Source organism: Nicotiana tabacum, chromosome 19, assembly GCF_000715075.1.
Source record: "Nicotiana tabacum cultivar K326 chromosome 19, ASM71507v2, whole genome shotgun sequence".
NCBI lineage: Eukaryota > Viridiplantae > Streptophyta > Magnoliopsida > Solanales > Solanaceae > Nicotiana > Nicotiana tabacum.
The window spans coordinates 2,383,867-2,455,955 of record NC_134098.1 but is presented as its reverse complement, the minus strand read 5'-3'; the positions used below and the strand labels follow the sequence as shown (position 1 = coordinate 2,455,955).

At 36.8% G+C, this 72,089-nt stretch overlaps 4 protein-coding genes and 1 non-coding gene across 5 annotated transcripts; 1 reads left to right on the top strand and 4 right to left on the bottom strand.

Annotated features, from left to right (window-relative positions):
* Positions 1-32,191: 32,191 nt before the first annotated feature.
* On the bottom strand, positions 32,192-32,294 carry LOC142174056 (U6 spliceosomal RNA). The gene has a single exon (XR_012703409.1). It is a non-coding gene; the product is annotated as a U6 spliceosomal RNA (small nuclear RNA).
* A 154-nt stretch (positions 32,295-32,448) lies between these two features.
* Positions 32,449-35,940, bottom strand: LOC107777160 (uncharacterized). The gene is made up of 5 exons (XM_075239481.1): positions 35,637-35,940; positions 34,996-35,265; positions 33,804-34,015; positions 33,445-33,706; positions 32,449-32,903 (listed from the first exon to the last, which is right to left on the bottom strand). Exons 1-5 carry the CDS (start codon positions 35,922-35,924, stop codon positions 32,577-32,579), a joined length of 1,359 nt encoding a protein of 452 aa, XP_075095582.1. The 5' UTR covers positions 35,925-35,940; the 3' UTR covers positions 32,449-32,576.
* Positions 35,941-46,958: 11,018 nt separating this feature from the next.
* Positions 46,959-48,472, top strand: LOC107798741 (zeatin O-glucosyltransferase-like). Its single transcript, XM_075239472.1, has 2 exons — positions 46,959-47,497; positions 47,963-48,472. The coding sequence occupies exons 1-2, from the start codon at positions 46,981-46,983 to the stop codon at positions 48,418-48,420; spliced, it is 975 nt and encodes a 324-aa protein (XP_075095573.1). The 5' UTR covers positions 46,959-46,980; the 3' UTR covers positions 48,421-48,472.
* Positions 48,473-49,585: 1,113 nt separating this feature from the next.
* On the bottom strand, positions 49,586-50,490 carry LOC142173315 (uncharacterized). Its single transcript, XM_075238769.1, has 2 exons — positions 50,425-50,490; positions 49,586-49,876 (listed from the first exon to the last, which is right to left on the bottom strand). The coding sequence occupies exons 1-2, from the start codon at positions 50,488-50,490 to the stop codon at positions 49,586-49,588; spliced, it is 357 nt and encodes a 118-aa protein (XP_075094870.1).
* Positions 50,491-50,493: 3 nt separating this feature from the next.
* LOC107798742 (uncharacterized) lies at positions 50,494-55,190 on the bottom strand. Its single transcript, XM_016621773.2, has 4 exons — positions 55,119-55,190; positions 53,828-54,084; positions 52,562-52,773; positions 50,494-50,743 (listed from the first exon to the last, which is right to left on the bottom strand). Coding segments are annotated over exons 1-4 (720 nt in total). The 5' UTR covers positions 55,120-55,190.
* Positions 55,191-72,089: the final 16,899 nt, after the last annotated feature.

Below are 72,089 nucleotides of genomic sequence, written 5' to 3'. Positions count from 1 at the left end.
ATGCCACCATTAGTTATGCCTCAATCTTTGTTTGTTAAGTTTGTATTTATATGATAAATTGGTGCGATTGCTGCTTGGAATTTTTTGTGAATTTCGTGTGTTTGTGGATTTGATTATTCCTGAAAATAATTATATTATGGATTTTTTGTATGCAAATAATTAATTAAAAAAGTTTAAATGGGAGTATTAATATATTTATCAAGAAATTGGATTAATGAAGGTGTTGCCATATACTGAGTATTTTCTATCTATGTTGATTGTTTTGAGGTTTTATATACGTTGCGTGGAGCTTTGGGCTATTTTTGAGAAATTTATTGATTTTACTGTATCATTAGAACTGGTTGTGGTCATTTGGCAAATTGTGATGGGAATTGATTGTGTTGTGTTGTCGTGATAATATTTCGTGTAAATTATTATGTGATTTGAGTTATTATTATAAGCATATAAGGGTGCCATTTCACTATTGATATTATGTGGGTATAAGGGTGGCATTTTACTGTGGATATGTGTGTTGGGATATTGTCTGGGCGGAGCGATAAGGGTGGCTATTGACATTGTCAGGGCGGAGGGATAAGAGAGGCTATTATAGGAGTGATAAGGGTGGCTATTGTCAGGGATGACACGTGATGATGTGGAGTTATTGTGTTGGTAATTTTTATGTGATGATGTGGGTATTGCGTTGGTAATTTTCATGTGATTTTGTGATTTTCCTTGTGTTTATTTTTATATTTTGCACAATTTGTCTTGTTGTTGGTAAATTGATAATAGTCTGATCTATGTTGAAATTGGGAGCTTGTGGCTATTGCCAGGCGGATTATGAAATTAAATGTGGGCACAGCAGGGCAACAACTGCACTCATAATGTGCCGTGAGTGAACAAAATGATGATATTGACACATTAATTGTCCGTGCAGTTGTGATATGAAATGTGGGCACGAGGTGTCGTGAGTAAATGATGATGATATTGGCAAGTGAGTTGTCCGTGCGGTTGTGATAGGGAAATTGGCACGAGGTGCCGTGAAAATATGAAAGTGGGCTGAGACCCGTATTTTATGATTTTAAAATGAGGCGTCACATGGTAACTTTTATTCGAAAGATATTTATTTGAAAGAATTATATTTGAAGGAATTATATTTGAAAGAGATTTATTTGAAAGATATTTGTTTGAAGGGAGTATATTCGAAATATATTTATTGGAAAGTATTATATCCTGAAGATTATTATTTGAGAAACATATAGGCGAAAGATTTATATTTGAAGGACTTGATTAATTGGTTGTACTTGTATTCATCATTTGTTGAGCAATATAAATTGTGTTCTTGTTGCCTTGTTGTGTGTATCACTAGTTGATTATTGTTGCCACTATTGTTATTTTTTTCTATTATTTTTGTATACTATATTGCACATGTTATTAGACTAGTGAGTGTCTTGATTGTACCTCGTCACTACTCCACTGAAGTTCGTCTTGATACTTACTATGTACCGATTATGGTGTACTCATACTACACTTCTGCATATTTTTGTGTAGAGCCGGGTATTGGAGATATCGGACTCGAACAGAGTTAAAGTGTGATCGCAAGGATTCAAGGTAGAGTTGCTTGGTCATCGCAGTCCCTTGGAGTCTTTCCATTTTATTGTACTGTTAATTATTAATCAAACAGTATTGAGTATTCGATCCTTGAGATCATTTCATATATTCAGGTAGAGTTTGTGACTCAGTATTATCAGTCTTGGGAGGTTATTTGTAATTATTTCCATTGTTGGTTTAGATTATCATTTTAAAAAGGCTTGAATTGTAATTTTAATCGGCTTACTTAGTCCTAGAGACTAAGCACCATCACGACGCATGTGGTAGGATTTTGGGTCGTGACATTTACTCCAACAGTCGAGAGGAGCAAGAGCAACATCTTTGGATTGTGCTTCAGACTTTGAAGAATAATCAGTTATATGCCAAATTTTCAAAATGCAAATTTTAGTTAGACTCAGTTGCCTTTTGGGGGCATGTTTTATCGGCATAAGGCATAAAAGTGGATCCTAAGAAGATTGAGGCAATTCAGAATTGGCCTAGACCAACTTCAGCTATAGAGATCTGGAGTTTCTCGGGGTTAGCAGGTTACTACCATTGGTTCGTAGAGGGGTTTTCAACCATAGCATCCCCAATGACCAAATGGACCCAGAAGGGTACCCCATTCAGATGGTCAGACGAGTCTGAGTTGACCTTTCAGAAGCTCAAGACTGCTTTGACTACGACACCAGTGTTGGTATTGCCCACATGTTCATGATCTTATACGGTGTATTGTGATGTATCTCGCATTGGGATTGGTGCAGTATTAATGCAAGATGGCAGAGTGATTGCATATGCGTCGCGGAAATTGAAGGTTCATGAGAAAATTTTCCATATTCATGACTTAGAATTGGCAGCCATTGTTCATGCGCCGAAGATTTGGAGGCATTACCCTTATGGTATCTCGTGTGAGGTATTCACTGATCATCATAGTCTACAGTATCTGTTCAAACAAAAAGATCTCAATTTGAGGCAGAGAAGATGGTTGGAGTTGTTGAAAGACTACGATATTACCATTTTGTATCACCCTGGAAAGGCCAATGTGGTTGTCGATGCTTTGAGTAGAAAGGTTGTGAGTATGGGCAGCCTTGCATGTATTCCGATTGGTGAGAGTCCATTAGCTGCAGATGTGCAGACTTTGGTTAATCAGTTCGTGAGGTTAGATGTTTCAGAGTCTAGTCAGATCCTAGCTTGCACATTCGCTCGGTCTTCATTGTATGAGCGTATCAGAGAGTGAAAATATGATGATCCTTATTTGCTTGTCCTTAAGGACACGGTACGGCACGGTGGTTCCAAGCAGGTTTCTATGGGAGATGATGGAGTTTTGCGGATGCATGGTCGTATTTGTGTGCCTAATGTGGATGAGTTTCGTGAATTAATTCTTGAAGAGGCCCACAACTCCCGGTATTCTATTCATCCGGGTGCCGCCAAAATGTATCAAGATTTGCGGAAAAATTATTTGTGGAGAAGAATGAAGAAGGATATAGTTGCATATGTAGCTCGATGTTTAAATTGTCAGCAAGTCAAGAACGAGCATCACAGACATGGTGGTTTACTTCAAAAGTTAGAAATTCCTGAGTGGAAGTGGGAGCGTATCACTATGGATTTTGTTGTTGGACTCTCGCGGACTCAGAGGAAGTTAGATGCAGTATGGGTCATTGTGGACAGGTTGACTAAGTCAACACATTTCATTCCAGCCTTTTCCCCAGCCCAGGTACTTTTTCTAATTCCGTTCGAGGACGAACGTTTGTTTTAGAGGTGGAGATTGTGATGACCCGAAAGGTCATCTTTAAATTTAATATTCATTTTTGTGATCTGAGACCTCGAATAGCACCATTCAATTTTCCTCGACTTGCGTGCACAGTCCGTAAATTTATTCTAAAAAGTTTTTATGTGAAAAATAGATTAAAACTTTAAAACTCAGCTGAGTTGACTTTGGTCAATATTTTAAGCAAACGGACTCGGATAAGTGTTTTGACAGTTCCGGTAGGTCCATATAGTGATTTGGGACTTGGGCATATTCCCGGAATTGGATTCGGAAGTCCCTAGATCAAATTATCGTCATTTAACGGAAACTAGAAATCTAAAGGCTAAAGATTTCTAAAGTTTGACCGCGGATTTGACTTTATCGATATCGGACTCGGATTGAGATTTAGAGAGTTAGAATAGCTCTGTTATATTATTTATGACTTGTGCGCCAAATTTGAAATCATTCTGGATTCATTTAATACGTTTCGGCACGAGTTTTGTAATGTGACACATTTGAAACTCATAAGTCTGAATCAATGAGTGAATTGTAATTTCGACGTTATTTGACGTGATTTGAGACCGTGAGTAAGTCTGTATTATGTTACGGGACTTGTTAGAATATTTGGTTGAGGTCCCGAGGGCCTCGGGTGGATTTCAGATGGTTAACGGAGTTTAATTTGAATATTCTAGAATGTTTCGACGACGCTTCTTCAAGAATAAGTGGTATCACATTAAGCAAATGAGATCCAAATTCAGTTTTGATCGAATCATTAGATCCGTATTTAGGGATTAGAACCCTTGAAATATTTGTTATGTAAAATTCATGTGAACAATGTATAGGCGAGGTGACGAGTGTCTATACGCCATCAAATTAATTGGTTGCCTAATTATTTGAAAATAAAAAAAAAAATCATGAATTAATTAGTATATTAATTGTTTCTCTCATATTTCTTGCTCAATATTATACCTTGAATCCATGCTATAATTGCTACATGCTTATTTGATTTATGTGACTTAATTGCTACTTGACAATTAGCATACTAATTATTAAAATGCCTATTTCCTCCTTAATTTTCACAATTAATTGCTACTGGTCATCACTTATGTGATGACTCAAAATGTCATCTTTAAATTTAATAATTAATTATATATTCTAAGATCTCGAAAAGCACTATTTATCACTTCTCGACTTGCGTGCACATTCCGAAAAAATTTCCGAAAAGTTTTATGTGAAAATTGGATTAAGATGTGACATAGAGCTTTAAAACTCAACTGAGTTGATTTTGGTCAATATTTTAAGCAAACGGACTCGGATTACTGTTTTAATAATTCTGGTAAGTTCGTATCATGATTTGGGACTTGGGCGTATGCCCGGAATCGAATTCCGAGGTTCCTAGTCCGAGATATGGAATTTTGATGAAAAATTAAAAGTTTGAAAGCTTAATAATTTTTAAGCATTTACTGATGTAGGATTTATTAAATCGGGTCCGTATTTTGGTTTCAGATCCCGGTATAGGTCTACTATAATATTTATGACTTATCTGCCAAATTTGGTCAGAATTGGAGTTGATTTGACATGATTCGGACGTCCAGTTGTCAAAATATAAGTTTTAAAGTTTTCTTGAAAACTTCCTTTGATTTGGTGTTCGATTCGTAGTTCTAGGGGTTATTTTGGCGATTTGATCATGCGAGCAAGTTCGTATAATGTTTTAGGACTTGGGTGCATGTTTGGTTTGGAGCCCCGAGGGCTCGGGTTGGTTTCGGGTGGTTAACGGATCATTTTTGGACTTGAGGAAACTGCAGAAACCTGCCTCTGGTTTCCTTCTTCGCATTCGCGAGGGGAGTCTCGCGTTCGCGAAGAGCAAATTGGGGCTGGCACATTTTGTACTTCGCGTTAGAGACAGAGTGAATGCGTTCGAGAAGGCCAAGCCAGGCAAGTTTCGCATTCGCGAAGAGTAAAATTGATCAGCATAAATTTATACTTCGCGAAGGCGAGGCACTGACCGCGTTCGCGAAGGGTAAAAATTCGAGAAACAGAACTTATGTTCTGTAAAATGGGATTCGTCCCATTTTCAACCCTTTTTCATTTTTGAGCTCGGGTAAGGCGATTCTTGGGCAATATTTACGGAAAAACATTGGGGTAAGTGTTCCTTATCCTGGATTGATTATATTTCATGATTCCATACTCATTTACATCATGACTCCGTGAATTAATGGAAGAAAAATCATATTTTTATAAAATCTTCCAAAAATAAAAATTTAAGATTTGAAGGTCCATTTGACTTCGAAAATAGATAATTTTTGTATGGTTGAACTCGTAGCTGCCAAAATGTATCAAGATTTGCGGAAACATTATTGGTGGAGGAGAATGAAAAAGGATATAGTTGCATATGTATCTCGGTGTCTGAATTATCAGCAAGTTAAGTACGAGCATCAGAGACCTGGTGGTTTGCTTCAGAAGTTAGAAATTTCTGAGTGGAAGTGGGAGCGTATCACTATGGATTTTGTTGTTGGGCTCCCATGGACTCAGAGAAAATTTGACGTAGTTTGGGTCATTGTGGACAGGTTGACCAAGTTAGCACATTTCATTCCAGTGGCCGTTACCTATTCTTCAAAGAGGTTAGCTGAAATTTACATTCGTGAGATTTTTAGCCTTCACGGTGTGCCAGTGTCTATTATTTCAAATCGAGATACGCAGTTTACCTCACACTTATGGAGGGCTGTACAGCGTGAGTTAGGCACGCGGGTTGAGTTGAGTACAACATTTCATCCACAAACAGACAGACAGTCAGAGCGCACCATTCAGATATTGGAAGATATGCTTCGCGTTTGTGTTATAGACTTTGGAGGTTCTTGGGATCATTGCTTGCCACTTGCGGAGTTTGCTTATAATAATAGCTACCATTCGAGCATTCAGATGGATCCATATAAGGAATTATACGGAAGGCGATGTCGTTCTCCAGTTGGCTAGTTTGAACCAGGAGAGGCTCGGTTATTGGGTACCGATTTGGTACAGGATGCCTTGGATAAGTTCAAGATTATTCAGGATCAACATCGCACAACTCAGTCTAGGCAAAAGAGTTATGCCGACCGTAAAGTTCATGATATTGCATTCATGGTTGGAGAAAGAATATTGCTCCGGGTTTCACCTATGAAAGGTGTAATGAGGTTCGGAAATAAGGGCAAGTTGAGCCCTAGGTATATCGAACCCTTTGAAATTCTTGAAAGAGTGGGTGAAGTAGCCTACAGGCTTGCATTTCCACCTAGTTTATCAGTGGTTCATCCGGTGTTCCATGTGTCTATGCTCCGAAAATATCATGATGATACATACCATGTGTTAAATTTCAGCTCAGTCCAATTGGACATAGACTTGACTTACGAGGAGGAGGTGGTGGCTATTCTAGCCCGGCATGTCCGACAGTTGAGGTCAAAGAGTTATCCTTCAGTTCGGGTGCAATGGAGAGGTCAGCCGGTAGAGGCATCTACCTTGGACTCCGAGTCGGACATGCGGAGTAAATATCCACACCTTTTCTCCAACTCAGGTACATTTGCTAACTCAGTTCGAGAACAAACGTTTGTTTTAAAGGTGGAGAATGTGATGACCCAAAATATCATCTTTATATTTAATAATTAATTCTGTGTTCAAAGACCTCGAAAAGTACTATTTATCACTTCTCGACTTGCGAGCGCAGTCCGAAATTTTTTTTCGGAAAGTTCTTATGTGAAAATTGGATTAAGATGTGAAATAGAGCTTTAAAACTCAACAGGGTTGACTTTGGTCAAAATTTTGAGCAAACGGACTCGGATAAGTGTTTTGACAATTCTGGTAGCTCTGTATCGTGATTTGGGACGTGGGAGTATGGAATTTTGATGAAAAATTAAAAGTTTGAAACCTTACCGATTTTTAAGAATTTACTGATGTTTGATTTATTGACACCGGTTCTGTATTTTGGTTTCAGAGCCCGGTATAGGTCCACTATAATATTTATGACTTGTCTGCCGAATTTGGTGAGAATCGGAGTTGATTTGACGTGATTCGGACGTCCGGTTGTAAAAATATAAGTCTTTAAAACTTTCTTTGATTTGGTGTCCGATTCGTAGTTCTAGGTATTATTTTGGCGATTTGATCGTGCGAGCAAGTTCGTATGATGTTTTAGGACTTGGGTGCATGTTTGGTTTGGATCTCCAAGGGCTCGGGTTGGTTTCGGGTGGTTAACAGATCATTTTGGACTTGAGGAAACTGCAGAAACCTTCTTCTGGTTTCCTTCTTCGCGTTAGCGAGGGGACTTGAGGCACTGACCGAGTTCGCTAAGGGTAAAAATTTCAAAAACAGAACTTATGTTCTGGAAAATGGGATTCTTCCCATTTTGAACCATTTTCCATTTTTGAGCTCGGGTAAGGCGATTCTTGGGCGATTTTCACGGAAAAATATTGGGTAAGTGTTCCTTATCCTATATTGATTATATTTCATGATTCCATACTCATTTACATCAAGAATCCGTGAATTTAAGGAAGAAAAATCAGATTTTTATAAAATCTTCCAAAAACAGAAATTTAAGATTTGAAGGTCCATTTGACATAGGAATTGGATAATTTTTGTATGGTTGAACTCGTAATGGAACGGGTGTTCGGATTTTGCAAGTTTTTTGGGGATTTGAGACGTGGGTCCCACTGTCGAATATTTAAATGAATTTTGGATTTTTAATCGAAAAATTATTAAATTCATATGGAATTAATTCCTATGATTCGTATTGAGTATATCAAATTATTTGTGAATAGATTTGAAGCTTTTGGAGATAAATTTAAAAGAAAAATTTGTGGTCGAGTAATTGATTGGAATTTACAAAGCGAGGTAAGTGTCGTGGTTAACCTTGACTTGAGAGAATAGAACCTTTAAACTATTTGTTATGTGAAATGCATGTGAATGGCGTATAGGCGAGGTGACGAGTGTCTATACGTCGTCAAATTAATTGTTTGCATAATTACTTGAAAAATAATAAATCGATTTAAATCATGAATTAATTATTATAATAATTGTTTCTCTCCTACTCTTTGTCAAATATTAATTCTTGAATTCCTGCATTAATTGTTACATGCTATTTGAATTATGTGTCTTAATTGTTATTTGACATTTATCATATTAAATATTAAACTGCCTATTGTCTCCCTGATTTCCATAATAACTTGCTATTTGTCATTGCTTGTTTCATAATTAAATCATAATTATTGTATGCTTGTTGTCTTATAATTTTATATTAATTGTTGCATTTATTGGGGAAATTGCTTCTAACAGAATTGATTGAAATAAAAATATTGGAGGATCGGGTTGCACGCCGCAACAGACTTATTAAAAGTCCATATTGGGGTATCGGATTGCACGCCGAAACAGAATTATTAAAAAGTCTATATTGGGGGATTAGATTGCACGCCGCAACAGACTTATTAATAAGTCAATATTGGGGGATCAGATTGCACACCACAACAGACTTATTTAAAAGTCTATATATATATATATATACTTTATTAAAATAATATATTGGAGGGTTGAAAGTGAATATATTGTGGGAACGGGTTGCACGCTACAACGAAAATTAGTTGAAATAATAATTGGTTATGACTGCTGAGTTGGCTTCAACTATTATAAATGAGTTACCTGATTTATTTCTATTATTTGTTGTTGTTACTAATATTGCGTACAGGTTAATGTAAGTGACCCGCCTTAGCCTCGTCACTACTTCATCAAGGTTAGGCTCAGCATTTACCAGTACATGGGGTCGGTTATACTGATACTATACTTTGCGCTTCTTGTGTAGATTTCGGAGTTGGTCTTAGCGGCGTACCATAAATTTGCTCGGATTTCAGCTACTTAGAGGAGACTTGAGGTATAACTACACCGCGTCCGCAGTTCTGAAGTCCCCGTCTACTTTACTTTAGCTGTGTGTTTGTTTTCAGATAGCTTTATTTTATTTAGACCTTTATTTGTATTATTCTAGAAGTTCGTGCGCTTGTGACACCAATTCTGGGATAGTATTTAGACACCGTTGTTTTTATGGATTATTCACCATATTTCAGACCTTACTTCCGCATTTATTTTTTTATTATTAATAAATTTAAGAACTGTTTAAAAATGGCTAGTATTATTCTAACGTTGGCTTGCCTAGCAAGTAAAATGTTAGGCGCCATCACGGTACAAAGGTGGAAATTTCGGGTGTTGACAACTTATTTCTAAATAAATCATAATTATTGTATGCTTGTTGTCTTATAATTTCATATTAATTATTGCATTTATTGGAGTAATTTTTTTTTATAAGAATTGGTAAATTATATTATTAGAGGAGCGGGTTGCACGCCGCAACAGAAATGAAAGTAAATATATTGGAGGAGTGGGTTACACGCCGCAACAGAGTTGATTGAAATGAATATGTTGGAGAAGCGGGTTGCACGCCGCAATAGAATTGATTGAAATGAATATGTTGGAGAAGCGGATTGTGCGCTGCAACAGAATTGATTGAAAAGATAAATTGAGGATCGGGTTGCACGTCGCAACAGCATTAAATGAAAATGAATATATTGTGGGATCGGGTTGCACACCGCAACGGAATTGAATATGAATATATCGTGGGATCGGGTTGCACGCCGCAACGGAAAGTGATTTAAATAATAATTGGTTATGACTGCCGAGTTGGCTTCAGTTGTTGAAATGAGTTACCTATTTTATTTCTAGTATTGTTGGTATTAATATTATTGCGTACATGTTAATGTAAGTGACCTGCCTTAGCCTCGTCACTACTTCGTCGAGGTTAAGCTCGGTACTTACTGGGTACATGGGGTCGGTTGTACTCATACTACACTCTGCACTTCTTGTGCAGATACCAGAGTTGGTCTCAGTGGCGTACAGTAGATTTGCTCGGATTCAGCTATTCGCAGGAGACTTGAAGTTTAGCTTCATGACATTCGCAGTTTTGAAGTCCCTTTCCACTTTATCGTAGTTGTGTATTTCTTTCAGACAGCTTCATTTTCATTCAGACCTTTATTTGTATTATTCTAGTAGCTCGTGCACTTGTGACACCAGTTCTGGGATGGTATTTAGACATCGCTATTATTATGGATTATTCACTCTATTTCAGACTCTATTTTCGCATTTGTTTCTTTGTTATTAATTAATTTAAAATTTATTTTAAAATGACTAATATTATTCTAATGTTGTCTTGCCTAGCAAGTGAAATGTTATGCGTCATCACGATCCCGAATGTGGGAATTTTGAGTCGTGACAATATTCCATTAGCATATGCAATTTCTAGTCAAACACACTTTTAGGATAACTTGGCCGGTTTAATAAAGTGGCTCATTAATTTTACATTCAAATCAATCAAGTAGCTCTTTAATTTTACGATAATTTAATTTTTTCCCCCAGTTTTATTTTCCTTTTAAATTTTGCATAAATAACCGTTTTCATAATATCCATTTACGCGAAAGGTCACCTAAAAAGGAGTTGCACCTTTTCATTTGAACCCAACTTATTGGCTATAAATACCTAGCCATTCTCTCAAATCTTCTTGAGTAAAATTTTGAATTTTCTTCTCCATTTATGCTTTTACGTGGTTTTTGTTTCTAGAGTATATTTTCGAATATTAAAAGTTAACGGGAGATATAATTTGAGATATATTATACCTTGCAATTAGCACCAAACATACATTTATTCATTATAAAGTTAGTAGAAGACAACTTTTTTCTCTCTCTCTAGACATAATGGAAAATCAGAGGTCAAAGCACAAGGCTTGTCTCTTGTTAGACAAAACTTGACAAGTTCGTTAAGTACCTGCATACCAAACAACACACTTAAGTTATACTACAAAATAAAGCTATAATTAAGTGAGATTATTGGTCATACAATAAATACAAAATTAGAAAAAAATTAAAGATAATCACACATGTGCCCAATAGCCAATGATAGAACACGCAAAAGTCTTTATATATATATATATATTTATATATATATATATATATATATATATATATATATATATATATATATAAAATTATATATTATAATTATAATATATAATTATTATGATACAATATAATTATATATTATATTAAATGATAAAAGGACATGAGAGATAGATCAAAATCGCATGAGGAGAAGTGTAACGACCCGATCGGTCGTTTTGAGTATTACAACCTTGTTCTCTCATTTACTATTCTGTTTGTGCTTTATAGTTGCTGTATGACTTATCGGGTTAGTTAGTTCGAGTCCGAAGAGAATTTGGAGTGAAATGAGACACTTAGTCTCTTAAATGGAAAGCTTAAGTTGGAAAAGTAGACCGGATATTGATCTATGTGTAAACGACCTCATATTCAAATTTTGATGATTCCAGTAGCTCCGTATGGTGATTTTGGACTTAGGAGCGTATCCGGAAAATTATTTGGAGATCTGTAGTGGAATTAGGCTTAAAATGGCGACAGTTGAATTTTTTGGAAGTTTGACCGGGGTGACTTTTTGATATCGGGGTCGAAATCCAATTCTGCAAATTTAAATAGCTTCGTTATATTAAATGTGATTTGTGTGCAAAAGTTGAGGTCAGTGGGGCGTGATTTGATAGATTTCGGCGTCGTTTGTAGAATTTAGAAATTCATTAGGCTTGAATCCGTGTGCAGTTCGTATTTTTGAAGTTGTTTGAGGTGACTTGAGAGTTCAACTAAGTTCGTATTGGGATATAAGACTTGTTGGTATGCTGGGTTGAGGTCCCGGGGACCTCGGGTTGAGTTTCAGATGGTTAACATATCAAATTCGGGCTTAAGGAAATGCTGGAACTGCTGCCTATGGTGTGATCACACCTGCGAGGGTCTTGGCCGCAGGTGCGGCGGGGTTGGTGCAGATGCGGGACTGGGGCGAACGCAGGTGCGAAGGGTAATGCGCATATGCGAGTCCGCATATGCCAGAAAGGCACCGCAGATGCGAGGATTTGGAAGGTTGGTTATGTCCGCATGCGCACATTTTTGTCCACAAAAGCGGATGCACAGGTGCGAGCCCAGGCACCGCAGGTGCGGAAATACCTGGGCAGTGTTAAAAACGAGGGTTTCCGAGATTTTTCTCATTTTGGATATTTTGGAGCTCGGTTTGGGCGACTTTGAAGAGGAATTTTTTCATACAACTTGAAGTAAGTGTTCTTAACTCCCTTGTGATTATATTCCATGAATTTATCTTCATTTGTAGCAATTGGTTGATAAATTTAAAGAGGAAATTGCGGGTGTTGGCCTAAAGTTCATAATATAATTTTTTGAGTATTGAACATTGATTTGGAGTCGGAATTGAGTGAAATTAGTATGGTTGAACTTGTAATTGGATGGTTTGTCAGATTTTGTGAGTTTCGTCGGATTCTGAAATGTGGGCCCCACAGGCAATATTTGGAATATAATTTCGTATTTTGTGGGAAAATATTAGTATTTTGATATGGAATTAATTCATATAAATTGCGTGGACTGAATCAAATTTTATTGTGACTAGATTCGATTCGTTCAGGAGTTGATACTCGTAAATTGGGATTTCTAGAGCATTGTTTAGCTTGCTCGGCATTGGATTCGTATTGTTCGAGGTAAGTAACTCTTCTAATCTTGGAGCTGAGGGTATGAACTCTGAATATACATATTATGTGAATTGTTTGGAGGTGACGCACATGCTAGGTGACGGGCGTGTGGTCGAGCACTATAGAAATTGTGACATAATTATTTCTGTGAAATTCGGTAGTCAAATAATCTTAGAATTTTCCATGCAGTTTTATGTGATAAAGATATGGAGCTGAGAACCATATTAAAAATCATGTTGAGGCTATGTATCAATATTATTGAGACCCACAGAGGTCATATTGCTGTGAATTATTTGCTTAAATTGAAATTTCATACTCAATCATATTCATTTCATTGCATATCATATCTCAGTCTCTATTGCTATTTATTGATGCATCATATCATCATTGTGGGCTAGTTTCATGATATTGTGTGCCCAGTAGACTAGAGAAATTGATGACTGAGTGAGGCCAAAGGCCTGATTGTAAGGATAATTATGTGGATCCGGGTTGCCCGCCTGCAGCAGGCCTTATAGGCTTTATAAAACACGTGATTTTTCCGTGCAACACGTGAGTTTTCCGTGCGGTTTATAGCGCTTGGGATGAAGGTTCCCCTTCGGAGTCTGCACACCCCCAGTGAGCGCGGTTGATATTATTGAGGGGTGGATATTTCCTAGACATGGATCTTGTCCGAAGCATTATAATCCTGGAGATGGATCTTCTCCACGGGCTGGATTGGCCCTACTCGGTACTGAGTGACTGATGATCAATTGATATGTATATTCCGGGATGGATCTTTCCTGGGCCGGATTTTCCATATACAGTACCGAGTGATTGAGAATGATGAGTGGAATGTGTGAGCAAGTGAGATTGAGTACTCTAAGAGTGTGAGTACATGAGTTTATCTCTGAGATACATTGCATTGACATGCACACATGACATACAGGCGTAGATATGTATTTTTTCTCATGTTATACGGTATCACGTCATTTATGACTTCTCACACATGTTGACAAATGGGCATAGTGGTGCATTGGTTTTACATTGATTATCTAGAAAGAAACATCTTTATTATTATTGAAGGGATTTTTGAAAAAATTACTGTTTCCAAACTTACTCATATTTTTGGCAACTTCGGTAAACGATTTGGGTTTTCACTGATGTACTTGAAAGGCAGAACTATTTTCATAAATCATGATTTTATTGAGAATTTTTATCTCTGAGTTACTTCGGGTATTACTTGTTTTATATTGTTATGAACTTTCAACTTAAGGTTAGGTTTGTTACTTATTGAGTACATGGGGTGGGTTGTACTCATACTACACTTTTGTACCTTGCGTGCAGATATTGGCCGCTGATGTTGCTTCGTTCATTGGGAGATGGATCTGAAGATGTACCTGCGTTCCAGTTGTAGCTGCCTCTTGTTCATGGTAGCCTTAAATTCATAAAACTATGTTTATGTACTTTTCAAGCAGATGATGTATTACTTCATACCAGTTTTATATACTCTATTCTTAGAAGCTCATGGATAGTTGATAATTGGCTTACCTAGCGGGTTGGGTTAGATGTCATCACGACTAGTTGGATTTTGGGTCGTGACAAGGTGGTATCAAAGCTCTAGGTTCATAGGTTCTACAAGTCATGAGCAAGTGTCTAGTAGAGTCTTGCGGATCGGTATGATGACGTCCATATCTATTTTCGAGAGGCTACAGGACATTTAGGATATATACTTCCAATCTTTCTTTCCTTATCGTGCGGAATTGATTCAGCTTGAAACATAATTCTTTGAATTCCTTCCACGCATTTGTATGCGCACAGGAGCGCTCGGTATGAGTTGTGCATCGCCGGCTTGTTATTCTATGAACGAGGTTCGAGAGGTGTATTATGTGTTTTGGTGATGGGCCAGTCTAGAGGACTTGAGGCCATGGTTAAACCTCAACTTAAGCTCGGTAGCATCAGTTGTAACTTGTATATTTGGACTCATATGTCCGGTAATATCCCTACTAGTGGAATTTGTGGCTCGATGAGAGGTAAAATGGCTTTGTGATGAGCATGATGTAATTGCGGGATGTGTTAAGACGATTTGAATGTGGTGAGAAGTGTTTCCTTGAAGTGTAAAGGAAGGCCACTGGGTTCTTGATTTTCGTTTTGATGTGACGTACAATCTCGAGTGTGAACGTTTTGAAAGATCTTTCACGTTGTTAAATTTAGGGGCAAATTAAAATCTCGTGTCTGGTTAATGAGTTTGGACTCAGAAAGATTAAGTGGTTTTATAGTAATTGTGGTTGTGAAAGGGTATAACAAGATGCAAATTTGAGACTAAGCAGGTGGGTTATCTTCTGCGGATTAATCTACGTATGTGTGTTTCTTATGATATGAATAGAGAGTTTCTTTTCTGACAGCGGGGTGTATGTGTTGAGACTTGAATTTGAATCTGGTTGAGAAAGTTGACTTGAGTGTTAAGGGAATGGATGTGAGCTTAGCGGACGATTCAAGTATTTTTATGGTTTTCATGGTATGAGCTTGAGAAGAATTTTCGTTGAACTGACCACGGTGTTATAGCAGTAATAGAATATGGGTACTGTGAATTATCGAGTGTTTTAATTGATGGCTTTGAGCCAAGTGGGGGAGCCTGCTATTGACAATTCAATTCATGGTTATGTGTCAAATTTATTTTTTGTTTTGGTCTGAAGTATACATGGGAATCAATGATGACTTGCAGAGGTGGAGTTCGAGAATGACTCGAGTAAGAAAATTTCTGGATACGAGTTATATTGCGCTTTATGAGTATATGAAAATCGTGGTATGAGTGAGTTGTTATTTGTGAATGATGTAGTGCGCACGAAGTATGAATTTGATAGGTGGTATTAAAGTAGAGTTACTTCTTTGAGTGTTATTGTGCTAATGGGGCACGTGTCTTTTCGCCCATTTGGGCGGTGTAATTTGGATTTGATCAAAGGGGGAGACTCTCGAGAAAGTTCCAATAGGTTTGAGGTTTATATATAGCAATTGAGAATGTCTCCGGACTTGTGTATGGATAAAATCTGAGATTTGCATTTGATGGTGCCTGGACTTTCGAAAATTTTGTATGACTATGGATTCTACATTTTAGTATAAGGAAGATAAAAAGAACAATTTTAAATTCACATAAGGTATTTTCAGAGTGGGTGTTAGAGTTGTGGTATTTATGAAGGTGCTTAAGAAGAATACAGTTGCTTATGGGCCTTAGGGCGTTGTGGTTTTATACTAGAGCCTCTTGTGAGGTGAATTTTGGTTAAGGATCGTGGTGTTCCAGTAAGGAGAAGTATCAATTTGAAGGCAATTTGGAAGGGACTTGGAGAAATAGGACATTGTGGTAGTAGGTTGGATCAGCACAGTAACGGGTATAATCGATTCTCTGGGTACTTACGATGTGGCTAGCCTCCACAGGTATTTCGTGGCAATGCTCTTGGGTTTTGGCGACTTGCGTGGCTGGGTTGAGTTAGAGAGATTCGGTTCTGATAGCTTGGTTGTGTGCAAATGGGTTTCGAAGAGTTCTCAATGGTTTTTACCACAGTTTGAGGAGTATATTTCCTACCGATGTGAGGAATATGTTGCATATTGGGATTTTCTCCGGGATGAGATCAAATGGAAGGTTTCTGACTGATTGGGTATGTATTATACTTCTGACTCTTAGTTGATTATGAGATTCTTGTACTCTTCACAGGATGGCATAGTAGACGCGGTGTATTGTGTGGGATTGAGAGTTACATGTGCAAGGTCACAGTTCAGTTTTGAAAGGAATGACATAAATTCGTAGGCAGCATGGATGGTTTCAGATGACTAGGTAAATGATATTACTAATCGGTATGGCCTGATGAAAGTATACATTTCAGAAGGGGCAATGTGTTTTGAATCATGGATATTTCATAGGTATTGCGACACTGTCCTGGTTGTTAGATTGCTGATATTCAAATTAGTGCTATGTGGCATGGAAGAATTATGGAAATATTCCGAGTGGGATGATCGTGCATGAAGGATGTGATAGTCATTCGGGCGGTGGAGATTGGATCAGAAATGGTGATTCGTGTGTTATATGGATTTGGAGACTAGGAGTTTTCATGAGCAAATTATTTCATGGTTCCGGACTGTGAAGTCGTGGCCGAAGCTAGCCAGATAATAGTATGTATTATGACTCAGTAGTTGTGGATTTTAGGAGGGTTATTTATCTATGTGTGGGTGCCCGGAGTTGATTTGGGGGTCCATTGGTAGGCCCAATTAGGATGTGCATTCTACACCGAGCCGGATTGGTTGGCTCTATACTGCTATTGTTGAGGGATGAGCCATTCAGTTGATGTTGAACTTATTCGGGGTCGAAAATGATTTGTGAGTTACTCTTCTATGCTACGAGGAGTTGTGATTCATTGGTTATATACAAACATGGTGCGGTTCTATTGGGGGAGCTCATGGCAGAATTCGAGCGAGATGAGTTTTTGGGTATTGCATGATCGAGTGTGTATTGGTTATGTTCTTTTAGGTTTTGTGTGACATTGTGTCATTTGCCTCTCCGTGGTGATTCATTTTTAGCATGGTGGCTCAAGGTATATAATATGGACCAACGTTTGGATAGGGTCACGCAATGCAGCGGAGTTATGTTAAGGTATGAACCTTGTGTTAGAATCGTGTGATGGTTCTACGGTGTGTGATGGATTTTTTAGCATTTCATTGTGGCGGTACATGTTAATCTTGCGGGGCAGTTCTCTCATTTGAGTCATTTTCCATGAACTGAGTGCATTTGAATTGTTGCGTATTGGTGCATGGATGGCACATATTGTGGCTTTGAGTTATATTGGTGTGGCATGTCTGTAGGATAGTTGTGTTTAATAATATAAGGTCATTGGACCCAGAATGGGTACTGTTAGGTTTGATTAGGGTATATTTGGGAAGATGACATTGAAAGTCAGCTAAGAAAGGGATTATGGTTCTGGTTAGGGCGAGAGAGCATCATGACTTGTTGATTTGATAAGAAGTTACGAGATTCTGCGTGTTTCTTTATTTATCAACAGTGTACGAAGGTTTTGGTATGAGGTTTGGTTCGATATGGGGTTTAATACTAGTACTTGGTTGGTTTTGGAGTAGTTACTGTGATCAGGAATGGTGCTACGAGCATGCAAGTTGTGTAATATGTTAGGTGATTATGTATGTGGTTGTAGTTATGGCTCGATGCAACTTGTTTAGACTTATACAGTGTGTAACTGTGAGATTCAGGTCTTGTAAGAAATTCTGAATGTTGGGAATTTAAATTCCAAGGTTTATGGCCTAATGTTAAATTAATGATTTTCAGTTGTATGGTGTTGTCAAGCCTATATAGAATATGGTGGCATGGGATCACCCCCGGGTACGTGCGTGGTAGGATGGAATAGTGATTTGATGGCTTGGGAACAACTGTTGGCACGTTCGAGGGCGAATGTATGTTTAAGTGGGGGAGAATGTAACGACCCGACCGGTCGTTTTGAGTATTACAACCATGTTCCCCCATTTACTGCTTTGTTTGTGCTTTATAGTTTTTGTATGACTTATCGGGTTAGTTAGCTCGGGTCCGGAGAGAATTTGGAGTGAAATGAGACACTTAGTCTCTTAAATGGAAAGCTTAAGTTGGAAAAGTCGATTGGGTGTTGATCTATGTGTAAACGACTTCGGATTCGAATTCTAATGATTCTAATAGCTCTGTATGGTGATTTTGGACTTAGTAGCGTGTCCGAAAAATTATTTGGAGGTCTGTAATGGAATTAGGCTTGAAATAGCGAAAGTTGAATTTTTGAGAAGTTTGACCGGGGGGTTGACTTTTTGATATAGGGGTCGAAATCCGATTCTGGAAATTTGAATAGCTTCGTTATCTCAAGTGTGACTTGTGTGAAAACTTTGAGGTTAATCGGACGTGATTTGATAGGCTTCGACGTCGTTTGTAGAATTTGGAAATTTTAAAATTCATTAGGCTTGAATCTGTGTGTAGTTCGTATTTTTAAAGCTGTTTGAAGCGATTTGAGAGTTCAACTAAGTTCGTATTTGGATATAAGACTTGTTGGTATGTTTGGTTGAGGTCCTGGGGACCTCGGGTTGGGTTTCGGATGGTTAACGGATCAAATTCGGACTTAAGAAAATGCTGAAACTGCTGCCTCTGGTGTAATCGCATCTGCGAGGGTCTTGGCCGCAAGTGTGATGTCGTAGGTGTGGCGGGGCTGGCGCAGATGCGGGACTGGGGCTGTTCTGGGGCGAACGCAGGTGCGAATGGGAATGCGCATCTGCGAGTCTGCAGATGCGAGAAGGGCGCCGCAGATGCGAGGATTTGGATGGATGGTTGTGTCCGCATGCGCGCATTTTTGTACGGAAAAGCGGATGCGCAGGTGCGAGCCCAAGCACCGCAGGTGCGGAAATGCCTGGGGAGTGTTAAAAACAAGGGTTTCCGAGATTCTTCTCATTTTGGATATTTTGGAGCTCGGTTTGGGCGACTTTGGAGAGGAATTATTTCATACAACTTGGGATAAGTATTCTGCCTCCCTTGTGATTATATTCCATGAATCTATCTTCATTTTTAGCAATTGGCTGATGAATTTAAGAGGAAATTGGGGGTGTTGGCCTAAAGTTCATAATATAAATTTTTGAGTGTTGAATATCGATTTGAAGTCGGAATTGAGTGAAATGAGTATTGTTGAACTTGCAATTGGATGGGTTGTCGAATTTTGTGAGTTTCGTCGGATTCTAAGACGTGGGCCCCACATGCGATGTTTTGAGTGTAATTTCGGATTTTGTGGGAAAATATTAATATTTTGATATGGAATTAATTCCTATAAATTGTGTGGACTGAATCCAATTTATTGTGGTTAGATTCGAGCCGTTCAGGAGTTGATACGCGTAGAATGGGATTTCTGGAGCATTGTTTAGCTTGCTCGGCATTGGATTCGTCTTATTCGAGGTAAGTAACTCTTCTAATCTTGGAGCTGAGGGTATGAACCCTGAATATACGTATTATGTGAATTGTTTGGAGGTGACGCACATGCTAGGTGACGGGCGTGTGGGCGAGCACCATAGAAATTGTGACGTTATTGTTTATGTGGAATTCTGTAGTCAAATAATCTTGGCATTTTCCATGTTGTTTTATGTGCTAAAGAAATTGAGCTGAGAATCATATTAAAAATCATGTTGAGGCTATGTACTAGTATTATTGAGACCCACAGAGGTTATATTGCTGTGAATTATTTGTTTAAATTAAAATTTCATACTCAGTCATATTCATTTCATTGCATATCATATCTCAGTCTCTATTGTTATTTATTGATGCCTCATATCATCATTTTGGGCTAGTTTCATGACATTGTGAGCCCGGGAGACTGGAGAGATTGATGACTGAGTGAGGCCGAGGGCCTGATTGCAAGGATAATTATGTGGATCGAAGATGCCCTCCCGCAGCATGCCTTATAGGCTTTATATAGCACGTGAGTTGTCCGTGCGGTTTATAGCGTTTGTGCTGAAAGAGCCCCTCTGAAGTCTGCATACCCTCAGTGAGCGCGGTTGATATTATTGAGGGGTGGATCTTCCCTGGACATGGATCTTGTCCGAAGCGTTATATACCTGGAGATGGATCTTCTCCACAAGCTGGATTGGCCGTACTCGGTACTGAGTGACTGATGATCAGTTGATGTGTATATTCCGGGATGGATCTTCCCTGGGCCGGATTGGCCATATACAGTACCGAGTGATTGAGCATGATGAGTGGGATGTGTGAGCAAGTGAGATTAAGTACTCTGAGAGTGTGAGTGCATTAGTTCATCTCTGAAATACATTGCATTGACATGCACACATGACATACAGGCGTAGAGATGCATTTTTCCTCATATTGTACGGTATCACGTGATTTTTCCTCATTTTTCCTCATGTTGTACGGTATATGTTGACATATGGGCATAGTGATGAATTGGTTTTACACTGATTATCTGGAAAGAAACATCTTTATTATTATTGAAGGGATTTTTGAGAAAATTATTGTTTTCAAACTTACTCATATTTTTGGCAACTTTGGTAAACGATTTGGGTTTTCACTGATGTACTTGAAAGGCAGAACTATTTTCAGAAATCATGATTTTATTGAGCATTTTTATCTCTGAGTTACTTCGTGTATTACTTGTTTTATATTGTTATGAACTATTGTTGGTTATGGAAGTAGGACTCTAACCTTGGTACGAGCTCGTCACTACTTTCAACCTAAGGTTAGGTTTGTTACTTATTTAGTACATGGGGTCGGTTGTACTCATAATACACTTCTGCACCTTGCGTGCAGATATTGGTCGTTGATGTTGCTGCGTTTATTGGGAGTTGGATCTGAAGATGTACCTGCGTTCCGGTTGTAGCTACCTCTTGTTCATGGTAGCCTTAGATTCATAAAACTCTGTTTATGTACTTTTAAGCAGATGATGTATTACTTCATACCAGCTTTGTATATTCTATTCTTAGAAGCTCATGATTTGTACTACCAGTTCTTGGGGAATATATAAGATTAAGATTTTTCTTTACTTATATTGCTTTAATAATTGTTATTGGAATTGAATAGTTGATAATTGGCTTACCTAGCGAGTTGGGTTAGGTATCATCACGACTAGTTGGATTTTGGGTCGTGACAAGAAGTTAACTCAAGAAATCTATCTCTAGGAATCATGTGAACTTAATTAAGAACAAAAAATAATAGAAGCAAATGATCTATATAAGGGATACGTACAACTTGAGATTAAGGCTTAATTGTCGCTAATTATCTCTTTACTGTAGTACTAGATAGAATGATCAAACTTGAATAAAGTAGAAAAGATACTAAAGATTCATATAATTTACTCTAATTACTTTATACTTGTAGCACACTTAACTGATATGATTGAATAATTGGTACTGGTTTTTTGCCGGTGGCTTAGCCACCTTATGCTAAGGGTGATCAAGCGCACATCTTTCGCGAAAAATTTATATTGCGTATATAAGGACTACTTTATATAGTTATATATTATATTTTGAACATTCTTAACATAGTTGAGTATGGTAGTCCAGTGATTCATGGTGTTTAAAGTGATGTGTTGTTCACGGATTCAAAGTTTTGCCCATTTATTTCCCAAAACTAAACGCAGACCACCATGTATGGTCTATTTGATTCCATTTATCCATCTAAAAAATTTCCTAATAAAATAACTCTAAAAACTTACGTAGAAAAACAACTAATCTTAAAATGAATCTTTTTAACTAAAAAGTTATTTCTTAAATAAATTTTATAAGTTAAAAGTCAAGCTCTGCAAAAATTTCTTCAATAAAAGTTCTCTACGAATTACAAATCCTCTCGACTCTTTTTTTTCTTTGATTTTATGCTTACTTTTATTAGTAAAATTTCTAAAAATAATTAAAATTTTAAATTTGATTTATAAAATTATAGTTCTATCAATTCTTTTTTATTGTTTAGCTAAATGTAGTTTTGGGTACACCATTCATTGATAAAAAATATTTATTGTCTTGTTTAAAGTTTGAACACCCTTGACAGAATTCATGGCTACACCACTGGCGGCCATATATGATGCTTTCCTCACAAATAAAAAGTGATAAACAATGAAACCTAACTATTATTGAGGAATATTTCTAAGTCGCTTTATTTCAGCGGGTTCAAGCATCCGAAATACGCGGAAATTACTGTGGCGTGGCTGAAGATGCACAGTCCGTCCTTACATCCTTTAATCACCAATTAATTATTTAGAATTTTGGAAAATGGACAAGGTAGCTCGCTTCCGAGTCACACTAGATGGACATGTAGTCTTAGTCGTTACATTATTCGTGCTAGTCACCAGGAATTTCGCTGCCTTAGTACAATGAGAGTTAATAAGGCCAAATATACAACAACAATAACAACAACAACAACAATAACAATAACAACAATAAAAAACTCAATGTAATCCCACAAAGTGAGGTTTGGGGAGGGTAGTGTGTACTCAAAGGCAGATCTAGTATTTAAGCTTTATGAGTTCAACATTTAAAATTTTTAGCATTGAACCGATTGTCTTTTTAAAGTCATGAATTTATATTGCTATATTTTGCAATATTAATAAATTTTTACATATAAATTTATGATCCGCGTCAAAAGTGTTGGGTTCGGTTGAACCCGATGCCGATACATTGCATCTGCCTCTGTGTGTACGCAAATCTTACTCCCACTTTGTAAAGGTAGAGAGACTACATCTGATAGACCCTCGACTCAAGGAAAGATGAATAGGAAGTACAACAACAACAACAACAACAACAACAACAACAACAACAACAACAATAACAACAACAACAACAACAACGACGATGACCCCGTAAAATTTTACTAGTGGTGTCTGGGGAGGGTAGTTATTTCCGAAAGACCCTCGGCTCAAGAAGACGAAAATAGACAAAATATCGAAAGATGAATAGGAAGTAGTAACAACAACAAGATAACATAATAAGAAAACCGAAGCGAAAGAAATAATATATGGTAGTAATAGAATTATGCGGATAAGAAAATATACTCCTATAATGTAACTTACTCAACGTTGTGGACTAACACCACACTTGAAGAGGTCATCTACAAAATTCCGTCTAAGCAAAGAATTCCATGCTAGATCCAAAGCATTGAGTGCTTTACAACAACTTTGACTTTCAACATCAGCACTATTGCAGTGAGTTAGAGCTGCATGAAATTTGCCAATATTGCTCTGTGCATTCAAGGTGCCAATACTGCCGTACCCTGCCTGTGCAAAGGCTCCGTCCAAAAGACTAGAAGCTACAATAACAACACTAACCAACAAAATGGCTAAGCTCAAACCCCTAATATTTCTGCTACTATGTGCCATCTCTTCTTAACTAAACTTTTTATCTGCGGTTTAAGTCTTAAGTTCATATATAATATGAGTAGTATATATATATATAATCATTTATGAGTTACAAGAAAGAAGAAAGTTGAAGATGAAATAAGGAAGCCATTAACTTATGCATAGATCTCGAGAGGGTTGGCAGCGCAGTTTAATCTTTTGTGTATTGGTTAAAGAACGATACAGTTAATATTAGCGAGTTTTGAGTTTTAAAATGGAAAATATGAGTGGGTTTTCTTGTAGATTCATCCTAATTAATTCAGGATATAAGTTATCTCTGTGTACCGACAAGAGTTTTTGCAATCAGTATAATTTAACATGAACCTTATCAATCTTGATTGATTGAGACAAACGATTCCCTCAATACAGCTTAACCTCGTCAACCCTGTACGAGTAGTGAAGAAGTATAGAACACTTTGGTTGGTTGTTGACCAACAGCAATAAAGTTATCTTCTTGTGATTTATAGGTAACGATTCAAGCTGTGAAAACAACCACTAATGCTTACATTAGTATGAGTTGTCTATATTATACCCTTTGAGTTACGGCCCTTAATCGATTCTTGCGTGAAAGCGAGATATTTGTGCACCCGACTGTCCCCCTTTTTTATATATATAATTTAACATTTACAGCATATTAGTTACTCTTTTTACCAAATTATCTATTACTGTATTTATTACAGGGATTTACTTATATCTACATTATAAATGATAAGTTTGTGTAAATATCATTTTTACATTGACAGTTGAGAGTATTTTTCACTTTACCGATGTAGTTTAACCTTTGATAGAAAATTCTATGTAGTTACCATTTTTACCATATTACCATAATGTTTATTATAAAAAATTACATGTAATTATACTCTAAGTGATTTGATTTCGTAAATATTTTTTTATAATGAAATTTTAAAGTATTTTTACACTATCGGTGGAGTTTAACCTTTGAAAGAAATTATCAAGTTACAATTTTTACTATGTTGCTTCAGTTTGCTTCTTCCAAATCTGTTCAAATCTTCAACAGCCATGAATTTCACGCACTGAGCAGTAAGGGACTCGATTTTTGAAACTGATAATTTTCTAATATGAAGGTTTATACCTCTGCTAATGGTGAGGGAGAAGTGAATTTTTAGCACTTTCCAAGAGGGTGCCAAACTTTTTACTAAAAATGCCAAATTAAGCTAAACCTGTTAATAATAGTAAGTCGGGTTATTTTTCACCAATTACTGATCCAACTGGCTATGCCATGCCACATTTGCTTTTTAAAGATTAATGAGAACCATTGTCTCCAGTTTAGACATATTTTGTTTTACATTCTCTCCAACTAGAATATGCTTGGATCTAAGCTGGACCAAATTTAAGGTTAGTGATACTTCAGAAATTAAACCCAATGGTCTTGAAAATGGTCACTCTTAATTTTTTGACCCCCACTTACCACATGGCAAAACCTTTAAGGTCAAAATTTAAAACTTTTGCCCATGAGACAAGGGAGGAGCAACATTTGTTTTAAATTTGAAATATTGCGTATGGAACAAACGGGGTCAAAAAATCAATGATGATACCAAAGTGTCCTATTTGTGCAAATCACTCGTGATACTTAGCCCAATTTATTGTTATCACACCAAAAGAAAAGCCCACTAAGCATCATGGCCCAATTTTGAGTTGACGATGCTACTGTTTTTTAGGGAATCTTACAGAAATGTCACAAATAAGTCCTAACTTATCAACCTCTAGTCATTAATCATGAAATTATTAAAACTAGTCAATCACGTATAAAAATTGAAAACTCAAATAAATAAGGTTCTTTCTCTCAAAGAATCACATATAAAAATCTCCTTCCATATTTTTAAGCGTGATTAGCAACATTAGATGCAAGATAGAAAGGAAATTTCGTGGATGAGGTAGCAAATAAGGTGATGAAATACAAAAAAAAAATATAATATTCCAAAAATATATATATATAATACACAAGATTCCAAAAATCTAAGCAAAAAATAACCATTTTCAATGGTTATGGTTAGAATTCATTGAAAATATAAAGATGGGTCAATATACAAAATTTGAGGAAGATCGGAGGTGATTTGGACTGATTTGGTATCAAAATTCGTAATTAAAATCGAGTTCAAAAAATTCTTCTGCAACACATGTATCACACACAGGTATACATGGATATACATGGATATACATGTGATACATATTTGATACAAATATGATACATATGTCATACACAAGTGATACACAGTGTGATACGCATATCATTTTTTTCAGGTTCATCTTCTAGTTCAAATTTTCAATTCAAACCAGCTCAAAACTCCACCAAATTATTCCAAAACTGAGATTCAAACTCTTTAAGATGTACCCAATCTATTCTAATTACTCACTCAAAAGAAAGCAAAAATTTCACATTTTTTGGGCTACAAATAGCTAATTGGCTAATATGGGTACATTTGACTAATATTAGTAATATTTTATGAATTGACTATTTTTTTGTAATAAGATACTTACAAAGGACATAGTAGTTTTCTCTTCTTTTTTTTATTAATAATTTTTATATTGCATTCTTATGTTACGTTTTACGCACTTTGCTTTATACTTTTTTCGCCTAAGAAATCGTCAGTGGCGGACCCAAGATTTTGTGCAAGTTGGTTCAATTGGAGAAATTCATAACTAATATAAGCGGGATAAGTCACGAGAAACAAATTTTTTTTTTTGTCTTTGTTGCTCACAACGTGATCTCGTAATAAAGTCTTCTTAAAGTCGGTGCTCTATAATTTAAACAAATTTTTGCTTATTTTAATTTTAAAATCTAATTTTAGCTAATCTATTGAACTTTAACAAAAAAATAACCAACTTTAGAATTTATTATCTCTAAGAAATTTGATCGATTATAAAATCTTTTTAGCATTTATAAGTAACAACCTATTATTTGCAAAAGAAGACAATAAGAAAAGAGTTACAAACTAAACTATATTAACCTCAATAATCAAAGAAAGAGAGCTTATGCAATAAAAAAATTAAATATAAAAAAACGGAAAGAATTCCAACATAAACTAAATTAAATTAAACTAACAAATGACGAATAATTTCAACAAATATATTTGCAAGTCTTAGCAAATTTTATGAAAGGGAGAACTAAAATTACCTTTTGGAGTAAAATAAACTTCAATATAATTTCTATTGAATTTATGTAAAGAATATATACTATAAAATAAAATAAAGAAAACGGCAAAATATATACCACAAGAAAAACAATTTGATTGCAAAGACAGTTATATTAGGATATGTTGCTATCTTTATGGGTTAGTTTCCTTTTCTGATTCTTGTTGAAATTTATACAAATAAAAAAACAAAGTATGCACAAAACATGAGAAGAATTTGAACACACAGCCTCACCAATACTTTGAACCTGCTTGGTCACTTTTGCAAGAGAAAAATCTCATTCAAGTGGGTTCAAATATAATTTTTATACAAAATTTACCTAGCTTTAGCCTTAATTTATAACATATATACCTTATTATTTTTTGACGAAACGGGTTCAGTTAAACCCGCTTATCACTACGTGAGTCCGTCCCAGGAAATCATTCATATATACCAATCACAAGTAGCTTGTATGTGTCGTCAACACTGACAGTGACAGTGACATGGTGTATCATAACTTGCACCAGCTGAGAAACAAGTACGAATATTCATATTCCATAAGCATATACAGTTGCTATTAAAATTCCATAATAAGCATTCGCAGTTCCTATCCTAAAGAACACACTTATTACTTAGATACCAATTAATTTTAAAGGCAAAGAGCAGCCCGGTATACGAAGTATTCCGCGTTTACGTAGGATCGGGGTAAGGAAAATCCTAAGGGTGTGACGTAGGCAGTCTACTCTGATGCAAGTATCAGTGATTGATTTCACGGCTCAAACTCAGAACCTATAGGTTACACAGTAATAACTTTACCGTTGCTACAAGGCTCCCCTTCCGAGTAATTTTTAAAGTGCAACGATATATTTTTTTTAAAGTTTTTAACAAGGAGCCAAAATTTGCAAGCTGAGTATGGACATTTTAGGCACATTATTAATCATAGTATTATAATCTAGGCATTACTCTCTCTACGAACCAAAGGACCCCTAAAAGATATAGTGAGGGAATATTGTCACAACTCGCATTTTGGAGTTGTGATTTCGGCCAAGAACTGATGAGAAAAGGACCTTCTGATGGTCTAACGTAGAACAGTCTACTCGGGCAACTTGGACTTTTTAATTTTAAGCATATATAAGGGGGGTATAGGTGATGAAAGCTCCGACCTGCCGCCCCCATGCGTGCTGCCACCGAGCCGTATAGAACGAGCTACCTTGGGGGCAAACCTCAAGGGCATGCCTAGATGACTCAAAGGAGTGTCAAAGGTATCCACACGAGTTTGGGAACTCGTTTGGAAGGCGCAACGCCTTCAGGCCTGCGTTGGGCATCAAAGTGGTGCTGGAGGCTCGATGTGTGGAACGGCCAGCCCCGCGGGCTGCCGAATATTGGAACGAGAACTCTGTGCCGATTGGATACTTGACGCACCTGTCATAGAGGCATCATGTGTCGACTTGTGAGCATTGCTTTAGTTCAACCATGCAAGCAAGGGTCCGTTGGCCTAAAGGTGCAGGTGTGGGCGACACTGCACTACTTCGGAATGGAAGCGTGTTGCAAGAGGGCTATGTATGGGCATGGCACGAAAGAGGCGCATGACAATGGCCAATGGCTAAAAGGTTGCCTTACTCGGGCGAGGCACGAGCTAGTCGCGGATGCACTAGGCGAGTGTCAAGCTTGAGGATTGGGTTGTGCACGCGGGAGCGATGCTCAGTCTTGGGCTAAGGACAAGGCATGTCCTAAGCCAATCCCCCAGGGAGTGCATGGATTGTGATCCTAAGATGAAGCGCCACGACATGTCTAGGGCCAAGGGCTTAGGCATATTACGGGCGGCACAAGTTGGGGCGAGCCTACGGGCGAGCCCCACCAACAGGCACAGGATCGTGCTTGGAAATCCTGGGATAGGAAGAAGGCTGGCCTGAAGCGAGGGGAACTGCAGGCGCCGCACGGGCGAGCTGGTGCCGCTACCCAATGTAAGGATTTGGGCCCGTGACAAGCTGGGTATCAAAGTTGATTAAGGCCTTACTATGCCATGGCACAACGTCAAGGCAAAAGGGTGGATATGGCGAGTGCATTTTGGATGTCAGTGCCGAGATCACGTCAAAGCAGAGATTGATGTTCATATGCCACCAAAGATCGAGAACCCGATACCGATGGTCGACGAAAGAAATGGATGATTCCATTGTCTTTCGAAGTCTAGGTCGCTACTGAATGAGATGATATGCCGATGAGTCGGATGGCTAAGAGAATGCCATGTTTGCCAGGTCGTGCAACTATATTGCGAAAGAGTGGGAGGCTTGGACTATAAATTTGGGGCATGATCATAGCGGAGATATTGCCAAGGATGCGTGCAACGCATCATGTTGAGTGTCTTTCCTTCGGGAGAAGACTTTGGGTTGCCTGAGGGCATTGCCAAGGTGAAGAAACGGATTCGAGGGTATAGCGAAGCTTCGAAATGGGGCGAGTTTCCAAGTTAGAAGGTGTCATCATTCTGGAAAGGGGTATGTCGAATGATCGGGGACCGAGAGTGTCCAAGTGCGAGGCACACCGAACCGGGAAGCCGTGCTAGCAGGGCCAAGAGGGCGCTTGTCTATAGGGCGAATATTGAAGTACTACCGGGAGCATTGGCTACTTGCTGAGGAAGTGACAACTGGAAAACAAAGAGCTTTGTTCGGAAATGCGGCGATGCTATGACTTTGGGAATGTAGTACTCACCAAAGGTCGTCCCAAGTGCTGGCCGAATTCCAAGTGGGACGACAGTGCTAAGATGTATCCTCCACATTGAGTGTGGGAGGATCCTGCCTATGCAAGAGGCATAAGGGCGAAGTCGTGGGTCTGGAAGCGAACACATCTTCAAGGTAGTGAAGGCAAAGAAAGCTACGGGAGCGGAATGCTACGTGAGCTATGCCAAGAGGTAGTCTTACTGCTACGGGAGAGAAAGGTTACGGGAGCCATGCCAAAGAGGGCATCTTAAGGCTACGGGAGTGAAAGGCTACGGGAGCCATGCCAAAGAGGGCATCTTAAGGCTACGGGAGCGGCGTCAAAAGAGCACATTGATGTGCTAACCTGTGAAGGAAAGCTTCAGACGGACATGAAGACCGTGAGGGTCATGGTGTGATTTGACTAGTGTGGGTCAATCACAAAGTTAGACACCAGAGGGTGCAAGTGCGGAGGCACTTTCCAAGTGAACACCGAATAGAGGTGAAGTGCATGAGGCACGCTTGGAAGATACTTGGGAGGAGGAGTGCATGGGGCACGACTCCTTTTTGAGAAAGGACTTCGAGGAAGTCCAACCCACATGACAAAGGGAGCTTGAATGGGCATACCTGAGGGGCAGACTCCGGGATGTCTTAAGCCATAATGTGTCATCGGGGACGATGACATTATGAGTGTGGGAGGATGTCACAACTCGCATTTTGGAGTTGTGATTTCGGCCAAGAACTGGTAAGAAAGGATCCTTCTGATGGTCTGACGTAGAACAGTCTACTCATGCAACTTGGGCTTTTTAATTTTAAGCATATATAAGGGGGGGTATAGGTGATGAAAGCTCTGACCTGCCTCCCCCATGCGTGCTGCCACCGAGCCGTATAGAACGAGCTACCTTGGGGGCAACCTCAAGGGCCTGCCTAGATGACTCAAAAGGAGTGTCGAAGGCACCCATACGAGTTAGGGAAACTCTATGGGCGGCGCAACGCCTTCGGGCTAGCGTTGGGCATCAAAGTGGTGCTGGAGGCTCGATGTGTGGAACGGCCAGCCCCGCGGGCTGCCGAATGTTGGAACGAGACCTCCGTGCCGATTGGATACTTGACGCACCTGTCATAGGGGCATCATGTGTCGACTTGTGAGCATGGCTTTGGTTCAACCATGCAAGCAAGGGTCCGTTGGCCTAAAGGTGCAGGTGTGGGCGACACTGCACTACTTCGGAATGGAAGCGTGCTGCAAGAGGGCTATGTATGGGCATGGCACGAAAGAGGCGCATGACAATGGCCAAGGGCTAAAGGTTGCCTTACTCGGGCGAGGCACGAGCTAGTCGCGGATGCACTAGGCAAGTGTCAAGCTTGAGGATTGGGTTGTGCACGGGGGAGCGATGATCAGTCTTTGGCTAAGGACAAGGCATGTCCTAAGCCAATCCCCCAGGTCGCGCATAGATTGTGATCCTAAGATGAAGCGCCACGACATGTCTAGGGCCAAGGGCTTAGGCATCTTACCGGCGGCACAAGTTGGGGCGAGCCCCACCAACAGGCACAGGATCGTGCTTGGAAATCCTGGGATAGGAAGAAGGCTGGCCTGAAGCGAGGGGAACTGCAGGCGCCGCACGGGCGAGCTGGTGCCGCTACCCAATGTAAGGATTTGGGTCCGTGACAATATGCTTATTTACTTTGGCATTGTCTTAATCTATGCATAACCTAACTTAGTACACTATACTGCATTTTTATCTTGATTCCATGGAAGCCCAACGAATTACTTTTACGGCATGCTGTAATGTCCCAAAAAGGACATAATTTCGGACATCGTTGCTTGCCGTAAATACTCAAGATTATGTGGTTGGCACACAGTTAATCTCCAAATTAGCCCATGAATGATGATGGATCATGTGAACTTAGTTCAAGAGGGGAGATTATTGGGTATGTGAGAACAAAGTCTTACATGGAAAGTAGAAAAGAAAAATAAGCTACTTATAAAGAGTTGAATATTCTTAATGGTGTAAGACCTTTTGGAAAAAATCGTGTGAGCTTGGTCCAAAACGTACAATATCACAACATGTTAAAGAGTATCTTTAGAGCCCACCAACAAGGAGGGAATCCTAAGGAAAAAAGGCACATGTTCAAATCAGGTGTTAGAGGACGGGTTATTCATATTTCATTTGATGGTCAGAGGCGAATTGAAAGTTAAGCAGTGAGAATTCTAAAGATTCCCCGGGGACAAAATAGAGATGTCTCCTACGTTACCCATAATATGTGAAAAATCGACGTAATTTCATAGAGTCATTCGGTCCAATAAGCAAGATGACGCTTACCAGGAAAAGAAGTTAGTTTATAGCCTTACATAGCAAATTCATTTTATCAGAAAAGGAAATCCTTGGACTTGTGGGAAACATGTCTTCTTAATCTAAAGATGGAAGTATCCTATTTGATTAACTACATCATAATAAAGGAGAATCAAGAACACACTTCTCATTGAAGCTGACCAGTAAAGTTCCCTTTTTTGGCATATCTTGGATTTGAGACAAAATGATTAGAATGTCTAGCATAAAAAATGGAATTTGAGTTCTATGGTTTTGAGATCAATATACTGAACTGCATTTATTTGGTCCATTTCTTGATTTGCGCATATCACTCTTGCATAAGAGTCATGCTAATCTTTTCTGTATCGTTCCACTTTATTGATTACCCAAAAAAAAGAAGTCCGCAGACGAACTCTGAAACCAGCTATACTTTCAGTCATAAGCTGTTTGCATTTTAATAGGGAAACAAAGAAACAAAGGTAGTTCGAAGCCACGGGTTTTTCCCCTTGTTCCAGTTAGTTGTACCATATGTTTCAGGCAATTCTTCAAATGGTAATTGAAACACATCAGGCTTTTTCTATTCAGGAAGATAATTGAGAAAATGCAACAATCACACTTTACTGATATCTAGAAATAAATTACTTACATGGTCATCTTTGAGTACAAGAATGAAATAAATAGTCAGCTAGCTAACTTTGGCCTGTACAATGGAGGATCTTCCCCGAGCAAAAGCGACTTTAAGATAGCTTCACACACTACAGTATCATACACAAGCAAATGACCACCATCTGGAACTTCATGATATCGAATCCAAGGGAGCTTTTGCGAGACGTATCTTTGTAATTGAACAGGCACAACTTTGTCCTCATAACCTTGCCAGATGTGAACAGAGCTTTCGTTTTGTGGGTATGGATTACCTAGCTCCAGTGGATCGAAATCCCACTTGCTAAAAGCTACTATAAAGTCACGACGAAGGGAGTCGAATACCCTTCGTTTCCTTAGCCCGTCCTGTCAATAGAAGTAAAATCTGTCACATAACAGAAAGCGGAGTAGTTCCAATGCTTGCTATATTAGTATGAAATCGAATCACCTAAACATTTTTTATCGTTTCCTGACAAAAAGGAACAATAGGAATATAAAGATCAGACTATTCGGGGGAGCTTGAGTCAGGGCGAATGTAGAGTTCTGTCATTGGGTTCATCTGAACCCAGTATTCCGATATTGATCATAAATTTATGTGTAAAAATGCACTAAATTGCAACAGTTAGCAAGTCTGAACCCATAATTTTAAAAATGTAATGGGTTCAATGCTAACTGCTAAGAACCTTAAAAGTTAAACCCATAGAGTTTAAATCATAAATCCGCTTCTGACCAGAATGGGTAAAACAGTACTATAGCTCACGAGAGTGGCCAAATAAGGCTTAGTTGATGGTATTAGTATCGAGTCAACTTGGACAAGTACAACTTGATCCGATTTGAGTTAATAAAGTTGGTCGACTGTGTATATTCTATCATGTTCTCTTTTTTGGGAATAGCTGAAGAAGTTTACCTGAGTGAATAATTGATATCCCGGTGTATTCTTCAAAACGTCGAGATCTTTGTCACAAAAAAATGTAGGATTTCCTTCTAGAGCAGTAGCTGAAGGGAACAATTTTTGAGTCAACCACCAATGTAATAGCCCTGGAGTATATCGTGTGAGACAAATCATAAACAGGCAAAGTTGTTTCCTATAGTCATCTTTCGTGAGATCATCAGGTAGCGAGCGCCATTTGTAATTGACAAACGGGACAACTAGAGCCACTCCTGCAAGCCTACAGTGCATACATTTTTCAAACCTAAACAATTAGGCCTAAACATTGACAAGAAAAGCTGAAAAGCTAAAAAAAATCTGAAGTGAGTATTCTTTACTTTTGAGGAATGCGTTTGATGCAACTCCAAGTAGGGTAACATCCCAACGACACGCCAATAACATAATACTTAGATCCTAATTGCAACTGATCAGCTAACTCTTCAATATCAGATGCTTCGCTTTTAACTGAGCGCTTTGGATTCGGATCACTCTCTCCATATCCGGCTCTGTCATATATCAGAAGGTATATCTCCATTACATCCAGGAGTTCCTGAGAACTAAAAAACTATTAGAGCATTGTCAACTGAATTATGTAAATCCAGAAGGAATATTGTGGAAATTCAAGAATGACATTCCTTTAGCAGAAAAGAGAGAAAAGCAATCACTTTCTGGTTTCCTACTAGAAATCCTTACCAAAAGAAGGAAGCTAAAGATGATAAACAACACAAAAGAAAGGTATCAATCAACTACACTTTAGTCTCAAACTAATTGAGGTCGACAAGGGAGGTAACTCGAGGACTTCTTAGCAGCATTGGCGGAGCTACAGTCAACAAAATTATAATGTGTATATAGGTCAAATAGTAGTTTTGTTGTTTCTTTTTCTCTTCTTGAGCTGAGGGTCTACCGGAAACAGCCTCTCTACCTCAGGGTAGGGTTAAGGTTTGCATACACACTAACATCCCTAGACCCCCACTTGTGGGATTTATTGAGTTGTTGTTATTGTATAGGTCAAATAGTATTATTTATACATATAAATTAAATCTTGAAACACTCTTAGCGAAATTTCTGGTATATATACTCTCAATCAAGCACGCTGAACTTCGGAGTTCTAATAGGATCCGTTGCATTTTGGCACTAGTATTGCACTTATCAAATAATTTCTTCTCTTAAAAGTCGAAACCAATTATCAGTGCAAACAACTCTGCTAACAGGCTAACTTCAAAAGTTTATAGTTTTTCTTTGACAAACTTAAAACACATCTGGATCTATTTATTTCAACCCTTTATCTTCAAATTTAAGATACTCAATACCCAATTCTCAACTCTAAAGCAGATTGATACTTAACTAGCCTCTTCACAAAACAGTAATTTCAAGATTCAGATATATATATATATGTGAAAGTTTACGTTTGGGAATTTTTTATTGAAATATATGAGAGAGAGAGAGAGAGAGAGAGAGAGAGAGAGAGAGAGAGAGAGAGAGAGAGAGAGAGAGAGAGAGAGAGAGAGAGAGAGAGAGATGTGTGTGTACCTCAGAAGCCATAAAGCTCATTTCTTTGGAGCTTCCAAATCCATGAACAATGATAATTCTGTATTTGCACTTGTTTTTAGGCACTCCTCTTTCCCTATAAGCCAAAAATCTCCCATCACTAAGTCTGACTCTACAAGTAGTAGTAGTACTAATAGCAGATTCATCTACAACTGTCTTTGATTCCTGCAAATTATCATTTGGTTCTGTTGGCTGATCAGCACATCCTAAACAACCCATCATCAGCACAAAAATTCTTCTAAATACCATTTTCTGCAAAATAAAAAAATAAGGAACACAACATCAAGAATCTGATAAGTCAAAATGCCCCTTCAAATTTAGCTCAGCAGATAAATTCAATTAAATGCAATGTTGCTCGGACTCCCCATACAACCCCCATGTCGGATCCTCAAAATAGGCCTTCATTTTTTGAAGATCCGACACGCACCAGGCAACATTTTTAAAGAGTCCAACCAATATAGACTAAGTCTACATATATTCCATCATCTCCGGGTTTGATGTTGTAGATAAACTCAATTAGATACTCCGCACTCATGTCGGATCTTCAAAAAAATGTAGTGCCTTCCGACAATACTTTTAAGAGCTCGAGCAACATAGATTAAATGGGGTTGATTTGGACTTACCAAAGAAGAAAACTGAGCCTCAGCAGAATCAAGAGTTGGTGCTAGCTTTGGCTGCTCATTAGATTCTTGAAAATCCAAATTAATGTCTTTGCCATTTTCTTTTTCTGTTTGAATGGAAGTTGAGTTCTGTTTGCTAGAAAATGGGGAGTGGACCACCTTAGACCATGTGCAAATGGGGTTGTGTACAGGTAATTTGCATCTGAATACTTTACTAACGTTTTGTCTTTGTAAGTTTGTACATTTCTTGTCTAGCCCCTCTTTCAAAATATAGAGGAGTGCTGATCTCATTTTTTATTTTGGGGAGTCAAGCCCCTGTTTGTATTATGAGTATTGAAAATAAGTTGTTTCAAGTTTTTAACAAAAAGATATCCTAAAGTATATTCTGGTATAACTTAAATGGGTGAAAAACTGAAAATTATATTCCTTCCAACTTTAACTTAAAAAAATAAGGGAATCTTACGTAAATGTCCCAAATAAGTTCCAACTTACCAACATCTAGCAATTAATTATAGACTTATCAAAATTAGTTAAACACATATAAAATTGAAAACCTAAATAAATAAGGTTCTTTCTCTCCAAGAATCACACGCTAAGATTTCTTTCCATATTTTTTAGTGTAATTAGCAACATTAGATGCAAAACGGAAAGAAAATTTCATGCATAAGGTAGCAAATAAGGTGAAGAAATATAATATATATTACAATAATTTAAACAAAAAAAATATTTTTCAATGTGTATGGTTGAAATTTATACTACTTCTCCAATAAATGAGGCAATGTTTTTTTTTTCCTTTTTTTAATTATCAATTTCTCCTCTATGTAATCTTTTTATATTATGAAATTTCTACTCTTTTTCACCTTTGAGTGCTTTATCTATCATCAATTGATGGCATATTTTATTTAGAATTATAATCTTAACGACATTCAAACTAATAGATAAGTTCTTTGATGAAATAGTTATAAGACCAATTAGTACTTTTAACAAATGTTATTTTAGTATGTCGTGCATAGGTACTTGAGTCCCCCTCCTCCCTATTTTAGTCTCAATTTTTGCAGATATATTTTTATGTTTTTCCATTATAAATGCATAAATGACTTTTCTATATTTTAAAAAATTTATTCTATTATCCCGAATACCTTCATTTTTAAAGTTATTTTACTATATGATGATTGCTATATATTTATATTTTGAATCCATAAAATGTTAATTATACTATATAGGCAAATAAAATAATATCTAGTAAAAAGTTAAAGAAAAAAATACCACGTGTATTAAGAATTTACACAGAGGTAGAGGTTGATAGTCTAAAGAGTTCATGAACTTGCATTATTAAAATCTCATGTCAATTAATTTTAACTTAAATTAATATCATAATCATTAAAAGCACTAAAATGAAAAAGAAAAAAAAAGAATCCAAATATTATAATTTAAAAATTACATAAGGATAGGGAATTGATAATTCAAAGGGGAAATCGACATTCTTTAGGATAAGAGGGAGTCACATTGTCTATTGCCTAAAGTTGGAGAGGAACTTTGATTTTTAAAACAAAGTTTGAGGGCAATATATATTGTATTTTTTCTTTAACAGAATAATTATTGTATTAGGTACTGTATTTATGGTTAGAGAAAAATACTGAATGCAGTAATACTTGCACCTGTTGTCCATTTTTCCAATGTTTCTAAAGTAAGATTCAAGTGGCTGCTGAAAGCTAGCTGCTTAATTTGGTTTTCAACTTGGAGAAATGAAACATCTTAGCTTGAAAAACTATATAAATTATATAATATAATGATATCTTTATTTGAAAGAATAAAACATCTTAACTTGAAAGATTGCTTCTCGAAATTCTAGGGTTTGTGGTCCTTTCTCGGATCCTGCGTGAATGCAAAATACATTATGCACGGAACTGCCCTTTAACAAGAGACCTCACTAAGAAAAAATTATTCACTTTCATCCATTCCCTTTGTATAATTATGAATTATCTCAAATTACCTAAAAATACTACTCATATTTAATATATATATATATATATATATATATATATATATATATATATATATATATATATATATATATATATATATATACACACAATTTATCACTTAATAATAGTATATTAGTGTAGTTTGATATAAATATAGAATGTCCGATAAAAAAATATTCTCTCTTTAAGCCAGTATAATTGGGTAAAAAAACTTAGTTGCATCACGTGCTCACATCAAATCGTACTAATTTATTATGGTTAATTAATAAATTAAGGTGAGAATATGTGTTAATTAACTATAATTTAGTACTCCCTCCGTTCACTTTTACTTGACATGTATACTAAAAATAGATTTTTATTTTTACTTATCACTTTACGCATATCAAGAGAAGACAATTTTTTTTCCTGTTATACCCACAATATTTATTACTAATTTCAAATCATTTTAATTTCTCAAATCCAATAAAATATACATCAATTAATATGGGTATCGTGGTAAATTATGCACTTCATTTATTATTTCTTAAGGGGCGTGAAATGTCAAAACGTGTCAAGTAAAAGTGAATGGATGGAGTAGTAACTATATTTGTGAAGACATATATTATGTATTTATTCGATTGATATAACGCTGATACCGGTAAATATACCCCATAATTGATGGTGACATTCTACAATACTATAAAAAAAATGGTATTGAGAGGAAAATATTTGTTGGTTTATGTTCATTTTAGGCTCCTCACTGGCAGAACATGTTGGACGTGCTGTCACTTATGACTTGGATTCAATGATCTGTTATCATGTGGGACAAACTTTTCTTTTTAATTGAGTAGCTATGTTTATGGTCAAATAATTACTGGTTTTGCCTAAATTTCCAATTATATTGCATTGTTTTATTCCTTTCTTTATTTGGAATTTTGAGTTGGTAGCATTGCTATTATTTATGTACTAATTATCATACCACCATAACAACAACAACAACTAGTAATAAAAAACAACACAAGTTAATATGGGAGAAAATATTCTCTCTCTCTATATATATGGTAATCTATTTATTCTTAAAAATATTTTCAAACCAGGGAATTATAATTGTTTTTTCTTTAGAGCAATAATTGGCGTGAGGACTTGAATTTGAAGTGGTCAAGAGAAAGTTGTTGACAACAATTCATAAATTCTTTAAATTGATTCCGTATGTAACTTGCAAAAACGTGTACATCCAAATTAGATTAAATTGATTGATTTTGTACAGTAACTTTATGTTATTGGGTTCATCTGAATTTAATATTTTAGATACGAAATATAAATTTATGTTTAAAGTTTTGTTGAAATGTTTAAAAATACTCCTTCTATTTAAAAAAAAATGAATCGATTACTATTTGGGGAGTTAAATAAGATTTTCTTTGATCATATTTTTGGCAAATATTTTTTAAATATTTTGAAATGTTAACTATTGTGACTTATAGTACTTTTTATATACTTTATAAATATATAAATTTTATCTTTAAAAACTTAAAGAATATAAGTTCAAATTCATATTATAAAATAGTCAATTTAACTCTCGTATTCCGAAAATGTTCAAATAAATTGAAATAAACGGTGTAGTGGATATGAACTCATAACTTTATATATATAATGAGTTTTTCTAAAAACCTTAAAGATCGAACCAACAGAAATTAAATTTGGATCCGCCTACGCTTAGACATAATATAAAAATATACGCCACTATATAAATTAGTGTTTTGTTTATTATTCGAAATCATGGAATTGGTTTATACCTAAATTCTATAAGAATATTCTTTGGCGCCTTCTTTTGTGTGAAATTGGGTCTCTTTCAAGACATGGACAAAGTTAGGGATGAAACTTGTCCCACAACATGAAATATATGATCACAAGATAATCAATTTTAAGGTGTAAGTTATATAAACGGATATTGTTAAAATCATACAAATTCAGTGGAAAACAATTTTTTTTTTTTTTGTAAGTATGATCCTTTTACATAAATCTAAGTAGGGGTGTCAATGGATATTTAAAACCCGACTAAACCGACCGAACGACACCGAACCGATTTTTAGATTTTTTTTATAAATAAAATCATTGGTTTTTATATATATCTACAATCGTACAGATAATTAGGGTACATTTTTTATTTTATGAAAATAAATCAAAAAAATATTGAACCGTAGCGAATAAATTTTCATGTGAAAAATATATTTATATATTAAGTTTAAAAATAATAATGCATTATTTTTTCCGTGGGCCTTGGAAATTATGAAAATGGTTACAAGCCAACAAGTAATTAAAATCAAAATTCTAATTCCCAAACTTATTATGCTACTTCTACTGAAACTATATTATTTCCAACATATTCACTAGCAAGACACAAACTTATGTTTCCTTTCGTATGATTTAGATTTATTTTTTTGAATATTTAATCTTCTATAGATTTTATTTTTGAGTCCCAACTTAGTTAATATCTTCCTACTCTTGTGATTTATATATATTTTTGTTTTGTTTTTGCTTAGTTTCTTTTATGTTGTTGTAGAGTAGTTGATGGATCTATACTTTGGCCATCTTTTATGTTTTCTTAATTCATCATCATTTTAAATAGTGAAAACTGTTTAGAGAGTTTTTCTAAGTCCTATAAAAATATGTGTGTTATTGCATTCTACTTTTACTAGTGACTGTTACATGACATTTAAAAAATTACCGAAAATGAACCGAACCGTACCAATGCCGAAGATAAACCGACATGATTGGGACAGTTTCGAAAGGTCTGATTTTGATTGTGCATAATAGAATAACCGAAAAAATAATATGATACAAATTTTATAAAATAATTGGCCGAAGCGAACCATTGACACCCCTAAATCCAAGATTGTTTATTAAATAGTCATAAATCAACTAATAATCTCTCATAAGAGCGACAAATTTTATCATCTAAACCATGATAAATTTGCACAATATCTTAGGTAGTTCAAAACTATTTGGATTTATTAGCAAGAAGAAAGAGGCATTTACGTATAGTATGTGCGCCATATGATATAAAATTTTAGATCTCCAATTTATGATCTGTGCATGCCGAATGAATAACTTCATAACTTGGGCCTAACTCAAAAATGGTTAACTCATTTTTCTTTGGAATTGGGTCAAAGCCGATAAAAGCTAAACCCAGCCTAGAATTAAATAAGGGATCTTTACGTAAATAGCCAATCGGATCACAATTACTTTTGGAAACTTTCCATTGTATAGCCTCCCACCAAAATAATAGTAGCCAACAAATATATAATCTACATATATTAATGCATAATACACATTTTGTACATAATTAGTGTATATTTTTTTATATATATATTTGGCTAGCAGATGTAATTATCTTCGGGTGACTGGCCATATGTGTTAAAAGTCCTTTACTTTTTCTAACCGGTATACATATATTATATATCGATTATAACTGATTATACATATATTATACATTATTTTTATATGTATATATAAATCTATCAATTGTTTAGGTTTAAGCAGTTGGGTGAATGGCTATTTGGCACAAAGTGGGATTGAACTAAAACTCGAAGTTGGGACTTGAGTTGGAAGCGTGGCTGCTAAGTATCAATGACGAATCATTGTAGCCCAATCTCGCTTTGGATTCTGGTCAAATCAAGACTTGTAAACTGGGGAAAAAAGTAGAGAAGGAGAGACGGAGAGAGACTGAGAGAGAGAGTTGGCAAATATAAAGGAATAAGGAAATAATTGATATTTTTTATTTAATTCTTAGTATAAAAGGATACTTATTTAAAATTTATTTGTATATAATTGATAAATTGTATATGACCATGTAATTAAATTGAAACTTGAGTATGGAGGATAATAAAGTTTCAAATAGTGTATAAGAAGATAAAAATTCCTAAATTTTAATGTGAAATGTCAATTGCCTCGGAATTTGTAGTATTTTCTTTCAACTCAATTACACACTCTCTCTCATAATACCTCAAGTTGATATCGACAACAATAGTGATAAAAAATTGCATTCGAAACTCTGGCGAATGGTGCTAGCGTCAAACTGGATTTCGATCAGTTCACTTGTTTAAAAAGTAGCAAACTCACTTATACAAATACAAATCATCATGTCACTTATTACAAGTGAAAATAATCTTTACTCCTTATTTTTCAACTTTTGTTTATATTTACTCTCTGTTTTACTATTCGAATGTAAAAAGTTCTGCCTATTTTGGCTCAAATAAGCCCCATACCCGTTAAATGACGTGTTCTCAGTTTTAGAATAGGAATATTGACGATTCAGGATTAATTTAAAGGACCGAATTCATTTTGCCCAAATCAACACTCCCGAATAACCATAACTCGACCAAATGAAGCTTCAAATATCGTATTTTACTTTTTTCCCTTTAAGCTTTAAATATAAGCAACGGAATATTGGCATATTATTTCTTCAAATTAGATGGTTTCTCTTTATGGGAAAACCGACCCAAACCGAACCATGAACACCCCTAGTCCTCACCATCTGTGAGAGAATAGAATCACAGAAATTTAGTTCTCGGAATCAACAAATCCGCACGATAAGAATACAAGAATATGAAGTTTCCTAAGGGTTCGGCAGCCTCTCGAAGATAAGTACAGACGTCTTTGTACCGATCCGCAAGACTCTACTAAACCTGCTCATGACTCATGAGATCTATGTAACATAGGCTTTGATACCAACTTGTCACGACCCAAAACTTAGCCCATCGTGATGGCGCCTAATATGGTACTAGGCAAGCCGACACCTCAAAATATTTTCAACACTTTTAAATGAAAAATGAACTAAACAGGTTTGAATAATTAAAGCTCTCATAAACTGGATAGAAGATCAAACTCAATACGTAAGTTCCCAAAACCAGGGTATCACTGAGTACATGAGCGTTTATACATCACAAGTCTAAAATATTGTCTATGAAAAACTGAAACTAAATACATAAAGCTGAAAGATAGGGAAGGAGGGTCAAGGTCTGCGGAAGCCGGGCAGCTACCTCAAAATCTCCGAATAACTAAGCTACTCAGATAATCAGCACCCATCGTGTCTGAAAACACTTGGATCTGCACACGAAGTGTAGGGTGTAGCGTGAGTACATACAACTCAGTAAGTAACATGACTAACTATTGGACTGAAAGTAGTGACGAGCTTCATGGTACAGTTCAATTATAGAATTATAGTACATGAAAGTAGGCATGCTTCCAAGTTTGACAGTTAAAGCCAAAATAGTTAAATTATGTCAAGTTCAATTGAAACAAGATATTGCACATCTCAATAACTACGTGACATATATATATATATATATATATATATATATATATATATATATATATATATGCCAACTGATGTACAGACAGTAATGAAAACATGTGCATACTCTCAGAATATCAGTCATTCAGTCCTCCTATTCACTTCAACCTCACAGTCACTCATTCCTCACAGTCACTCCATCCTCACAATCGCTCGGCACTCGCACTCGCACTCAATAGGTACTTGCGCCCACTGTGGATGTGCAGACTCCGTAGGGGCAATTCTAGCCCAAGTGCTAATATAAGCCAATCATGGCATGAATCAATAAACATGTTGCGGCGCGCAGCCCGATCCCATAAATATCCTCACAATCAGGCTCTCGGCCTCACTCAGTCATCAATCTCTCAGTCTCTCGGGATCACAAGATTTATGATAATCAGCCCAAACAATGATGATATAATGTATCAATAAAGGACAACAGAGACTGAGATATAATATGCAAGTAAAAATTATGACTGAGTACAAAATGGAAATTTAACAGATAATTCAACATGTAGCACGACCTCTATGGGTCCCTATAGTACCAACACGTAGTCTAAGCATGATTTCTAACATACAACAGCTCAATTTCTCTAACACATGGTGGAAATACGGGTAATGACAAGATTAATCAACTATATGGTTCCATGGAATTAACATAGTCACAATTTTTACGGTGCACTCCCACACGCCCGTCACCTAGCGTGTGCGTCACCTCAGCACCAATCACATAACACGTAATTCGGGGTTTCATACCCTCAGAATCAAATTTAAAAGTTTTACTTACCTCAAACCGTGCAAATCTCTACTCCAACATGCCCTTGACTCATGAAACGACCTCTGAATGCCTCAAATCCAGCCACAAACAGTTCGATACAATCAACACAAGCTAAAGAAATCAATTCGATAAGAAAATACTAAGTTCTTAGTCAAAAAGTCAACTCAAAAGTCGACCCCCAGGCACATGCCTCGGAATCCAACAAAGGTCACAAAATTCGGAAGGCCATTCAACTACGAGTCCAACCATATCAAATTTACCAAAATTCGACACCAAATCGTCACTCAAATCCCCAATTTAAACTCTCCAAATCCCTAGTCTCAAACTCCAAAATTACACCTCAAAATCACACAATCTAGGTGGAAAAATCAATGGGAAAATATTATTATTGAGTAAAAATAACCACAAGTGATTTACCTCAAGAATCCCTTCGAAATTCCTCTCAAAAATTGCCTAATTCCGAGCTTGAAATGTCCAAAATGATGAAAATCACGGAACTCTCGATTTTAATACACTGCCAAGGCTTTCCGCACCTGCGACAACTTACACACACCTGCGGCTTCGCGGGTGCGACCAAAACATCCGCTCCTGTGATTGGCTTCGCGCTTGCGGACTCGTATCTTCGAGCACACTGCCGCTTCTGCGAAGCCAGCTCCCTTTCCCATTTTCGCTTTTGCGTTCATCACGTCGCACCTGCGACCTCGCAGGTGCGGGCAAGCTCTTCGCACCTGCGAGCACTACCCAGTTCCATTCCTGACCACTTCGGTTGGGTCGTTACAATCATGTGGTTAGTAAATAATTATTAAAGTATAAATTTTTATTTTTGATAAGTTTTGAAATCTATTTACAATAAAGATATGAGTCAATCTTAATTGATTTATATCTTTAAATTAAACTTGATCAAATCTGATTCGCCTTAATTCTTATTAGATTTTGTCTAAATATTTCTAGATTTTATCCTAAAAGTACTAAGTGGCTTTTTTTCGGTACGCCACTTACCTCAATATTAATCTTGACTACCCTCTTTTTAATATAATATAGATATAGATATCTATATCCACTCTATAAATTATTTAAATTTAAATTTAAGCGCATGATTTGGAAGATATATAGAGAGAGAGAGAGACAAAGAGAGAGGGAGAGAGCGAGTTAGTTATGCTTTATGTATATTCTTTCGCATAGTAATTCATTTGCCATTTATCCGAGTGGTAAAGATTTGTTCTTATTAAGTTAAATTTTTTTAATTATAAGAAATATTTATTTACGTAAAAAATATTTATTTGCCCGATTTGTCAATATTAATATGACTTTTTTATTCTTGTTATTAAAATATTTTTAATGATTATTTAATTTTTTTCTTACCTTATAAATTTTTTTATATTTTATGTAAAATCTTATTTTAGTGCTTGAAACTTTATTCCTTTATATATATATATATATATATATATATATATATATATATATATATATATATATGATAATCTCCGTACCGATCCGCAAGACTCTACTACACCTGCTCATGACTCGTGAGACATATGTAACCTAGGCTCTGATACCAACTTGTCACGACCCAAAACTTAGCCCGTCATGATGGCGCCTAATATGGTACTAGGCAAGCCGACACCTCAAAATATTTCCAACACTTTTAAATGAAAAATGAACTAAACAGGTTTGAATAATTAAAGCTCTCATAAACTGGATAGAAGATCAAACTCAATACGTAAGTTCCCAAAACCAGGGTGTCACTGAGTACATGAGCGTTTATACATCACAAGTCTAAAATATTGTCTATGAAAAACTGAAACTAAATACATAAAGATGAAGAAAAAAGAAGGAGGGTTAAGGTCTGCGGACGCCGGGCAGCTACCTCGAAATCTCCGAATAACTAAGCTACTCAGATAATCAGCACCCACCGTGTCTGAAAACACTTAGATCTGCACACGAAGTGCAGGCTGTAGCATGAGTACAACCAACTCAGTAAGTAACAAGACCAACTATTGGACTGAAAGTAGTGACGAGCTTCACGGTACAGTTCAATTATAGAATTACAGTACATGAAAGTAGGCATGCATCCAAGTTCGACAGTTAAAGCCAAAATAGTTAAATCATGTCAAGTTCAATTGAAACAGGATATTGCACATCTCAGTAACTACATGATATATATATATATATATATATATATATATATATATATATATATATATATATATATATATATATATATATATATATATGCCAACTGATGTACAGACAGTAATGAAAACATGTGCATACTCTCAGAATATCAGTCATTCAGTCCTCCCATTCACTTCAACCTCACAGTCACTCATTCCTCACAGTCACTCCATCCTCACAATCGCTCGGCACTCGCACTCGCACTCAATAGGTACTTGCGCCCACTGTGGATGTGCAGACTCCGGAGAGGCAATTCTAGCCCAAGTGCTAATATAAGCCAATCATGGCATGAATCAATAAACATGTTGCGGCGCGCAGAATTTAATGAATTCAAGGTCGATGTAACAGGTTCATGGATATAAGCTTCATCATAATATTTGCTCCGTTTTAGTTTATGTGGCAATATTTCTTTTATAGTCCGTTTAAAAAAGAATGATAGTTTTTTATTAGCAAATAATCTAAATTATACTTCTCATTTCTCGCTTATTGACAAACTTTTATAATCAAAAATGTTATATCATATTTAATATTATACATTTCAAAAGTCTTAAAGTTACAAAAATATTACGAGATGTTTAAAACCAATTTCAAAAGTTTTTTATTTTTGTTTAAATTTCGTGCCCAGTCAAATAATGCCACATAAATTAAAATGGAAGCGTTATACAAGTACCAGAGTCACTTGGGGTAGAAAAGTCTGAGGAGGAAGCTCAACCCATATAATTGCACTTGCATAATCATGTTGATACATGTTTCAACCTTATTGTCAGCAATATGATGAAAGACTTCCATACCTTCCTCGTAGAAAAAAAAAAAAACAAGGCAGCCCGGTGCACTAAGCTTCCGTGATGCGGGATTCGGAGAAGAATTGAACTATAAGGGTCTATTGTACGCAACCTTACCTTGCATTTCTGCGAGAGGCTGTTTCCAAGGCTATCAAAAAAGGTTTACTTTGTACTTCTCTGCTCATGCAATTGATGTGTTACAATTCAGTTCCTATTTTTGCACATTGTTCACTGATTATCATATATATAAGAGCTAGCATACATCCTATTGAAAAGCCATACTGAAACAACATTAGATTCTTATAAAAATCTTGCAATGGCTAGCAATATTGCTTCTCTAGCAAACCATAGCCAAAATTGCACCAAAGATCAAGATGTTCTAATAGTTATGGTACCCTTTCCAGCTCAAGGACATCTCAATCAACTCCTCCATCTCTCTCGTCTCGTATCATCGTACCATTTACCGGTCCATTATGTCAGTTTTAGTACTTCTATTCGACAGGCTAAATTTCGCGTCCATGGTTGGGATCCTATCACCAATACCACTCCTAACATCCATTTCAAAGAATTTCCAATACCTTCAACTCATGTTCAATCTCCTAATTGTTCTAATATGTCAAAATTCATAGCATCAACACTTGATTTATCTTTAACCTTAAGAGAGCCAATAAGTGCATTTCTAAATGAACTCTCTAGCACAACTAGGAGAATGGTAATTATTTATGATAGCTTAATGGCTTGGGTAGTTCAAGATGTAGTTTCTATACCAAATGTTGAGGCCTATTGTTTTCGCGCTGTTTCTGCTTTTACTACAAGCTCTATTCTATGGGAAGGTATAGAGAAATTTTTCCATCTCCCTAAATTTCTAGGGAAATTTATTGCTACCAAACTTCTTAAAATTCCACAACAACTTCCATCACTTGAGAGTAGTTTCACACAAGAGTTATTGCATTTTATTTTTATGCAAGATAGACATCATAATATTTGTTCTGGAAATCTATTTGATACATGCAAAGTTATTGAGGGGTCATTTCTTGAAAGTCTAGAAAAATTACATAGGTTGTTAAGAAGAGGCAACCAATGGGCTATTGGTCCATTTAATCCAATCAAAATACAAAAAGACTCAAAAAATTGTCACAAATGTTTGAAATGGCTTGACAAACAAGAACCAAACTCAGTAATATTAGTTTCATTTGGAACAACAAGTTCATTATCTAGTGAACAAATCAAAGAGCTAGCAATTGGATTAGAAAAAAGTAACCAAAAGTTCATTTGGGTAGTGAGAGATGTGTTGTTAGGAGAAGGTGAAGAAGTTAATATCCCAAATGGATATGAAGAAAGAATAGAAGGAAGAGGGATTGTTATAAAAGATTGGGCACCACAATTTGAAATCTTGGCACATTCATCAACTGGCGGTTTTCTGAGTCATTGCGGATGGAATTCTTGTATGGAGAGTATTACTATGGGAGTACCTATTGCTACATGGCCAATGAGTTTTGATCAGCCAAGAAATGCAGTGTTAGTGACAAATGTGTTGAAAATTGGCATAGTTGTGAAAGATTGGGAGCATTGTGAAGATTTGGTTACTTCAACAAAAATTGAAAATGCTGTTAGAAAATTGATGGCTTCACAAGGGGGAGATGAAATGAGGAAAAGAGCTATGGAATTTGGTAAAAAAGTTAGAGAATCTATGATGGATGGTGGTGTTTCTAGGATGGAAATGGATTCTTTCATTTCTTATGTTACTAGACACTAGTTTATTCAAAATAAAAATAAAAAGATTGTATCATTAGCCAAAATTCTATTAAATGGAGTATTTATAAATGATTTCTATGGCAATATATAGAGCCTAAAACTAATCCTCCTTTTTGAAATTACAATAGTTAACGTGGTTCAGTCAATGTGATTTATATCAAGTGTAAAGGAGCAATTTCACTATAACAACTGGTACAAAAAAAGGAGTACAAAATTAAAGATAAAAATTTTCCAAAAATATATCACAAGAGAATAACATAATAAAATCACTCACAAAAAAGAAGTTCATTCAAATTTCCCAATGGAATATATTAAAATTCTCTCTCACAAAAAATACTCAAGATGAGTTTCAATCAAAATGTGGGATCATTCAAATGAAGTAAGAAGATCCATATTTATAGGGCAAAAATCTTGGTATCCAAGCAAAGAAAAATAAATAAAGAAAATACTTTTATTCTTTGGCTCCAAGCTAAAATACTTTAGCTCCAAGATTATCCACGAATAAATTTAGGCCATGTCTTACACATATTTTTAAGAGAGCAATAAGAAATAGGCCAAAACAATCGAAAATTGAGAACTTAAAGCTAAAGGGGATATTCTAGTATTGAGCTAAAAGCAATCAAAATTGGTCTCTTTTTGTGTGTGTGTCTTAAGCCAATTGATCTGACTAATTTAAATTCGCAGATCCTAATATATAAGGCCCATTAAACTGAAAGCGCTCTCTCTGATGAGTTTGTTAATTTCTAAATGTGATCATTCTAGTGCATTTTCTTGGAAAGAAAGCATGCACGAGATCAGTTGAATCAGAAAATTGTTGTAGCCTTTTATTTTTACTTGGAATTATCACAAAAGCTAGGAATATTACACTTATTTTTAAAGTTGTTCATCTCAACCTGCTTGTAGAAAATAATCTACCTATACAATCATAAGCTGCCAAATTTAGAAAAGGGGGGGGGGGGGAATCCAACGGTTTTTAGCCTAAAAATTATCCCGGAACACATCAGTTTTTGCTTATACCTTACATACATATTAAGAAATTTATTAAATGTTTATATATATTAGAATATGAACTCAGTCGTTATTGTATATTAACTTGAGATTATTACAAGAACCCATAAACTTTAAATCTTGAATCCGTTTCTGAATTTAGTCATACTATTTCCTCTTCATCCAATCACAAGTTTCCTCAATATGATTTCACATAGAGTGGCATTGTAAATTAAGAAATGTCCAGCACTAGGAACCTCATGATATTGAATCCAATGAAGCTTCTCTGCTAAATATTGATTAAGTTTTCTTGGGATAATTCTGTCATCATAACCTTGCCATAGATGGACTTTACCTTCATTTTCTTGGAATGGATTAGAAACTTCTGTTGGATCAAATTCCCATTTTCCATAACCTACTATTAGGTCTCGGTATAGCGATTCAAACTCGCCCTGTTGTCGTACCTTTTCCTGAATGAAAAAACAAAAGAATCAAGTTCACATAAAAGAGCGTGTCGACTTATAGCCTGTTTGCCCGATCTTCTCCAAAACTAAAAGTATATTTTTTTCTGAAAAAAAGTATATATTTTTTTCAAAATTGGAGTGTTTGGCCAAGGTTTTCGAAGAAATTTTTTGCTTTTGAGTAGAAACAGAAGCAAAAAAAAATAGTTTCTCTCCAAAAGCACTTTTGAGAAAAATACACTTAGAGTCAAACTTTAATTGTTGCTCAAAAGTGATTTTCAAATTAATTATACAAACACAAACTGCTTCTCACCAAAAATACGTCTTACACTCTTAATAGATAAATTTATAACTGGTAATTAAAAAATTATCGTAGTTTCAAAAGTAATTGAAATTAACTCACATTTTCATGTAAAGATAAAATCTGAATAAAAACATCCGTAAAATCCGAAAAAAATCCAGCATAATATGTTGGAGTTCCAATTTTTTACATATTAGATTCCAGTTTAATGTGTTGGAATTCCAATATAATATGTTGGAAGTTTATAGACTGTTACATACTTGACAGGTGTGTCAAAGGAATTTGACCTCAAGTTCAAAGAGTGAACAATGTATTCTACCATGAATTAAGGAAACTGTTTCACGATTTTCAAATCCGCATCGCAAAAAATCGCCATATTTCCTTCCATATAACTTAAAGTATGGAACCATTTTTGATTCATCCACCAATTAACCAGCCAAGGGGCATAATGTGCAATTTGAAATATCCTCTTGTCTTGTGGAATTATCATTTCCAAAGCTTCTTTTGATAGTTTAGAAGGATAACAACTCCACCAATAGTTCACAGCCGGACCTACAAGAGCAACTCCAGCCAATCTACACAGATGCTCGATAAATCAATCACATAATAATGTAGAACTTCGGGTTAATTTGAAATTTTTTACTTTTTTTTCGAATCGGTATTTGGGCATGAAATTTTTAAATTTCACTTGAAATTGAATTTCAGAATATTTGAAAAAATTTTAAAAGTTATTTTTCAAAATTTTCACTTCAAATCACTCACAAGAATTCAAAAACAACTCTAAATTATATTCATGTCCAGATACAACTCTAATTTTTAAATATCATTTTTACTTGTTTTTTTGGTTTTTCCGAAATTTCAGAATTCTTATGTCCAAAACGCCCATTAAATTTTGCCTACTACAACAGGATAAGTCACAAAATAATATTTTATCATATTAAAGTAACTAAAATATGTGAATATAAATGACCAGAAGGTCAAACAAATGACCTCAGTTATGACATGTCACTTTTCATGGCAGCTCTTTACCACTTTATAAATTCCACGTCAGAAAATTAAAAAGAAAAGAAGAAAGAAAAAGTTCAACCATGTAAAAAGTTTTACTATCCATGTTTTTAACAAAAGATAATTAAAAAATGTATTTAAATGAAATATGGGATAACTAAACAACTTTTATACTATAAACGGAACAGATCACAAGGAGAGGTTCACTATGATTCGCTCACAAACCTTTGTCATTGTAGGTCAACTAAGTAGGGCCTTTTCTTTTTTGTTTGAATAACCCATTCTCATTATATTTATTAAGTAACGCCCTATCCTATTGGATTTAGCTTTAAAATATCCTTCCTCCACATGTAAGATTACAAATACATTTAACGTTATATTTTGGCTCAAAAATGTCCCTACAACTAACAGTTGACTAATCGACTGCGTAAGCCTTTTAAAAAAATCCATGTGGCACTCTTAATTGGTCCACGTGGACGGATATTGACTTATTTAAAAATAATTAAAATGAGCAATTTGAGTGCAATTAGAAAGAGAAAGAGGAGTAAAATGAAAAGGTGGCCATGGTGATGACGGAGGGGAATATGTACAGAAAATTAAAAGGGTAGAATATAAACTTAGCACAAAACTTAATTTCATTGACCTCAAAAAAGAAAGAAAATATTTCAACATCATAATCCCTTTCTTTTCTTTCCTGCTATAGCTTCACTTCCATTTTCTTGTTGATCTTGTTTTTCCTTCGCCCAATTATTTTGGGTGAATTTAATATGAGGTTAAAACATAAAAAAGTAAATGTGTAAAAAGAAGAGAAAGTTAGAGTAAAAGGAATCGTGTTATTTTTGTGTTGTGTCTTCTGGTAAGCCAAAGTGTGACTAATTAATTTTGGCATTTCATTTGGTGATTACGCTAATGATTTGCTGGCTTACAAGATTATCAAATGAGACTGAGGAAGAGTTCTCCAATGGCGAATTCCGGGTAATGGCAGCGTGTAAAATTTATTGAGTGAAAAAAGTGCGAGAAGTGGTGAGTGACGTGTCATAACCAGGTGTCAGAAATTAGATCTTCTGGTCGGACATTTGTATTTTTTAAACTATTCAAACATAGTTCAATTACTTTAATAAAATAAAATAATTTTGAGATTTTAGTATTATATAGATACGAGGGTCTTTGCGTAACTGGTAAAGTTGTTGCCATGTGACCAGGAGGTCATGAATTCAAACTCTCTTGCAGAAATGTAGGGAAAGACCGCGTACAATAGACTCTTGTGATCCGGCCCTTTCCTAAATCTCGCACATAACGGGAGCTTAGTGCACCAGACGACCATTTATACTCGATAAAGTTAACGTATCATACATCAAATTAGACAATGATTTCCAAAGTATATATACCTTTGTGGAATGTGATTTAGGCAACCCCAAACAGGGTAGGCTCCCATGGACAAGCCAACAATATAGAACTTTGGTCCTAATTGCAACTTGTTGGCTAGCTCCTGAATATCCAATGCTTCACTCTTCGCTGAACGTTTTGAATGTGGATCACTCTCTCCATAACCAGCACGATCACATGACAAGAGATATATTTGGAGCTCCTCAATCAGGTTCTGCATAGACAGATACAAGATTTGAAGTTTGTGATTTCCTATAACGATCTTAACTTAATATGTAATAATAATCGGATCAACGAACTTGGTTCCGAGTTAAATATTATTATACATTTAGTAAATTTTTAACACAAATATAAAATCAGCACAAAAGTTATTGAGTTCACGTGAACCCCTGACTATACCATAAATTTGCCCATGAGGTCGAGGTCTTGAGAACTTAAAATCAGAACCAGTAAATTTGAATATAACTTTGGAATGGAGCTATAGACGTTCAGGCAAAAGGGTTTAATTTAAACCCTCTTAATTAGAAAATTATATTCTACAAATGGCGACCAAGAGTCACTTTTGTTTAATCATAGCCTGATTGTACAAATAGATTATATCTCACAGAAACGGATAGTTACATAGTTAACTCTTCAAGAAGTCTGATGCAATTATCCTGCTTAAATATGAAATAAGACAGCTGTTATAATCCAGAATTTAAGAGTACAACAACAGACTAGAAGTTTCATTGGAAAACAAAAAACAAAATAGCCGCCTATTCAACCGCTTAAATTAAAAATAATCGGTGAATATATAATATACGTATAATTAATATATAATGTGTATAACACCATATACACATAACACCATATAATCGATATATGGCTTACTAACGAGAAAAAGTAAACTATGAATTTATCCGACTATTTGTATAAAGATCCCTTTAAAATACATGCACTTGCTAAGAGTTTCATAAAAATTATTGAAACATCCATTTTAAATCTGACCCAACATGAAATTTTTCGCGAAAATAATTTTTCAGAAGTTTCTCCATTTTATTTTCCGTGATGGTGTTTGATTAGACACGAAATTAAAGAAAGCAAAAAATACTTTTGGAACTCGTGTACTCAAATATTTCATGACATTTCCTTAGCTATAAAATATATATATATATATATATATATATATATATATATATATATATATATATATATATATATATATATATATATATATATGTGTGTGTGTGTGTGTGTGTGTGTGTGTGTGTGTGTGAGTGTTTACATACTTGGGAGATAGGTAGGTTCTCATCTTTGGAACTATCAAAGCCATGAACAATAATGATCTTGTACTTGGCATTCTCTTTGTCAATGCCTCTCTCTTTGTAGGCCAAATATCTACCATCTCTGAGTTTGATCCTTTGTGAAGTCACCGGAGGACCATTTAATGAGCCACAAATTTTTGGAGGGGGAGGTTTAATTAATGCCAAATATGCCCATCCCAGAAATACAACTAATGTTGCTACTGCTATTTGTAAAATTAGCACTGAAAAAGAGGAAAAATTAGATAAGAACAATACTGGTAATGGGAATAGGAAGAAATTAAGCTAAGGTAAAGAAGAGCAATGAGCAAACTAAATTTCAGAAAGGATGGAACACAATGCTACGCACTTCCTCCATTTCGCTTTATTTATCTTAGTTTGACTTGACATAAAGTTTAATAAAGAAAAAGAATTTTTGAATTTTATATGTCGGTATTTTTTAAGGATCCGGGCAACATAGGAAGAAAGACCACTAAAATCAATCACATTAAAACAAGAGCTCAATTTAGACTAATCAAGACTAATCTATGTTTGAAGGGTAGCCTTTGAGCAACAACAAAATTATTTATGTATGATCTATAGGTCGCGAGTTCGAGCCGTGGAAGCAGTCACTAATACTTGTATTAGGATTGGTTGTTTACATCACGATTTAGTGCTTCCCCGTATCCTGCATACACATGGGATACTTTGTGCGCCAGACTGCCCTCAGACTATTTCTACCGTCAACCCCCCACAATTCACGACCTCTTTTTGGATCAGTTGTACTTTAAGTAGGCATTTGGACATAAAAATTATTGTATGATATTTGAAAAAAAAATAGTATTTGGATTTAAATTGAAACATAGTATTTAGAATTTAAAATTATATTTGGACATGCATTTCATTTAAAAAACTATTGCAGTTTTGTGAGTGCGAAAAAGGCTTTTCCGTAAAATTTGAAAATTTTGATTTTTGAAAAACTCATTTTCGAAAAATCTCCAAAAACTTATAAATTTTCATATACAAACGTGCTTCTGAAAGAGATTTTCGGATAAAAGGAAAAAACTCTATGGACAAACGAGTCCTAAAACTAACATAGGAAAGAATCAACCTAAATCCAATATTCCTAAGAAAAAAGGGGGAAAAGTGAAAAGGCACTCGACAGTGAAACTAACGATCAACTATATTTAGCTAGTGAAGATAAGCATTAGAAACTGAAAGAAGAAACTAGGCAAACAAAAATAAGTGCAAAAGAAAGGTGATATAAGTTATAACTTACTTGGATTTCGTGGTAAGAACTCAAGCTTATGCTACTGTTATTTTTCATTACTAATATCTTTGGTACAAAAGATGTATATTGACGTGTAGTGATCAGTGTCACACTTCTTCTATGTATGCTGGTGCACATAGCTATTGCTATGGACCAATCTTGGGCCCCCTAATCTATAAGTAGGCCGTTTGCTATTGCTCTAAGGGAGCTACTCGCTTTATATGGTTTGACTTCTTTGTTGCCATAACATGATGAATTGTGTTGCCTTTATCACCTTCGTCACAATGTTATTGTTGAATCATCTTTTATTTTTTCGTATATTTACTTCTTCATATTTTAATTCTTGTTTGAAAAATTCTGGCTCCCCTATATCGATAATTCCTAAATTTGAAAAGGATTTGTTAGAATTTCATAGGGCGCCCTATTTGGTTGCCCCCATATAACTTGTACCTACTTTTAAAAAAAAAAATTAATTAGTATCCCAAGTACAAACAACTTCAGGCCTCCTTCTTCTTAGTCGCTGTGAAAAAAAAAAGTGACGGTGTTTGTGCTAGCCATTGCAAGACTTTTACTCCTCCTCCTCCTCCTCTTATATTTGTCTGTGTGTCCGTTGCTTATATAGTAGATGATTTAGTGTATAGAGTTTAGCTTATACACGGAAGATTAGATCATCGGTTCTGATAAGTCATAAAGTTTATGTTCACAATCTAATGATGAAATTGGACAAACCATCGGAATGGTTGTAGCACAAGATTAAATATAATTTATCTTGATATAATTATTATTTGTTGTATATGTCATTTATTGTTTTAATTTATTAAAATGCGAGATTCTTTCGTGGGTCAATAAGCCTGGTAAATTGGACAATAATAATATACATTGGCGAAGTAATAATTAGTTGATAGAATCCATATCTCGGCTTTTGAGATTGATGATATTCCTTTATGAAAGCTTATAAGTTTTCATGTGTAAACCTGACCGGTGGATTTTGTATCCGACACATGAAATAAGTTAAGCGAAAGTCTAAAGGAAGTAATTAATAAATTAAATTGCCAATAATTTAATTTGATTGATTAGTATCTGAATCTTAACATGAGGAGTTAAATAAGATTTTATGGAAGAATTTCAAAATTGAACTAAGGAGTGCAATTATGAATTTTTAGTGGAATAATTCGTAATTTATTATGGTAGAAATTAATTTCGAATTTCAAAATTAATTCCATAATAGGGAGCATTGTTAATTAAAGTATGCGGTCCCTACTGTGCCTAAATAATAGGAAATGAAGAAAATATTTTCTTAGTGCAAGAAGAAAACCTAACACGTTTTGGAAAAGGATTTAAACCTAAAAATGTGTCTATATATACTCCATATAGGGCTGGCCGTTTTTGCATTGCGCTTTTTGCACGTTTTTCCTTGAAATTTTGCCCATCCGAAATTCTCTCTTTTCGGATATTATTTGGGTAACACAGTAGAAGACTGTGGAACGTTTTGCTGAGGTCGCGGTCTTGCTACTCTGGAACTAGAGATCGAGATTAATCTGCTTTGTTCACGCTTCAAGAGGTAACTCGAATAATCTCCGTATGTGCTAATTATTTAATTTACACGTGAATATGATACTAAAATTGTTTCCGCTATAATATATAATCCATCAGTTTGTTAGCAGGTTTTAAGGTGGTTTTTGGTGTTTCGCAGTAGTAAGATGTTGTGGCGCTCATTTCTTTCTTCTTCTTCTTCTTCTTCTTCATTATTATTATTATTATTATTATTATTATTATTATTAATAATAATAATAATAATAATAATAATAATAATAATAATAATAATAATAATAATAATAATAATAATTTGACAAATTGATTATTGGGGTTTGTTCTTTGTGATATTTGGAGGTTATGTTTCAAATTTGAGGTCATATGGAATAGATTTTAGGTGTTGAATCGTGTATTAGATTGTTGAAATTCAAAGAACAATTTTTTTCATTTTGGGCAACTTGCACTTCAGACTTATTTGGCCTTAAGTGCATGAAAACATTTGATGCGCTTCAGACCTATTTGACTTTAAGTGCATCTTAAGTGCAAATTTTTCACTTGAAACCTATTTTAAGTGCATGAAATATTTATTGCACTTCAGGCCTTAAGTGTATCTTTAGCGTAATTTTTGCACTTCAGGCTTAATTAGCCTTAAGTGGATTGCACTTCACACTTTTTTCCTTCAACTTCAAATTCGATAAGTCTAAAGTTGATTTTAAAGTGGGTAAACTTAAAAAAATGGCTATAAGTACAATTGTAACTCTAAAACTGAGTTTAAACACAAATGCCCCAAAAGATTTAAAGAAAATAGTCTCATTCCTCCTTTTTGACGGCTCTTTGTATATACACTAGGTATCCTCAAACAAAATTGTGGAATATCCTACTCCTATTTTTTTTTTCTTTTGCTATAATTGTTTTGTTTTCTTCTGCTCTTTCTTTCTTTCTTTCTTTCTTTTTTCCTCTTTTTGTGAGGTGAGTGGTTAAACGCTCTAAAAAGAACCTAATATCTTACTTGAGTTTTGAGATTGCTATTTTTTGCCTTGTTTTGTTTCCTCTTTATTTTTCTATTTTTTTTTATATAAATACTTATGTCACGACCCAATTTCTCCTATAGGTCGTGATGACGTCCAATGTTACTACTAGGCAAGCCAACAATGAATTAGTCGTGTGATTATTTCTTTTAACAATTTAGAAATGGTTGATTTTTAGTTATTGGATAAATAAGAAGTGAAAAGTTAAATAACATGAGAAATAGACAGTTTTAAAAACAAATGAGATGAAGTAAATAATCAAAAATCACCAAGTGTTTACTAGCATAATCTCCAAGACCTGGTGGCACAAGTGTATGAGCTACTAGTAAAATATACAAAAAATACTACACTACTGTCTGAAGGAAATTAGACAGAAAGTAAAAGCAAAAGAAAGACTTCGGGTGCTGCAGAACGGGCTTGGAAGGCAGCTTATCGCAAAGTCTCGTGGGATCAAAGATGCGCGTCGGACTGATAACCAGATGCACCTGTCTCGGATCCTGAACGATTAGTGCAGAAGTGTAGTATGAGTACATAAATAACATGTACCCAGTAAGTATCTAGTCTAACCTCGAAAAAGTAGTGAAGAGGGGTCAACTTCGACACTTACTATGGGCTAACAATAAAATACCGAAATTATATTAAGCATGGGCTACATAAATACAGCTGATAACTCAATAATAATAAATAAATAAATAATTCTTTCGCTAATAGTAAATCCCAAATTAATTTTCATCATTTAACAAATTAATCTCTCAAGCCAATGAAATAATATCAATTATAATTGGGCTCCAAGAATTTATTACGCACGGATTATGCTGAGGTCGTACGATCCGATCCAACATACAAATATATAAACTGTGCACTACCGAGGGTCGAACGACACGAACCATAGATGCATCTATTCTACGAGGGTCGAACCGTTCACCTCGTGCGTAAGTAGCCCCCACAAATAGAAGCACATATTAATTCAATTCGCCTATGAGGTTAATTCTCTCTTACAAGGTTAGAAAAGAGACGTACCTCGTCTCAAAGCTTACTTTCCGGTCCGCAAATGTGCTTTAAACCCTCAACTCGGTGCCAATCGACTCGAAACTAGTCAAATGTTATATAAAATAATCAATATATGTTCAAAAGTTCATATCCTAACTACTAAAGTGATTACCCAACCCCAATTGAAGGATTTCTAAAATTCATCCCCGGGCCCACGTGCCCGGATTCCAGAAAATTTTGAATAAAGTTGTTATCCATAAACTCACGAACTCAAATATATAATTTTTACCCCATTCCATAATCATTTTCGTGGTTAAACCCCATTTTTATCAAAACCCTAGGTGTTTCTCAAAATTCCCATAAATCCTACCATTTTCCATGTTAAATCTACTTATGATTCGTGTATTTAGTTAAAGAATTGATAGGGATCACTTACCTCTTAATGTTGATGGAACCCCTCCCAACCAAAAATGCTCTCAAAATCGCCTAAGACCAAATGAGAAATGAGGAAAATAAGTCTAAGTCCCATAATAAAAGTTGTTGCACAGGCCGCAGGTGTCGCATTTGCGACACCTTGTTCGCAAATGCGAAGCTGAGCCCACACTGTCAAGGTCGCATTTGTAACCACAACATCGCAAATGCGAAGGGAGGTTGATCGCAAAAGAAACTGGAAATCTCTCAAATGCGAGTCCTTCCTTGACCGGGCTTCTTCTCAAATGCGAAGCCTGTCTCACAAATGCGAGATTCGCAAATGCGAACAAAAGCTCGCATTTGCGATACCTGAGACACCAGCAAAAAAACCAAAAAACTAAAGTCTACCCATCCATCCGAACGCGTCCGAAACTCACCCGAGCCCTCGGGGATTCATACCAAACGTCCACACAAGTCTAAAAATATCATACGAACTTGCTCGCACGATCGAAACGCTGTAATAACATCTAAAAGCACGAATCGGATGCCAAAATACATGAATCAAATCATGAAAACTCAAAAATTCTGAAAACACATCCGCACGTCAAATTCCTATCAAATCACGTTCGATTGACCTCAAATTTTGTACACAAGTCCTAAATAACATTACGGACTACTCCAACTTTGGGAATCAGAATCCGAACCCGATATCAAAAAGTCCACTCTCGGTCAAATTTTCCAAAAACCTTCAAATTTTTAACTTTCACAAAATGACCCCGAAACGACCTACAGGCCTCTAAATCCACATCCGGGCACGTTTCTAAGTCTAGAATCACTATACGGAGCTATTACCAGGCTCAGCATCCTAAACAGACGTCTATAATGTAAAAATCCACTTCAACCCAAACATATGACATTCACCCAAAATGCCAACTTTCACTATTAGGCGTCGAAATGCTCCCGGGTCATCCAAAACTCGATCCAAACATACGCCCAAAACTGAAATCATCATACAAACCTATTGGAACCGTCAAATATCAATTCCGGGGTCGTTTACTCAAAACGTTGACCAAAGTCAAACTTAGCCTTTTAAGGCCAACCTAAGAAAACAAGTGTTCAGATTTCAACCTGAACCCTTCCAAATCCCGAACTAACTATCCCCACAAGTCATATAACAGTAAGAGAACATAAGAGGAGTCTGATTTAGGAGAACGGGGTTATAGAAAGCAAAAATGTTATGCCTCGCAGTATTAGGTCGATATTATGCTCCGCAGTATTATATTACGTTGATGTTACGCTTCGCGGTATTTTATTACGACGATGTTACACTCTGTAGTATTGTACATTGAATTTATCGTAAGATAATTGACATTAGTTCAAGGACAAGATTATTTGGGGGTTATAAGTATTATGCTATTTCAAACAAATGATGAGTAAATTCGTGAAGGTGAAAGGGTAAACGAATCAAAGAAAATGAGTTTTGTTGAATGTTGTCATTTTGAGATAAAATACGGTCCAAGCCATAATATCCCGTATTTATGGACTAGTGCCATACAAGGTACCACATGACCATGATAGTAAGGTGTATAAAGTATGTTAAAAGTGAGTAGTATTTTAAGTAAGTTGAGATAATTCTTAATTATGTGGATAAGCCTAACCCCCCTCCCCCCCCCAAATGTGGCAACAAACCTACCCCAAATAAATGACTCTTAGTGTTATATGGTAAGGTGGCAAAATTAGAGAGTTAGGTGGCTAAGTCATCCTAAGTGGGTCCCACACCCACCAAAATTTAAAAGCCTCCCTAAATTACATAAAGAGGTGTTGATATCTCTACAATATGAGGAATGGAGTCTTCAGCAAGTTCATACAAGAACATATATGATAGTAACGTGAGTAACTTCAATAAAAATTCATTTTGGGGGGGGGTGGGGGGTGGTTATAGAAAGGGAAAAGCCAAGGACGAAAAGGTGAGGGATTTTGAAATTCATACGAGACTCCATATGAAATAGCAATGACAGTTCTTGGTTTAGTAAAGGAATTCATACGAAATTATACTGCGTAATAGCAACGGAATTTTGCGATTCTAAGGGAGTACGGTGCAATCTTTATCAAGAATATCATACGAATTTTTTCCTACTTTGATCCGCCGTTATGTGTTGTCGCAATCAACGGGTGTTAAAGGGATTGTCAAGAGAATCGGTTTAGGTATGTTAAGGCTATCCCTTCTTTCTTTTTGGCATGATCCATGCGATACAAACGAAACGAGTAAACGGCCAATTTTCATAAATGACTCTATTCATAGAAGAACTAGGGGTGTCTATATTCTTGATTCCCCATGTGAATTATTACTATTTCTTCTGTTCATGGGTCTCAGAAAAATACGTATTTGATAAAGTTTATCCGAAAGGCATATTGATTTTATTACATTCCGGGAAATCTTATTAACGTATTTCTTATGCATTTCATGCATTTATACATGTACATTGACCCATGACCATATGGCGTTATATACGCATATATTATATGTATATGGGATATGGAAAAAGGTTACGATGTTATATACGTACCACCACCTGATCAGTTGGTATACAATGATAATTTGCCCCCAGTGGCCGAGATGATATGATGAGATGCCCTCGGAGGCTTGATAATGTTATGTACGCATATACCTATGCATGATATGACATTTATACGCATATGCATGGCATTGTAAATATTATTTATTCACAGAGTTATTCAGACTTACATGTTGAGTCATTTACTCCATGTTTCTCATATCTATTATTTACTGATTTTCATTCCTTACATACTCGGTACATTATTTGTACCGACATCCCTTTTGTCTGGAGACGCTGCGTTTCATGCCCGCAGGTCCCGATAGACAGGTCGAGAGTCCTCCAAGTAGGCTATCATCTTACCGGAAGATGTTGGTGCGCTTCATTTGCTCCGGAGTTGCCTATTTGGTCAGTATACATTGGACACGTATTGATTGGTATATCGGGGCCCTGTCTCGGCCTCATGATGTTTATGTAATTTTAGAGGCTTGTAGACATATGTAATGTATATAAAAGTTTGTATGGCCTTGTCGGCCTATATTTTGAGTGCATAAATGATCATGTTGGCCTTATAGGCCCGTATGTCACGTGCATAAATTTCTATATCATGTTGGGTGGTCATACGAAATATACGTTACGTTGGTACTCGGTTGAGTAAGGTGCCAGGTGTTCGTCGTGGCCCATCGGTTTGGGTCGTGACAAAAGTGATATCAGAGCAATTCTATCCTAGGGAGTCTACAAGCCGTGTCTAGTAGAGTCTTGTTTATGGGTGTGTTGTGCACCACACTTATAAGCAGGAGGCTATAGGGTATTTAGGACTGTCACTCTTTCTTCTTACTCTAGATCGTGTGGTAGAGCTCAGTTGTAAGAACTCAATTTCCTAAACTCTATCTTGTTCATAATACGACGATGCCTACATGTAGAAAGACGGTTGGTAAGGGATTGAATGAGGTTGTGGAAGAGTTGAGTAAGAGGAACTCAATTTTGCATCATGCTTATGATGAGTAAATATAAGGTCTCCAGCAGATCATGTGTGTACTAAGACGTGTGAGCTTCTTGTTAAGGAGCCCTAAGGCATGAATATCTATCCACCCATATGGTGAAAAGCGACGAGAGAATGAGAAGGTACAAGTTTCAACAAGTAAAAGAAGCAAGGTGAAGAAGGGTACAAGGTACCCAGTTAGTAAAGATGAACATTATCTATAATTCAGGAAGAGAGATATAAGCATTTTGAGTTACCTTCAACAGTAACAGAGGTATGTACAATTGGTCACACCTATTTCAGTTATGCTCTATGAGGGCTAACATGTGTAGTTTAAGAAAAAAGACGGGATATCAGGATCCGGCTGGGGTTAGAGTAACCCAACATAGTGAATGGATTGTTTGCGTTAATTGACATTTCCGAAGGATATTGCAAACGTGTTAATAGATGGTGCACTCTAAAATAGTACAGATAGATATGAGTACTACAAATATAGGCATTAGAAGCCTTGAAGGGATAAATATTACCTTAGTGTGGCTCCCGTCCCTAGTAAGAAAGAATGTTAGGTAACCCGAAGAGCCAGTGGATGGAACAAGGGGAGCTAAATAATTATGAAAGCATGACGTCAAAGAAAGGAAGTAAGGGTTCCTGCCCGGGATGTTATGGATAAATAAGGAGCCAGTGCGAGAGGTAAGTTAAGACAAAGGAAATAACCCACGGAAGATTACGCAGAATATTGATATGAGAATGGGCCAACGAGTAGTTGATTCAGGAAGAGCCTAGTAATGGCTAGACAAGAGGATACAGACAAATCAACAGATCGTGCGAGATAAACATATTGAACCCCAACATATGGAATTCAGTCTCGCAGATACGACATTGTGATCCTTGAGAAATATTCAGATATGAGTTGGGGTAGTTAAAGGTACCGTATGAGTGTTACAGAAATAAAAGAGAATGACATTGGGAAGATAGTCAAAATATTAGTTCAGAATCAACCCTACAAGCACAAGGGCGTGGAAATAAATAACTACGGATAATTATAGGCGAGGAAGGACATCAAAAATTCTATCGGGAATACGATGTAATAAGCTCGCAGCTTTACAAGAGTCAAAGGGTCTTCCCTAAGTACTACAACGAAAGGCTAGCTGAGAAAATAAGGAAGAAGGCTTCAACCTAAGTACAGTGACCTAAAGAGAAAATGGTCTTGTAACAACATCCTTACAGCAACATTGTACGCACTCCATAAGAAAGTTGCACCTATCGTAGCTAATGAGTGGGAAATGAAACCAAAAGTAATAGTTGAGATCATATGAGTTGCACAAATGCGTGGGAACTAAGATAATCTAAGTACGCATGCAACGAAGGGACAGAAAGACCAGGAAAAGTAATAGCTTACATTTAAAGAAAGATGAGAAGGAACGAAAGAAATTATTCGATCACTGATCCAGAGTTAGTTACGTTATGAACGCACTTAAGATTTTGGAGTATTATCCATGCAGTATATATGTTGACAATCGTACAGCTATAAAAGACTCCGATATAAGTTAAAAGAAAGAATTGAGTCCAGGTCACGGACAAAAGATTGAATTGTTAAATGATTGTATCATGGATATTCCATAGCGTCCATGAAAGGCTAAAGTAATAACTAATACCAGGAGCCGTAAATCGGAAGATAGCTTAAGCTTGCATAAAGGTTGGTCAGAGGAAAGAGGAAACTAAAGAGTTACATCAACCAAGTAAATCAGGAGTCTGATTATTGGATCCAGAAAATTATAGAAATCATGATTGAGAACATTGTAGAATCACTCTTAATATCAGAGGTACAAGAGAGATAGTACAACAACCATATTCTATAACGGCTCTACGAGAAATCTAGATAGAAGAGTACCATCCTCATCAGAAGTCAGTATGAAGCTGCCACCAGATTGTGTATGCACCAGAGGTGCAAGTATTATAGTAGAGCTTCAAGTTGTGAATGTGAATTATACCTATGTGGAAGGGAGGTCATGAAAGAGATAGAAGATATGTTGTGAGACTTTAAGATAAGTAAGGTAAAGGTGGACAACGTACGAGATACTCAAATGCAGAAGGTTGTGAATAGTCCTTACTTTGGATAGAAGGCTAGAAGTGCGGGGATTCAATATCCAGGAATGATATCGGCGTCGTCAGTGGCATGTCTTTCAGCCTATGGTTTCTAGGTAACGAGAAGCCTAATTAAGAGAGCAAAGAAGAGTTAGAGACGATGTGATGTCTCGCTTGATGTTCCAGGATGACATAAGGAAATCTATTATGCAAGCAAGTTGAAGGAAGGTTACGAGTAGTATAAATAGATATGTGTAGGTCGCAAGCTAAAGTATGGTAAAGCGACAAGGTTTTAGGAAGACATGAGTAAGGATAAGAAAAGGCAAGTGCGAAAGTGACGAGAATGGACCTCGGGATTAAGCCCATGAAAACAAGAGAGCTGATGGTTTCTCTAAGTTATAGAAAGCTCAGTATAGCCCGAATGAACTCAAAAGAGTCTAAGACTAGTAGCATTTAGAAGAGATGGAATGTTGCCCTGGTAGTAGAATGAGGGTGTATTTGTGATAGATAAAAGATGAAGTTTAGGCCTTCGATTGAGTAATGACTTGAAGAGGATCTCATGAATTGTTTGGGATTAAAATACCCATGTGAGGTGAGCCACATTGGGATGCTATGAAACAAGATATAGCAATATGCGTAAGTTCAACAACGTACCGAGCGAAGAACTTCAGTTTACCCATAGATGCCCAGAGGGACACCTTATCATGCTCTGTATATGTTTACAAAGTGAGGCCTAGAGTTTGGATAAAAGCTGGAGGAGAAAGGAGAGAAGAGTCGCATAGGAGCCCTTACAAGGTCAGAGTCGTACAGGCTGCATGACAGAAGGTAACAACAGTTACGATATTAGAAGGATTCCGACCACAAGTCATGGTGTGAGAAAGAGGCCTAAAGGGGGGAATGCCCTGGACTTTGTATATATTTACAGAACAGTTGCCTAGGTGGCAAGGAGAGAATACTAAAGTATTCGAAAGACATAGGTTATGAAAATGGTAAGTGCATCAGTCAACATTTGAGGACGAATGTTCCAAATGGGGGAATGATGTAACGCCCCATAGTATTACGTCGATGTTATGCTCCACAGTATTATATTAAGATGACGTTACGCTCCGTAGTATTTTATTACGACGATGTTATACCATGTAGTATTGTACGTTGAATTTGTCATAAGATAATTGACATCAGTTCAAGGACAAGATTATTTGGGGATTATAAGTATTATGCTATTTCAAACAAATGATGAGTAAATTCGTGAAGGTGAAGGGGTAAACGAATCAAAGAAAATGAGTTTCGTTGAAGGTTGTCATTTTGAGATAAAATACGGTCCAAGCCATAATACCCCGTATTTATGGACTAGTGTCATACAAGGTACCACATGACACTAGTATAAAGTATGTTAAAAGTGAGTAGTATTTTAAGTAAGTTCAGATAATTATTAATTATGTGGGTAGTTGGTTAATTACTGATTAATGGGGGATTAGCAAGATAATTAAGAATTTCCCCCAAACGTGGCAGCAAATCTACCCCAAATAAATGACTCTTAGTGTTATATGGTAAGGTGGCAAAATTAGAGTTAGGTGGCTAAGTCATCCTAAGTGGGTCCCACACCCACCAAAATTTAAAAGCCTCTATAAATCACTTAAAGAGGTGTTGATATCTCTACTATATGAGGAAGGGAGTCTTCAGCAAGTTCATACAAGAACATGTATGATAGTAACGTGGGTTACTTCAATAAAAATTCATACGGGTGGGGGGAGTTATAAAAAGGGAAAAGTCAAGGACGAAAAGGTGAGGGATTTTGAAATTCATACGAGACTCCATATTGAAATAGAAACGTGAGTTCTTGGATTAGCAAATGAATTCATACGAAATTATACTGCGTAATCGCAACAGGATTTTGCGATTCTAAGGGAGTACGGTGCAATCTTTATCAAGAATATCATACGAATTTTTCCCTACTTTGATCCGTCGTTACGTGTTGTCACAATCAACGGGTGTTAAAGGGATTGTCAAGAGAATCGGTTCAGGTATGTTAAGGCTATCCCTTCTTTCTTTTTGGCATGATCCATACGATACAAACGAAATGAGTAAACGCCCAATTTTCATAAATGACTCTATTCATAGAAGAACTAGGGGTGTTTATATTCTTGATTCCCCATGTGAATTATTATTATTTCTTCTGTTCATGGGTCTCAGAAAAATACGTATTTGATAAAGTTTATCCGAAAGGCATATTGATTTTATGACATTCCGAGAAATCTTATTAATGTATTTCTTATGCATTTCATGCATTTATACATGTATATTGACCCATGATCAGATGGCGTTATATACGCGTATATTATATGTATATGGGATATGGAAAGGTTACGGCGTTATATACACATCACCACCTGATCAGCCGGTATACGTTGATAATTTGCCCACAGTGGCGAGATGATATGATGGGATGCCCTCAGAGGTTTGATGATGTTATGTACGCATATTCCTATGCATGGTATGACATTTATACGCATATGCATGGCATTGTAAATATTATTGATTCATAGAATTATTCAGACTTACATGTTGAGTCATTTACTCCATGTTTCTCATGTCTATTATTTACTGATTTTTATTCCTTACATACTCGGTACATTATTTGTATTGACGTCCCTTTTTTCTGGGGACGCTGCATTTCATGCCCACAGGTCCTGATAGATAGGTCGAGAGTCCTCCAAGTAGGCTATCAACTCAGCGGAAGATGTTGGTGCGCTCCATTTGCTCAGGGGTTGCCTATTTGGTCAGTATACATTTGACACGTATTGATTGGTATATCGGGGCCCTGTCCCGGCCTCATGATGTTTATGTACTCTTAGAGGCTTGTAGACATATGTCATGTATATAAAAGATTGTATGGCCTTGTCAGCTTATGTTTTGAGTGTATAAATGATCATATTGGCCTTATAGGCCCGTGTGTCACGTGCATAAATTTCTATATCATGTTGGGTGGTCATACAAAATATACGTTACGTTGGTACTCGGTTGAGTAAGGTGTCGGGTGCCCGTCGTGGACCATCGATTTGGGTCGTGATAAAAATTACCGGTCGGGTCGTTACATTCTCCACCTCTTAAATGTTCATCCTCGAACGGTTCTAGAATCATACCTGGAGTGCTGAATAAGTGTGGATATCTGCTCCGCATGTCCTCCTCATCCTCCCAACTGTCCTCCTCGACTGGTTGGCCCATCCACTGAACTTTTATTGCAGAAATCTTCTTGGACCTCAACTAGCGAACCTGCCTGTCAACAATGGCAACTGGTTCCTCCTCATAACCCAGGCTTTCATCTAACTGAACCGTGCTAAAGTCTAACACATGCGACTTGTCGGCATGATACCTCCGGAGCATAGACACGTGGAAAAAAGGATGAACTCCCAATAGACTGGGAGGCAAGGCAAGCTCATAAGCAACCTCCCCAACTCGTCTCAACACCTCAAATGAACCTATAAACCTTGATCTCAACTTGCCCTTCTTCCCGAACCTCATGATCCCCTTCATCGGCGAGACTTTCAAGAGAACATTCTCGCCCACCATAAATGATAAATCATGCACCTTCTGATTCGTGTAACTCTTATGTCTGGACTGTGCTGTGCGAAGTCGCTCCTGAATCAATTTTACCTTTTCCGAGGCATCCTTCACCAAATCAGTACCATATAACTTAGCCTCGTCGATCTCAAACCATCCGATGGGTGAACTATATCGCCGACCATATAAAGCCTCAAATGGAGCCATCTCGATGCTGGACTGATAACTATTATTGTAAGCAAACTCGGCCAAAGGCAAGAATCGATACCAATGCCCTCCAAAAGTCAATCCCACATGCTCTGAACATGTCCTCCAAGATCTGATTGTCCGCTCCGACTGCCCGTCGGTCTACGGATGAAAAGCCGTGTTAAGCTCTACCCGGGTCCCTAACTCACTCTGTACTACTCTCTAGAAATGTGAAGTAAATTGGGGGCCTCTATTGGATATGATGGAAACAGGCACACCATGCAACCGAACTATCTACTGAATATAAATCCGGGCCAACCTCTCTGAAGTATACGTGGTCACAACCGGAATGAAGTGCGCCGACTTGGTCAACCTGTCGACAATGACCCAAACTGCATCAAACTTATGCAAGGCCCGCGGCAACCCAACTACGAAGTCCATAGTAATGCGCTCCCACTTTCACTCAGGTATAGTCATCTACTGGAATAGGACACCTGGCCTCTGGTGCTCATACTTAACCTGTTGGAAATTTAGACACCTCGCAACATACTCAACTATGTCATTCTTCATCCGTCGCCACCAATAATGATGCCTCAGGTCACGATATATCTTCGTAGCACCTGGATGAATAGAATACCAAGAATTGTGTGCCTTCTTTAGAATCCTCTCCCCCGAGCCAACGACATTAGGAACACATAGATGACCCTGGAGTCGCAGAACACCATCCTCGTCAATAGTAACCTCCTTGGAACCACCTTGTAGTACCGTCTCTCTGAGAATCAATAAGTGCGGATCATCAAACTGACGAGCCTTGATCTGCTCCAATAGTGAAGACTGGGCAACGACGCATGCAAGAACTCGCTTGGGCTCTTAAATATACAACCTCACAAGTCTGTTAGCCAGGGACTGAATGTTCAAAGCTAATAGCCTCTCCTCTGCTGAAATGAATGCCAAACTACCCATACTCTTCGCCTTTCTGCTCAAAGCATTAGTAACTACATTTACCTTGCCTGGATGATAAAGAATGGTAATATCATAGTCCTTTAGTAACTCAATCCATTTGCGCTGCCTCAAATTGAGATCCCTCTGCTTGAACAAATATTGCAAGCTGCGATGATCAGTGTAAACCTCACAGGACACCCCATAAAGATAATGCCTCCAGATCTTAAGAGCATGAACAATAGAAGCTAACTCCAAATCATGTACATGGTAATTCCTCTCATGGGGATTCAGTTGACGTGAAGCATATGCAATAAATCGCCCCTCCTGCATCAATACACAACCCAAACCAACGCGTGAAGCACCGCAATACACAGTATACATCCCCGAATCAGAAGGCAACACTAGAACCGGTGTTGTAGTCAAAACTATCTTGAGCTTCTGAAAGCTTGCCTCACAGTCATCGGACCAACGAAACGGAGCACCCTTCTGGGTCAATCTAGTCAAAGGTGTTGCAATAGATGAGAAGCCCACCACAAACCGGTGATAATAACCTGCTAACCCAAAGAAGCTCCTTATCTCAATCGCCGTAGTAGGACGAGGCCAACTCTGAACTGCCTCAATCTTCTTGGGATCCACCTTAATACCCTCGCCTGATATAACATGCCCCAAGAATGCTACAAAATCTAGCCAAAACTCATACTTGGAGAACTTAGCATATAGCTTCTGTTCCCACAAGGTCTGAAGCACCACTCTCAAATATTGCTCGTGCGCCTCCATGCTGCGCGAGTAGATCAAAATGTCATCAATGAAGACAATGACAAACGAGTCAATATATGGCCTGAACACTATGTTCATCAAATCCATAAATGCCGCTGAGGCGTTAGTCAAACCGAAGGACATCACTAGAAACTCATAATGGCCATATCTAGTCCGGAAAGCAGTCTTCAGAGCATCTGAATCCCGAATCTTCAATTGATGGTACCCCGATCTCAAATCAATCTTGGAGAACACCCTGGCACCCTGCAACTGGTCAAACAAATCATTAATCATCGGCAATGGGTACTTGTTCTTGATGGTAACTTTGTTCAACTGGTGGTAATCAATGCACATCAGCATAGTCCCATCTTTCTTCTTCACAAATAACACTTGTGCACCCCAAGGCGACACACTCGGCCTGACGAACCCCTTTGCCAGCAACTCCTCAAGTTGTTCCTTCAACTCCTTCAACTCTTTTGAAGCCATATGGTACGGTGGGATAGATATAGGCTGGGTACCTGGAGCCAAATCAATGCAAAAATCGACATCACGATCTATTGGCATGCTTGGGAGATTAGAAGGAAACACATCGGAGAACTCCAGGACTACAGGTACTGAATCAATCGCCAGAGTCTCTAAGGTAGTATCCCGAACATAAGCTAGATAAGCCAAATAACCCTTCTCGGCCATGTGTCGAGCCTTCATAAAAGAAATGATCCGACTAGGTGTGCTAACATACGAACCCTTCCACTCTAATCTACGCAACTTTGGCATCGCCAAGGTAACAGTCTTGGCATGACAATCAAGGATGGCATGATATGGAGATAACCAGTCCATGCCCAGGATGACCCCAAAGTCGGTCATAACAAGCAGCAAAATATCCGCTCTAGTCTCATAACCACAAAATGTAACAATGCAGGACCGATAGACCCGATCCACAATAACAGAATCGTCCACTGAAGTAGACACATAAACAAGAGTGCCCAAGGACTCACGCGGAACATCTAGGAAATGAGCAAACAGAGGTGACACATATGAATAGGTAGACCCTGGATCAAATAATACCGAAGCATCCTTACCGCGGATAGAAATAACATATGTGATAATGGCATCTGAGGCCACTTCATCTAGTCTGGATGGGAAAGCATAGAATCTAGCTGGAGCAACACCTGACTGGCATCCACCTACCTGGCCTCCACCTCTAGGACGGCCCCTACCCACCTGCCCTCCGCCTCTAGGAAGCCTGACGGCCGGTGCGACTACTAGTGATGTAATTATAGGCTGAGAACCATGCTGCACTACCTTGCCCGAAGCCTGGTGCAGAACCTTCGCACATGGCTGAAATCCCCGCACTCTAAACAACCTCTCGATACGATGGACTACTGACCTGAAGTCTTACCCTGATGGCCTAAATACCCATTGAAGGAATCCTGAATAGCTGGTGGGCGGTAGGAACTCTCTGATATGGCGCTGAAATAAGGTCGCACTGGAGCACCTCGAGAAGGCAGTGGTGCTGGTTATGTGGGCCTGCTAGGCTGACCCCTCCCAAATTGACCTATGCCCCCAGACGGAGCACTACTGAACACTCCAGAATAACGAAACCGCTTGTCCTGTGGCATCTGCTCTCGACCCCGCTGATAATAACCCTCAATCCTCCGAGCTATCTCCACAACTAGCTGGTAAGAAGTCCCCATCTTAACCTCTTGGGCCATAGTGGCCTGAATACCGGAGTTCAACCCCACAACAAACCTCTGTACTCTCTCCGTCTCAGTAGGAAGTATCATAAGTGCATGGCGAGACAACTCAGAGAATCTCGCCTCATAGTCGGTCACTGACATTTGACCCTGCTGGAGCTGCTTAAACTGAAACTGAAACTCTTCCCTCTGGGAGGGTGGAATATACCTATCCAAGAAAAGTCATGTAAACTAATTCCAAGTCAAGGGAAGAAAAT

What these genes read in the sequence shown, in the direction of transcription:
- LOC107777160 (XM_075239481.1), bottom strand. Translation starts at nt 35,924, where the DNA reads ATGAGATCAGCACTCCTCTATATTTTGAAAGAGGGGCTAGACAAGAAA. An exon ending in AGGCTCAGTTTTCTTCTTTG is followed by an intron (nt 35,266 to 35,636) that starts GTAAGTCCAAAT and finishes TTTATTTTGCAG; the next exon opens with AAAATGGTATTTAGAAGAAT. An exon ending in GATATCAATTATTCACTCAG is followed by an intron (nt 32,904 to 33,444) that starts GTAAACTTCTTC and finishes TTCTATTGACAG; the next exon opens with GACGGGCTAAGGAAACGAAG.
- LOC107798741 (XM_075239472.1), top strand. Translation starts at nt 46,981, where the DNA reads ATGGCTAGCAATATTGCTTCTCTAGCAAACCATAGCCAAAATTGCACC. An exon ending in AAGCTCTATTCTATGGGAAG is followed by an intron (nt 47,498 to 47,962) that starts GTATAGAGAAAT and finishes ATGTGTTGTTAG; the next exon opens with GAGAAGGTGAAGAAGTTAAT.
- LOC142173315 (XM_075238769.1), bottom strand. Translation starts at nt 50,490, where the DNA reads ATGGTAGAATACATTGTTCACTCTTTGAACTTGAGGTCAAATTCCTTT. An exon ending in TTGACACACCTGTCAAGTAT is followed by an intron (nt 49,877 to 50,424) that starts GTAACAGTCTAT and finishes TTTTTCATTCAG; the next exon opens with GAAAAGGTACGACAACAGGG.
- LOC107798742 (XM_016621773.2), bottom strand. An exon ending in AGAACCTACCTATCTCCCAA is followed by an intron (nt 52,774 to 53,827) that starts GTATGTAAACAC and finishes CTGTCTATGCAG; the next exon opens with AACCTGATTGAGGAGCTCCA. An exon ending in CTAAATCACATTCCACAAAG is followed by an intron (nt 50,744 to 52,561) that starts GTATATATACTT and finishes GCATCTGTGTAG; the next exon opens with ATTGGCTGGAGTTGCTCTTG.